The sequence below is a fragment of the Quercus lobata genome, chromosome 7, assembly GCF_001633185.2.
Source record: "Quercus lobata isolate SW786 chromosome 7, ValleyOak3.0 Primary Assembly, whole genome shotgun sequence".
NCBI classification, from domain to species: domain Eukaryota; kingdom Viridiplantae; phylum Streptophyta; class Magnoliopsida; order Fagales; family Fagaceae; genus Quercus; species Quercus lobata.
In genome coordinates, this window is record NC_044910.1 from 36460736 (window position 1) to 36532824 (window position 72089).

The window sequence follows — 72089 nt, forward strand, 5'->3', positions numbered from 1 at the left end:
GCATGAAAAAAAATTTTGGTCAAAAACTTAGAAACTGAAAATTTTTTAGTTTCGATTAGTCATGCATTGATTGAATACCAATTGAGTCAGGCTGAGAGCAATGATTAAAAATCAAGGGATTTTCTATCGGTCGAAAAACACATTCGATCGATCGAAATTCTGGAAATTTGAATTTTTTGAAAAATTGCAGAAGATTATGCGGAAACAACTCAACCCAAGTAATTTCATAAATGAAATGCATGTGAATGAGTTTAAATGTTTTTCAAAAACATGAGTTTTCAACTCAAAACTCAAAACAAAGATTTTTAATCATCAAAAACACAATTTTTGCCAACCATTAACCATATTTTGCATCAAACTCCATAGAAAACAGTCTTGGATGGCCACACTAGTTCACACACAATTTCATGTACTAAGTTTAGCAAAGAATAACTTGTGAAGTGTGTGCAACTAGTAACAGCATGAAATACATGTGGAGTAATATGTAGATAGTAATCAATCACAATTTCTACATTATTCATCAAATAAATTTGAAAGTGACTATCACCTAAAGAGTTACATCATATAACTCTCATATCTCCTAGAAAACGAGCTTGCAATCATGTATTTTTTTTATTTTTTATTTTTATTTTGCCTTATTGAATGCAGAAATTTTTTATTCCCCCTTTTTTCTATTTTATTTTAAGGCTACACCTTATTTTCTTTTTGTGCATGTGTTACACTTTCTCGAGTACAAAATCTTATGATATGCACTAAGATGTTCATGATTGGCTAGTAAACAGTGGTGAGATGATTATTTATGCATTTCTCTTAGGATTTTTTAGTTCTTAAAATCAAAAGCATGTGACTTCAAAATCAAGATCATGTGATCAAAAACTATAAACAACTTACTCCAACATGCACTACATAGCTAAAACTAGCAAAGTGCAGAAAAATAAGATCATCTAAACTAAACAAGGTACAAAAGTATGTTATGCAAAGATAATAGGCCAACCTCAATTACATATTCATGATGTGTAATACAAAAGAAATAAAAATCTTTTTGGTTTAAAAAAAAACTTTATGACCAAAACTAAAATCACATATTATGCTAAATAATTAAGAATGCAAATGCAATGCATGACAATGCTTAACTAAGTTATAAAGGGTACACAAACAAGAAATATCAATTTCTTAATTAACCCTTAAATACATGTACAAATTAGTACACACTCACACAATATCAGAAATAGCTTAGCACTTATATAGCACATACTATTTAAGTTTCTCCACAATGTCAAGCATGTTCTAAATCAAGAGAGATGTGAGAACATATGTGATTCACTTGTTAGGAACATATGTCACTACTTTATGTAATTGGCTAATCCTTTGACAAAATGCACTTTACTTGTATTTGGGTAGATCTAAGATGTGTTTAATACTTCAAGAAATTGTATTTCAAGTCTAGTATTAAAGCCATGAAGATTGGACCAAGAAACAAGTGAAGAAAATCTGTTCATTAAACTTGGACAGATAGCTCGACACCTGTGGATAGATAACTCGACAGCTTCTCGACGGATAGCTATCTATCGAGATTTAATGAATGAAGCTTGACAGATTCTCGATCGATCGAGGTATCTATCGAGGTTACGGGAATTCAGATTTCCAGATCTGAATTTCGGCCCAAGCTTATGTATTTGTGTAGGGTTTTTTTTCTCACAACTCTAGACATATATAAAGCTTATTTTAGAGGCCGTCACATAAGATAATACAAGGAGAACATATGCAAAAAGGTGACCGATGCCTTATTCTCTCTGAAAGAAGCTACTGCGTCTTTGCGCCTTAGGGTTTTGTAATCAAGTGCTTCTTGATCTTCATTGTTGATGAAGTGAAGAATTTTGCAGCCAACAATCTTCTTCTAGTTGGTGATTAAGTCGCGTACTGGGATCCGCGCAATTGGTTAGTCACGTACTGGGATTCGTGCATCAAAGGATGTCGTTCATATATTGAAGAGTTCAGATGTTCTGAAGCGGTAGAAGGTTTTTGCTGTGAGTTCATCTACGGAGATTGTAGAGTCTAGGGACAAAAGTTTTGTACTAGATCTGAAACTTCTCTTTTCTATAGTGAATTGCTTTTCGGGAAGGTTTCCCCTAGGTTCTTTATTGTGAAATTAGTTTGTTTCATTGATTTTCCTAGGTCATCATATCTTGTCTTATTTATTTTTCCACTGCATGATTTTGACATGATATTGATGTTTGTTTGTTTTAACAAGTTTTATTCATAATAAGTCTAATTAACAACTTGGGTTTAAAACTTGTTAATTCTATCAACCAGGGTCTAAATTTCCCAACAAGAGAGATATTATAACTCATGTAATCCTCAAAACAAATAAAACAAGACACAAAATAAAATATTTTTTTCTTTTTGAAATATTTCAATGTTTTTGGATTTTTGAATAATCAAAACAACCTAAGAAAATAAGACAACCAAAACCTGAAAGAAAATATGTCCACAAATAATTGAAAGAATTAAATCAGGAATAAGTAAGAAACACTCACCTTAGAGAATCTTTTCTCACCCATATAGCACGAGTCTTCGGCTTTAAAGGTGAAAATCCATGAGAAGCAGATTGTATTTGAGGGATTACACCAATCTTCTGAGAAAGACTAAAATCCTACAAATTCCTTTCACAAGCCTCAAAAAGATCAACTGAAACAATAGTGTTCTTTTTATTCAAAACATCACAATAAAAAAATAGTAAGACACTTAAAATTATCCATGATAATAGGGATCAAGGATCAATTCTAGGTATAATAATCTAAATCAAGAGCTAACCTGCTCTGATACCACTTGTTAGGTTTTAGATCCCTGTAAACTAGATTGTTTAACCTAATTAATTAACCAAGTGAATACTTATATTTATTATTCAGATCTGGGTTAAAACAATAAAGTCATATCATGTAAAGCAACGGAAAATAAAGAACACTATGATATGATCACCCAGGAAAACCAAACTGGTAAAAAACCTGGGAGGATTTAACCTAGTTATCCTAAAGGTAAAAAGTAAATCCACTATAGAGAATCGAAGTTTACAATAAGATTTAGACTACCAACATCATATAGCTATCACATGTAGAACTTACTAATACGACCATATGCAAGCTTCGAATCTGTGGTCTCCTTCTCTATTAGGCCTTTGCAACACAAACACCCACACTTGTGATAAAAAACACAAACTCTCTTGTTTTGTGACTCCAAGACCACCCTTGAAGGTTTAGATCATCAGCACCTTTGATGACTAGAGAAGGCAGCAACTTCTAAAACACTGGATCTTGAGATTCTTCAAGAAATAACACCGGTAGAAGATATGAGAGAACTTTTTGGGTACAAAATCCTAGATACAAAAGAGACATACTCTTCTCTCTTTGAAAAGCCTTATTAAAAACATGCTTAGGATTTCCTTTATATACTAGAAGAAGTAGATCTGAAACCCTAATCGTTTTTGGGCTTGAACTGCTGTTGGGTCAAACTTAAAATTTTGCAGACCCGTATTTCGATTGGTCAAGCCTGTCTTTTGATCGGTCGAACCAGGTAGATTTTGAATTCTTCTTTCTGCAACTTGTATGTTCTTGAATCTTGACTTGTGTCACCTTTGACTAATAATACCTATTGACTCTAGGATCTATATCTAGACTAGTTTGTGTTCACGATTTGCCAATTGTTCTAAATTTTTAGAACCTAACAAATAATTTCAGAAATGGGTAATGGAGAATGTTTACCTAGAAATTGTGATGAAGAACAACGATGATAATCAGAGAGAGCAACTGAGCAATAATAGAGAAGAAAGAAGCAAATATCGTGAAACTAATGAGGATAGAACCAAGGATTGATGATATATATATATATATGTGTGTGTGTGTGTGTGTGTGTGTGTGTGTGTGGGGGGGGGGGGGGGGAAGGGATAGACTAGTATTTTGATAAATAATATCTTGAAGTTGAGGCTAATTTGGGTTTTCAGCCAAAACAATTAGCGGCAACCCAATCTTCCATATCATGCAATGCTGAAAAAGCTCTAGAAAATTGCATTTTTGGAATCGCGAAAATCTGTGGAATTGAAAATGCAATCCCGCAGATATCGCCTAACCAAACGTATGCCCGAAATTGTGATTCACTAAACTACCGTTTTGAGCAATCTAAACGCCTAAACAAATGGGCTCTATGAAGGAAATTATTATTTTATAATAAGAATATATATGATTTTAAACAGTTAATATTAAGTTTGGTGACTTTGTAAGAAATGAAAGAAAATCAGTCTCAAAAGGTTTTGTAATATTATTCTGATAAGAAAAAGGAGAACAATTATTATCCTATGAAAAGTGTATAAATTATTATTATTAAGAATAGTATAAAATACTATGCAAGGAAAGATGTTCTTCTATCTAAATATCCATAAAATGAAATACTTTAATTTACATGAATCCTTCTTAAATTCTCGTGTAACTTATCCTTATTGAGCTGTGTAGCTCACCCCTTCCACTCTTTCAATCAATGGGTTTTATTCTAGAGCAGAGGGGGCCTTAGTCAAGTATTTGGGAGAAGTTGGTTTTAGTTTTAAAAGTATAAGCCCTATTTTGGCAGTTTGATGTTTAGCTCTGTAGTATGGTGCATGTATTTCAGGATATTATGATGGGAGTTGTATATTTTAGTGCAATTAGAGATGTATTATGTGAAAGTGTGGAATTTGAATAACTGGTGGATTCTGTTATTCCTTGAGTACAGTGTAGATGCTCTGAATATCAAGTGAGAAAAATTATATCAAGAAATTAAAGAGATAAGAATGAAAAGAAAGAGGAAAGCTTTTGTTAAAAAATTTAGTTGGTTCTTGTTAATATCAGGTTCAAGCTTGATATTAACATGCTGGTCATAGTCACAAATCTGGGTATCGGTTTTGGGTCGTGACACCCCCCTCCCCCAACAGCCCCACCTTGGCTTCGCCATTGACACTAAGGGTGTGCAGTGGTGTTCTTCCAATAAATTGAAACCTCTTGCATAAGTAACAAAAATATAGGTAGATAATAATATATATTTCCCTTTTTATTTTTTTTCCTGCTTCTGGCCACTGAGACTTCTTTCTCTCTAGGTTGTTTATCATGTTTAATTATTTCATTGGAGAATATCTTTTGTGCTGTTTTAACAAATGTAGATTGGATTGGTTGCCCTCACGATTGACATTCTTGCTATCTCATAGAACCGTGGTATTAGCAACGCATACGAATGAAACCCATACAAATTACATGATCCAAGAAGCCCATGATCCAAGAGATTCTCAGTGACTTACGTACAATATGATTAATATATATCCACCAACCAATGAAACATTCCTTATCTAAGGAATTCTATACACGTTCGTTCTGCGATTAAGATGTTAAAACAGACAACACCCCCCCCCCCCCCCCCCCCCCACTCTCTTCCCAAAAGAAAAGAAAAGAGGGAACTAAATAGTACTACCATATAGTTTGAGCATTTTTTTTACTTTCCTATAGCTTGAACTAATTGTAAAATATCCATTGTTGGTGGGGGTTTTTTGGAGTTATACGTAATAGAGTAGGGGGCTCGATGTTGATAGGGGAAATGGAGAAAATAGATGGAAGAGAAATAAATATTTCTGTTGTTTTATCTTCTAGGTCATTAACCATAGTATAAACAATGACACCTCATAGAGGTATATTAAACATGGCAAAATAGATTTTTTTTTTAGTTAAAAGATAGAAAATGACGAAATAGATTATTAAAAGGTCAAGAGTCTTGTACCTTAACTAGTACCTCTTGGTATTTTTCAAATCAACATTCAGGATTCAAAACTCCTAACTCTATTGATGTTATGATTAAAATATCAAAAATAGATTATTAAAACAAATTGAAATATTCCCAAACATGGAAGTATTTTCATTTTTTCCACACAAAAAAGAGAAGCTTATATTCCCTTAAATTTTAATTTTCTTTTTTTTAGTGAAATTTTCACTTTGACTTTCAATGAGTCATTTATAATTAAATCAAACATAGGGGAGTATGTTAGAGAAATAAAGAAGGCAGGGGCTTAAGACCAAAATTTTTGTTTTTTATAAAAAAAATCTATCCAATAAGTATCCGTTTGGATACGGATGAAAATGGTGTTTTTTTTGTTTCACGTTTCCTTTTTTTTTTTTTTTTTTTACCAGAAGCGCATTCACGTGGGATACAGACTTGCTAGTGGGTCTTGTGCACTGTGCACGGGACCCACTACTCTATGAACGTCCACACATTTCACTCGAATGGCATTGTTAGTAGGTCCGTGTACTGTTTATGAGACCCACAAACATCTTTTTTCACCAAAACTTTAATTAAAAATAGGTCCCACGGCACTATTCACACATTTAAAAATTATTTTGCTACAGTGTTTTCAGTTTTCAACAAAATAAGCGGTATCTAAACGCACCATAAGTATTCAAAATCTATGTTATAGAATCCACTCTATTTCAATTTTCTAGTGAAATATAGGACTAGATAGTTTATTTTACAATTGAGATTTTATATATATATATATATATATATATAATTGTGTACATGATCTCTTGTTATTATTATTTAAAATTTTAAAAAACTAGATACTAAATACATTTTTAAATTTATCATATTTAATTTTACACCAAAAATAGTTCTATTTTAAATGTAAAAAAAAAAAAAAAAAAAAAAATCCTTGTCACTTTGAGTAAGTTCTAGCAGAGGACATAAAAATTATGGTATTGGTGGGTGAGTAGGGAAGAACTAGGTGGGAGTCATTTCTGGCTAGCAATGTTAGTCTAAATAGTACTTTGTTTGTTTACTTTATTCTATTAATGTCTCCTATTGGAAGAAACTTAAAATGAGGCTATCGAGGCCTTTGCTTCCTATACAACCCTCATTCCCACCATTATGCTCGTGCCACGTAAAGGCAAACACCGACACCTTGTATTAGCCTACGGGGACTGTGAAATATACCCACCTGCCGTACGCTCTTAACGGCACCACGAAATCCCAACTTGTCTATTAATGCAAAATCTATCAGATCTCTCATGTGCATGGCCATGGCCATGGGGTGCATAAGCATTTCCAAGACCTCCAATACATGCACACTCATGTGCCCCTTTCCAACAAGTTTTACCCCTACACTCGTTCTCTTGTTGGACAAATTTTAACCCTCCTACTCATGAACTAATATTGTTATTAAGTACTCCCGATATACGGTTTACGTCATACTTGTTGATAAGTGCAAGACAGTTAATATTAGAATTAATATTTTCATATTAATTTATAAGATTATTTCATGTCTTTAAATTAAATGACTCGTATTTATTGATGTAGAGTGCCACGTTATTATATCTTAGAAGCATATAATAATTATGTCATTATATGAGTAAAAAAGAGTTATATAGTTGATTGTGATAAGTATTTGTGTATAAAATAAAACACACATATCGAGATAGATGATTTTTATACTTACACTTATGTATGGGTTGCATAGACGTTCCTAGTACCCCCATATAACTACTCTATTGGCAGTATTACATTCCTCTCCAACTGATCCTTCTCTCCCCTAGCTCCACAAAGGGAGAGAGAGACACACACACAGAGAGTGAAAGAAAAGGCTTTTTCTATGAAGTGTATTAGATCTGAGGCAATTGGGTCATGGAGAGAGGATGGAAAACAAACGTAGAGTTATCACCAAACTGTCCTCGGTGTGGTTCTTCCAACACAAAGTTTTGCTACTACAACAACTACAGCTTAACACAACCAAGGTACTTTTGCAAAGGCTGTAGAAGGTATTGGACTAAAGGTGGATCCCTCAGAAATGTACCTGTTGGTGGTGGCTGCCGAAAAAATAGAAGGGCTAGCAAGTCCTTAAGGCTATCCAATGATGGTGTTCAGTCAAGAAGTTTGGCTTATGGGAATCTCAAAAATGACCCAATGGGGCATTCATTCAAAGGGAATTCCATGGTTGAGTCCACTACTAGCTCATCAATGATGCCTGATGGTTCACATATCGACCTTGCACTTGTTTATGCCAACTTCTTGAATCAAAAGCCTGATTGCAAGAAAGACTTGGAGTTGCCAGAATTGCCTGCAGGTGATCATCATTTTAATTCAACTTCAGAGTTTTCAAGTGTGTCAAATACAAACTTGAATTCAAGTACTCAACTAGAAAATGGTTTTTTTGGATGTCACGCTAGTGTTTCTGAGCTGCCTTTGGAAAATTGTGTTAACACCCAGATGTATTTATCAAGTGAACAATCTATAAGGCATGACACAAGCAATTATGGGTTGCCACCATTGCCAGGTGAAGCAATAGCCTCCCAAGAAGTATTGTGGCCAAGTTCTCATCAAATGATGGTGAATCATGCATTTCAAGAAACGCAGCTGCTGGGACCAGAAGCACTAGATCCAAATTCCTTGATTTCTAATTGGAGCCCATTCGATTTATCAAGGGATGATACTTTCTAGAGGACATGAGAGGAATGTGATTTTCTTCATCTATTTTCTTGTTTTTATTCACTATGATTATAATTATGTATAGATTAGGATGGGGAAATTACCATGAAATAATAATCGTAAAATGTTTTTATTCCCACCCCCACCCCCAAAAAAAGAAAAGAAAAGAAAATACAAATCCAATTTTGCGATAGCAAATACACCATAATTCCATATTCAACTATGTTATTGAACCTTTTTTTTTTGTTTGTTGGAGAATCAACAATGTTATTGAACTCATGAAATACACTGGAATTTACATGAAATCTTGATATAACATATTAGACACCATCTTAATAAAATAAATTTAAACCTTTAGCTGATATGGGTCCAATTTTGTGCTAGAGAGCCTGATCACTTATTTGGAACTCCTCTAATTACGATTGTTTTCTCTCTCCTTCTCACACTGAAGTACATCAAGTGGGTGTTCATCTACTTGCTTCTCTAATTTTTGGAGGTGTTAATTAAGGCGTTTTCCATATTAGAGGAGGTATTAGTGATCTGGCATTTAATAGTTTCCAAAAAAGATATCTAAAACCTTTAAAAGTATAAACAATCGGGAGGGTGTATATCATGTTCTTATCATTAGCTTCTTTTTAAGTTAGGTATATTTAAAAGTCAGTATTTGGTAAAATGGGGTTTCTAAGATGGAAAATTAGTTTTTCTATGATCATAATTTTTGTGTTATAATTATTGTCACAATTCTAATGTGGTCAACTGTGAGTAGTGGTATATCACTTTTACATTGATCCATAATTTTTTCTCTATCACTCATACAATCAAATCATCTTTGATAATTTACCCTACTGTGGACCTCAAAAACTTAAATGAAATCTAAAAAGATTTTCCCTTAAAAAGTTATAGCCTTTCAAAGCCATAGCTTTTTAAAATTATTTTCCAACTTATTGAGAAAAACATGCTGCTTAAGCCACATTTTTTCCTTGGGCCTCAAAAGGTCCAAGTTTAAAAGCCGAAACCCACAAACCAACAAAATTTAGGAAAATTAGTCCAAGTCATACTGCAGACAAGGGAGTCCAACATGGCAGAACAGAAAGATAATATCAAAAGGAGTCTAATAGAAAATCCAACTGTCTCAAGTCTGCCACAAATGGGTCACAAGCCTCACAACACACAATTATATCCAACTCGCAAAGAGATTATCTAAAATTGAGAGGCTCAACAAAGTAGCCTAAGCCTGCAAAGGAACCCTACCTGTTATAAACAATGGGAGGTGAGATTTAATAGGAAGTGGAGGGAAATCTGTTGAAGTGGTTGTTTGCCACACCTTTTGGGTGTTGTGTTTGTAGGGAAACACACACACCATAAGGATGAAGGCAAGTCCACCACAATTAATGTGCATGTCAAGTCCATTTACACAGCCTTGAACTGATGATAGCCCACTGAGTTGGCCCCTATCATCATTCATTGCCCTCAACCAGCAATTTTGTTTTTATTAAAGTTGATACACTTGTGAATTCTACCACAACATACCTTCTATTATGCCAAGTTGGTAGCAACATAATAGAACCCAAAGACCCATTTTTAGGAGTGCTAAAACTTCCCTATCTCACAAAGGTGGTTGTCTAAATTCATGACTAGGGTATTGCACAATGAAATACAAGAACCCCCACGCATGCAGTCTCTAAAATCGTTAGTATATACTTTTTGTAAGTGTTACTATAGCTAGATGCTTATGATAAGTCGACTTTGTTACCTCAATAGTCCACAAGTAGTATTTACAACTGTTCTAACAAAATTTAGGTGAGAAATTAGTAGAATCCTAAAAAAACACAGTAATTGAAAATTAAAGGATAAAAGACTCCAATCCTGTGTATATAGACTTGTATCACAGCAAATTTTTAAACACATAGCATGATAACTCTATTGTTTTGTCAATTTGCAGAAGATGTTCTCTAAAAATTGATGGTAGAGAGTGGTTTTTTGAGTTCTTTATTTTGTTCGGTATCCTAATTTTCTTAGTCTTAATTTGCTTCGATAGTCCATTTAGTTCTGTGGTACTCGTCTTTCTTATTTGAATAAAGCACTTGGTCGTAAGGATGTCTTTTTCTTGTCTTAATTTTGCTGGTGGCTAATAAATACATTGACCCCCATAAAAATATGATTGTTCACTTGTGGACCTGCTTTTAAAGTTTACTCAATAGCAATTTTTTATATTTTTTTGACTTTAAAAGTTACAAGTTAGAATCATTCTCAACCCTATAAATATAAGGTGAAGACAAAGTAGTAATTTGCTGTAGGAAATTTATAGATTTTATGAACCACATGTTCTTGGTAGCCGGCGGTCAAGACCACATTATATTATTAATTCAACCTTGAAAAGTTTAAGGGTGCAAACATAAGATTCAAATTATTCTACTGTTTCTTCTTTTTATTGGTTCCTCATTACTAGAAAAGTTTAAAGATTAAATTAAATTATTGCCTCTGAGTTGACGTTGGCAAACTTGGCTTAGAAACTTAGAAGGGTTATCAACATTGAACTTAGTGCAGTGCATGATCCCAGAAAAAGCACATGATCCAAGAAAATCACTCCCTAAAATCACCTTCGAATTAACAACTAAAAATCCTCTTAAGTACAGGGTCCAAAAGTTTGATCAAATCCAATCTTTGAAGGAGCTAGCATGAATATTCACAATATATATACATATACACACACCAACCCAGTCATGCAATGTTATTTTATTAGTAGTTTAATACTTGACATATAGATTGCTCATCAAGTACGCTGCTTAGCATCGTGGTTGTTAAAATGAAAATTAAATTTCCTACCTTGATTACATCAGTAGCCCCTTGATTTGTACGCAGTACAACTATAGCTTGGATTGCACAGGCAGGAAAAGACGTGGTCACCATCATATAAATGACTAGTATAACATAGACCACTAGTTTACTATTATGTGGGCAATATATTAATTATTGGCTTGGGTTCAGGATAACATATACTAGAAGGTGGTGTTTTGAGAGTTTCTTTTGTTTCAAAAGTGCCAACAAACATGATTTGTGAACATTGTTAAAAGGACTTTGTCCAACCCAAATGGCTAGGACATGATGTGGGGGATGGTAGTAATTATTAATTAGGGATGGTGATAATGTAGTTTCTTCCTTTGAAATTAATTAAGGAAGGTGCTGGAAAACTCATTCAATTTAAGGCCAATGGGGGCAACAAAATGCAATCCAGTTCATCGATGAAAAAAGTGAGTTTTGGTTACTCAATTGGTAAAGCCTCTTTAATTTGACGATAAAGGGAAATCATCAATAAATGGGTGTCATAGCATGCTTTTATACTGGACAAGAACTACAATTTCATCCCTACTTGTTCACACAAGCCCAAGTTTAAGCTTTAGCTTGGTTGTCGGTTGTGTATTTGCTCTTTGTTTCAATAAGAATTTTTAAAGTTTATAATCAATTAGAAAATTTCAAACCTGGATAATTATAGACTGAACTTAAATTAAAGTCTTCTATGAAAATAGGCCATGAGTCATGCGTGTGTGATGTGGAGATTGAACACAAGTCTTTCACTAATAATATTTCAACCACAAGCTTTACAGATTACATTATCTTTAGGTATATGAAACTGCATAAATATACGTATGGTCAGAGGAGCCAATACCTATCGTAAGTGACAGTAATAGGCGCAGCCACGCAGGAGTGATTTATCTTCCTCAGAAAAGAAATAAATGTGGCTGATGGGAATATTCAAAAGCTCTCATTCTCAATTTTTTCTCTAGTGTGGTGCTGGAGTACTTGGACAAGTCCTCAATTACATTTATATGAACGAGAATATATGGATCCAAAATCATGGGTTTGATGTTGGCCATTGCAGTGCAGCACTAGGACGACAATAATTGACTCATGCACTGGATATATGCATATCTCTTTTAGTGTGAGAGACTCATATGTTGTGAGAAAAATGATGTATATATCTGATATATGAGATACTTTATCGTGGGCTAGAGAACCAAGAACGAATGCCTAGATCTAGATTAGACATGGCAAAATAGGTTAGAATTTTTCTGACTTGGCCTGAAAAATACCCGACCTAAACTCAATTTTTTTGACCCAAAGCAAAAATGGGTTGACCCGTGACTTGACTCGCATTTTTTGCGGGTCAACCCGACCCGAGCCGCGACCCGTGACCCGAACCATTTTTAAAACTTTTTTTTTTTGGGTAAAAAAAAAAAAAAAAATTAAGATAATATTGGTTTAATTGTTTGTTGTGACCTTTAAGGAAACAATTGAGACATATACATAACTACGTACAAATGAATTGAAAGATGAATGGTTGAACATTCTGTAATGAGTAAAAATTTTTAGATATCAAATAGCAAAGTATATACCAAGATAATTTGGTTACAGTAGAGTTAAAAACATAGATTTAAAATTGTAGACATGCGTGAGAAATATTGATAGGTGTGAAAATAGTGAAGCCAAAGTATCAAATTAACATAAATTATGAATGCTTAGACCTATTTTTTAATAATTTATGTTCAAAATAAACGGCTTTTCAAAATAAATTATGATATTTCTTAGAGTGTTTGTTGCTTAACAACGATATAATATTCATAAAAGAGATCATGTATAAATAAGTAAACAATCAAACTTTAATGTATATTTTCAAACTGAAATAGAGTGTCAACCACAATTGATAATAGATTATAAAATTAATTTTTAAGATTGTAAATTTCTTATATGTTTTTATTCTTTGTCAAATGAGTTATTCAGTAAGTCATTTGTAATTTTGTTTTATATTTTGGGATGTTGATATTGTGTAGAAATAAAACTTGTGTATTTGTTTTACTTATCTATGTGTTATTTTGTTTTGTTAGTTAGCAATGCTGAGATTTTTAAAATTTTAAAATTATTGAATAAGTATTAATAAGTTTAATCGAGTTCATTCTTGATATAAGTGGTTAATTTAAAGTAATGTATTTTACATCAAGTAATTTGTTGCATGACTTTCCAAATGGCAAATATATGTTTTTATTCTTTGTCAAATGAGTTATCCAATAAATCATTTGTAATTTTGTTTTATATTTTGAGATGTTGATATTGTATAGAAATAAAACTTGTGTATTTGTTTTACTTATCTATGTGTTATTTTGTTTTAGTTAGCAATGCTGAGATTTGTATAATTTTAAAATTATTGAATAAGTATTAATAAGTTTAACTGAGTTCATTATTAATATAAGCGGTGAATTCAAAGTAATGCATTTTACATCAAGTAATTTGTTGTATGACTTTCCAAATGGCAAATACATGTTGTTTTCTTTATAAAAAAAATTTCATGTGAAAAATACGAGTCAACCCGATCTAACCCGCAACCCACTTGATCCAAACCCGTTTAACCCGCTTAAAATTATCTGTTTTGACTCGCAACCCGTTTGACCCGCAACTCGATTGATCCAACCCGAACCCGATCTGACCCGTCCCTTTTGCCATGTCTGATCTAGATGCTAAAGAATTTTCTGAAATACAGTTGTCCTCAATAGGGCTCATGCATTGCAAATTTGCAAGCAAATTCTCCTAAAGCTTTCATGAATAACAAATTTGGAGGCAGCAATGAAAATTACGCAAAATGGGAAAATGACATACCTTCTAATTATCTTTTGGAATTGCGATGAACTATTGAATTCATACACCAAAAAATGCTTCCAGAATAAAAGAAGCAATGAAAATGGAGAAGAATCAGACTCAGTAGTAGTGCTTACATATCTATGTTCTGATACTTTGCTTTCTCCAAGAGAAAGGCTCTTTTTCGTTAACATGAGACGATTTAAGAATGTTCTTCCCATGATATTCCAAGTTTTAAACAATTTCTACGAGGAAGAACCAAATTAATCAATCCATAGAAAGAAAGAGTAAAAGAAAAATAAAAGGTAAAAAGCAATTAATCCTAAGTGACAAATCTTGTGAGTTGCAAGGATATTAAGTACTATAAGGCAATCGTTCAATTTCCAAAAATAGAAAGAAATTCAATCTCACATCAAATACTTGGTTAACTTCAAATTCTTGCCCATGTATAGTTGTTTCATTTCATCATACTATCAATTATGTACAAAAGAAGGGAATAACTAAAAGTCTAAAAACATAAAAGTTACAATTTTCTGTCTCCCTCTCAAGAAGGGTATGAACTAAAGCAAATTGTTTGGTAAGCATGAACAACTTTTCCATGCCCTAGCATGCAATTTAAGTATCTCCTTAGCTTTTTCCCTAACCTTTTCTCCACAATCCACTTGAAGTGTCAAACACAGCTTTGCCACAACGCCAAGCTGCAACATTTCTTGAAGCACAATCGGTGTAGCTGAGAACTTTGAAATGGACAAAAGAATTCTCACAGCCCTATCACTTGCCATCTGAGAAACCCTCAGAATCTTCTTAGACACAATGGCTAGCCCCGCCCCGTGCTTCAAAAACTCGGCCCGTCCCTCGGCACATCCACAAAGCATGTCCAACAACATTAGCACCATCTCACAAGTCCTTCTCTCTGAACAATCAAGAAGACGTTCAATCAAAACCGAAACAGCTCCGGCTTCAACTGCTTTCACTTTATTCCTTCCCCAAGGACAAAGCTGGACTAGTAATTGTAGAACAGCTTTTGAGGCTTGCTGAGAAATCTGGTCTTTCAAGCCTTGGACTAATTCGATAAAGAACTCGGTTCTTAGAGAAATAATTCTCATTGGTTCAGCCACTTCAATCATTGATTTCAATAACAAAACCGCATAAGCACGAGACTCGTAGTTCCCATTTTGCATGACCCGTAGCAAAGTTTCAATAAATTCACCATTTTTACCAATAAGACTCTTAAGCCCAGCTTCAGAGACTTGGAGATTATAGAGCATACCTAGTGCTTCACTGATTGCTCTTGTAAGGACTTCAACCCCATCATCAGAAACTTGTTCCAATGTATTGATAGTCATAACAATTGAAGCTAAGAACTCAACCGCACCAGCAGCTTCCATGACGCGCTTATTGGTTTCACTTTCTGAAGCTATAGAGCGCAGCTTTTGTAAACACTTTATCTTCAACTGTGGAGATTTGGCGTCTTTGATGAGCTTTGCTATCTGGGTCTTGTTCATTGGAGGCTTCGGTGTTGGAATCCTTTCGATTCCATAGGAAGCATTCATGGTACACCATGATTGGATCAAGCGCCTAAGAGTGTGGTTTGGCGTTAAGTCACAATCAGCTGAAAGCTCTTGTTTTGTGACTGGACATGTATTCTTTTTCCCTGCAAACAACCATTTCTCTATGCTTTCACGGTCGTAGGTTATGCCCGTTGGGACTATAACTGGGTCTTTCATGATTTCTAGAGAGATGGGGCAGAGAAAATATGGTGGAACATCAATCTCTTCCATTTTAGAAACTAAGTAATAAACAAGTTTGAGATGAAACAAAAGTGGTTTAGGAAAGCACTTGAAATGAGAGGAGAAACAATTGAGGATTTTTGGTTTTTGTGTTTGTTTGGAGAGTTGTGTGAATTGGTTTGAAGAATTTGGAAGTAGAAGGAGAGATAGGCGTGCTTATATATGCGTGTGGAGGAGTGACTATTGAGTTTTTCAAAATGAGAAAGTCAAAACACGGAAAATAGGAGCGTTGAGAGAGAGAGATGACTTTCTTTTTTTGGGTTTGCAAAAAATAGAGAGAGAGAGAGAGAGAGAGAGAGAGAGAGAGAGAGATATGACTCTTCAACCTAATTGAAAGGCTCAAGAATAAGGAACTTTACCAAGTCAGGAATGGGTGGTGCATGTTAATTGTTGGCTAGATATAGTGTGCAAAGGTGAATATTGCACATGTATATATGCAATATTGAATGAAACCCTTTTGACTTTCTCTATCTGTCTTTAGAATTATGATTTCTTTTTTCCTTTATTATTTTTTATTTTCTTCTCTCTAAATTAGCAAATCCTAAAAGCTCGTGCTTTTAAAAAAATGGTAGCGGCTACTTGCCGACAAAAGGTAGTGGAAGGCAACGAAATTTTCTTTATCATCATTATTATTATACTCATAATTAAGTACAATTATTTATTTTGAGTACTGTTGATTGAGGCGACGAATTCACTACTTGGCTTTTACTTGGCCTAAGTTGTCAAACTAATACCCCTTTCGGCCAATTTGCACTTTCTAGGGTTTTGACGAAGTTGCTTCAAATGAATTTGTCCACTTAGATTTATTATTTGTATGTGATTTGGATTTTGGATGATGATGATGATGATGTATTTGTATATGATTTGAATAATGATCGATGAAGGGAATGGGAGTGATTGATTCAATGTTGTATATGACTTAAATTTATGCATTATAAATTTATAACCATTTGAACTAGTGTATATTGAAGCAAATTAAAACATTATTTTCCTTAATATAAAAAAAGGGGAAGTTAGTTTCCTTATTAGTGGTCAATATGTATAGAAAGTAGTTGAGGAACTGTAATTGGTTTCAATCTCCAAGTTTTAATTTAGTAATCTCAAGAAATCAAATGCTCCAACAAACATGTTTTTGTTTTTTTGTTTGGGGGGGGGGGGAATTTAGTAATTTCATATTTCTCTGATATATATGTGACAAAATACTACTTATTACAAAAGTTTAAAGTTTTAGGATACGTAGTAATTTAACATTACATCAAAGCAAATAGTTACAAAATTTGAATACTACTTCAACATTATCCCACTTTTGCAAATTAAAAAAAACAAAATCATGTGTTAGACCTTATTTATTAAGTGAGAGATTAAATAAAAAAAAGTATCATATGCATCAGGTGTATGCATTCAGCTTCTTATAGCCCGTGACAAGCATCCGATAAACAAATTATCTTCTCGCTTAAATCCATACATGAGGAAGAGTGTTATAACAACAATTAAATGATTAAATTTATCAATATTTGTCTACTTAAGTTTTAGGAATAAGTGGTAGTTTATAAAATTTAAATTAAAAATAATATTTTTTTTAAAAAGAAGAAGAAGAAGAAGAAGAAGAAGGGAAGGACAAATTGAATCTATGATTGTTAACGTAATTGCTGAAGCCCAAGACTAAGAAATCACATGAACCGAGGTAAAATTTTGGATTATTAAATATTTTTTTATCCAAAAGTACGACATTGTTGAAATTGGTTTGAAAAAGAAAATTAACTTATGGCAATATCAGAGAAATTTGAGAATCACCTTTCTTCATTGTTTATTGTTTCAACTTTCAACAACCAATAGTAATATATTTCATTGTCAGAGTTACATGGCTGCCTATATATGATCAGGTATCTTAACAAGTAAAAGGTGAAATATTACTATAGATTAATTTTTGGATGCATTCTGTAAGTCTTTTATATTCACTTGCAAATTGTATTATAAACTCCAATCCCTATAAAAAAAAAAGAAAATATATAATTTATTTGTGCTATTTTTGTATATATTTTTTCTCAGCATGATAACTGAACTAGTGAATAGTGATGGATATTGTGCCACTTACAAGTGTACAGTTATACAAACTAGCAAAAAAACATAATGAGCCTCCGTGACACATAATATTATCATATTATCTATAAAATAAATTAAGAAAATTCAACTCTAGAACTCAATTATCAAATTTAATACTTAATTCTTAAATACAGAATTTGTTTCATCAGTTTCACATTGTTGTTAAATAACCTAAAACGGAACATTAGTCTCATCTAATTCAATTTTACAACCATCTCAATTTCCCACCAAATCCCGCCTCTAATTAAAAAGATAAAAGTAAAAAACTAAAATTACTTGTTTGAATCCAATAAAAAATTACAAAAATTACAAAGGGATCGAGTAGCAAACAACTTGACTGACACGAGGAAAGAATTTGTGATTGATTGAAAATTCAAGTTTAAAAAAAAGAAAAAAAAAGAAAAGTACAAAACCAGCAAAAAACACGTGTTCCAGTCTAGAAAAAAAGCCATAGCCTAATTAAAGCAATCAATTTTGGCTTAAATTTTGTAGAACGAGAAAAAGGAAGAAAAGAAGAAGAAAGTTGAAGCGTCCAAAAGAGTGCAGGTATGGCGTGACGACATTTCTAAATGGGTGGGCCATGAAATAGTAATTATCCACGTGGTAAAACATAGACCCAAATGGTCAGTCAACTCAGAGTTAGTAAGTAGTAGGAATAGTAGTGGAATGCAACACAGGGCAAGTGCAACTCTATCCACTAGCAAAGGTGACACAAAAGTCAAAGCCGCCAAGCCAACTCAGTGACTATTGATTGGCTAAGCATTTAATTGAAGATTGTAATGATAACTAAAAGGCTGACCTGTGTTTGTTTACATGTACATCCACCTACACGTATTGTCTAGCGTTTTTGGGCTGGCACACGACTTGAGAAAACTGTGATTGATAAGCCGTGTGCGCGCAGCGTAGCCGTTACGCCGTGTATCACTAAAGTTCATAGTCTTCAGACAGTTTAAGATCACATTTTCTACGTCTTAAATACATGCCCATATTCCACGGAACGGTATCTGACAAGGAGAAGGTATTCGTTAGTATTTGATATCAAATAATATTATATAAGTGAGTTGGTCATATTAAAGTTCAATAAATGAAAGCTGCATATGTAATATAACTATATTAACATTTTATGATTATTTCTCATGGGTTTTAATTAGGAGAAGATATTTGGTATCATTACAATATGTTTGGTTCTATATATATATGTGTGTATGTGTGAGTTTCATAAACAATTTTTTTCTCATCCCATGTTAATTAAAAAAAAAAAAAGTAATACTATAGGTTCACAACAAATCTTAAGTGGCAAAATATTATTAGAAAGTAAAAAAGTAAAGTCAATGGTAAGTCCAAATTAGAATCGATAATAACTTACTACCTAGGATTTATTATAAATTTTTTGTGAAAATATTATAAACATAACATTACTATTTTTTGTTAATAAAGTTGTGCTACAAATAGGTAATTATAAGGCTTTTATGGTGGACCATGTTACTTGTTTACTATTTCACTAAAAAATTTCTACTTGTTTAAAATTGTTGAATTAGTTTAATAAGGAAGTTAGTTTCTGTTTAATTTTTTTATATATCATAAAATGACTCAATAATTTTAATATGTGAAAATCTTTTAGTAGAATGATGAATAAGTGATGTGATATACTACAAAAATCATATTTTCTCAGGTTTCACACAAATATATTTATAATATGAGTAGAATTCTATAAAAAAGAAAAAGAAAAAAAAGATAAGTGTTTGAATTAATATTAAAGTCAACCATTGATGGTTACATTTCCTTACATTTCTGGTTAGATGTGGTGGTCGGTTAAATATTTAACCGACCACCACAAATATTTAACCGACTAGATGTGGTGGTCGGTTAAATATTTAACCGAACACCACATCTAACCAGAAATGTAAGGAATTTGTATAATTTATAGATTATTGATATTTAATTAAATAAAAAGCAATAAAAATAAATACCATGGACCTGACTTATCTAAAATCTGAATAAAAGTGGATCACACTGAAGAGTGAAGACGACTTTGAAATTTAGTTTCTCACCCAAAAAAAAAAAAAGACTTTGAAATTTCAACATAATCACCACCGTACTATCTTTCTTCTCAAAAACAAAAAACAAAATGATAATAACAATCACCACCGACGTGCATCCACCGAAAATTTGTCTTTAATTATTCTTTGTGACTTTTATTTTATTTTATTTTTTTAAGGAATATTCTTTGTGACTTGGCGTCTGTCTGGAACAACTCAAAATTTGCCTCCCAGTTTATATATGTCAAACTTTAAGACCTAATTTTTTTAAGTCACTTTTTTTTTTTTTTTTTTCTCTTTTATATGGGAATTTTTTTTCTTTCTAGAGACTTTAGAATAGGGGTGACAATTTTTGTTCGTGTGTCAGGTTTGTATCGTGTCAACTCAGGAGTATTTGACTATATAGGTCAACACTAACATGACATGTTTATTAAACGAGTTAAGATTCATTAACCACATCATGATCCATTTATTAAACAAGTCATTCGTGTCAACCTGTTTATCAGATTTTATCAAAATAAAAAAAAAATTATGAAAAAACAAACAAATAAATATTTTTAATATAAAATTCAGAACTAATGAGTAATTGCATTACAAATAATCATTCAAAACTAAAATATATCTTAATATCACAAATAATCAATCACAATATATCAAAGAAATAAATCACAACAACTAATAAGCTTATATACCAAGAGTTTGAAGGGTATATTGGTAAAATGTCATTTAATTAAACGGGTTAGACGAGTCAAACGAGTTTTATGTATTGAACACTAACCCAACTCGTTTATTAAACAGGTCTCGAATAAGACACGAACTCATTAAATCTTAACTCATAACCTGCTAATTTTGTGTCGTGTTGTTTCGGGTTCGCGGGTCATGTCCAATTTTGCCATCCCCACTTTAGAGAGCATAATTTAGTGTTTCGGGTGGTTTTTTTTTTTTTTTCCTTCTCTTTTTTATGGGAATAATTTTATTTCTAGAGACTTTATAGGGCAGAATTTAGTGTTACAGATTCTGATTGGATTTTTGCTAACTAGTTGTTATCTTAGAGGGCATAATTTAGTGTTTCAATTTCTGATTGAATTTCTACTATTACTTTTGACTTAGGCATTAAACTATTGCCTAACCTTAGGTTATTGCATGGGGTTGAATCTCTCTCCCGCTAGAAATTTTAAAAGAAAGGTTTTTATTATTTTCCATCAAAAACACCTTTTGATTTTATAAATGAAGAATTATAGATCAAACATTAAGGGTTTCAAGATCAAGATCAAGAACCCTAAAATGCTAGAAACCCTTGAAAATAAAATCCTAATCCCATTAGGAATAAATTTCATTAAAGGATTTCAATGGGGAAACATAATACGTTAATACTATCTAATAAGGGTGTTCTTGCAAAAGATTTAATGTGTGACACACAAGGAGGCCGACGGTTCCTACAGACCTGTCAGCCTCATGTGCGTATACAGAAGGACAAAAGCAGCAACACCATAAGCCGATGACCCCACCACAATACCCGACGGGTGCCTCCATAAGTTGACGGGGGTGAAGAGGCCTATGGGTCCAACATGACTTAGCTTGGTCTCCACAAATATCTATACATGGAAATATCTTCTCCACTAAGAAACGAATGTCAGCTTTACACTATTATAAAAACCCTAAAGCTCTCACAAATCAAGGTACACATAATTTTTCCAGTTTTGACACTCTAAAGTTATAGAAATTCTGTCTAACTTAACCTTTGGAGGGTATTTGGCTAGTACCACTTTTTTTTTTTTTTTTTTTTTTTTTTTTTTTTTTTTTCTGTTTCGCAAGTTCTGTCTAGAGCACGTAAGGACCATGCAACTCACTGATGATTTTTGACATCATCACTAATTCTGGGTTTATTGGTGGTGGATGGTTACAAAGTTCTGGGTTTGTGGCTTTTGTTGATGGTTCGTGGTCAGTGGTCTATGGACAGTGGTTCAGGGTTCGTGGATTTTATTGATGGTTAGTCGTTGATGATCATTTGTCGTTGGGTTTCATTCAAATTTTTTTTTTTTCACTGAGCAAAGTCATGTTCTTCATTTTTTTTTAATTTTTTTTTATCTTCTTCTAATCCAAATCAAAGAAAGCCAGAAGAGGAAGAGAGAGACTCAAGGAAAGGGATGAGTGAATAGAATATCACCATTGTTGCTTTCGATTACCTTTTCTCACCTCCATCATCATCAATTTATTCAAAATTGTGACATACTGCGCTTTTTCATTCAATAGAGCTCGGTATAGCTTTCCATTTGATTTATGAATTTCATCAATATTGTATCGTTCGGTTATTTGTGTAGGTTGATCTGGGTTTTATTTTTTTGGGTATGTTCTTCATGTTCAAGATTTATGTGAATTGAGAGAGAGACCAATACTTGGGGTGTGCAAAAAACCGACGAACCGAAAAAATTGCTTCAAACTGACCGAATTGATGCAAAAATTTCGGTTCGGTTTATTTTTGATTTTATTATATAAAAAACCGAAAATTTTGGTTCGGTTTTCGGTGGCAAATTCTAATACACCGAACTGACTGAATCGAACCGAATTACATTAAATAATAATTTGTACAAATTATTTCAACAAAGTTTCTGGTATCCTAGCGACAAGGACATGCACTTGTCTCCAGTTAGCCCAGGTTCGACCCTTAGTAATAGCCATTTTATTTTTCCTCTCCTTATTACCAAAACTACGTTGTTTTGGGGTTTGCTTTATAAACCTATTAATCCTATTTTCAACATTGGGTTTCAAGGTTTCTGGGTGTTTGGGTTTTGTTCTCTCTCACTTCCATTGGCAACATCAAGAGAGAACATCAAGAAGCAAGAAATGAAAAACCCAACAAACACCAAGAACAAGATTCAGAGAGAATCAAGAACAAGAATCAAGAAACCCACCCAAAGATCCAAAGAGAAAACATCAACAAACCCTGTTGTTGCCGCCGCTTGGATCCTTCGCCACCTGGGTTCAATCACCACCGGCTCCTTCGCTGTCGCCACCTCTTTGGTTTGATTTTTCTGTCTTTGTGGTTTGGGTTTTGTTCTTTGTGGGTTTCTGTTTGGGTTTCAAGGTTTCTGGGTGTTTGGGTTTTGTTCTTCGTGATTTCTAGGTTTCAAGGTAGAAGGTTGTGAGTTTGGCTTTGCTGGTATGCTTCTTCGCCGTTCTCCCTTTTTTTTTGGTTTTGTGTTTGCTACTTTTCTTGGTGCTTGGTGTTTGGGTGGTGAGAAAACATGGGAAAGCAAAGGGATTTTCTAGGTTTGTTAATTTTTTTTTTGGGTTTGTTAATATTTTTTGGGTTTCTAGGTTTGTTAATTTTTTTCCTTTGTTTGCTTTCTTAGAAAATAGGAAACCAAAAAAACCCACCGAAACCGAGATCCAATTGAAACCGATTGATTTCCAATTACTTCGGTCGGTTTCGATTGAGAACTTCACAAATCGAAAATTTCGGTTTCGGTTGGCCAACACTTAGAAAACCGACTGAAACCGAACCGACATACCCCTAACCAATACCACCTTTTGATCTTGCTTCTCTTGCATTTTTGTGCTATTTTTTGTTTTGGGAGGAGAGAGACATAAAATTTGAGGAAAAATATCTATTTACTCCTGAATTTAACAGAGGTGGGTTACAGAAAACAAATGGAACATACCTTAGGTAGGTAAAGTGACACCTTTTAAACCACGGGTAGGCAAAGTAATTTCTGGCCAAACCACAGGTGGGTTTAGTGTAATTACCCCAAAAATTAATATATCTCATATATTAATCAAGGCTCATGGGTTTAAAGTTTATAGAACAAAAAAATTATGCAAAAAAAACTACTGCATAATTTTGAAAAAACTACTACATAATTTTGAAATACCAAGAAAAAAATTTCTTTAATTCTAAAACTCAATCACATATTGTACAAGCATGATATTGAAGTTTGCTCTAATACCAATTGTTAGAAAAATTAGTTTTGCATCTCATATAAAACTCACAACGGAAGTAACATAAGAATCTACTTCATTCATATGAGATAACATGGAATTTCTAAGTTTTAGAAACAAATAATAGAAAGGCGTACCTTAATGCAGTGAAATTCAAAACAAAAGAAGATCAAATTTGGGAAGACCTTCAATCTTCACCCCAATTTCACATATGCCCAAGACGTGTGGTATCTTAATTAGTTTTGTACGCACTTGTTCAAGAGAGAATATATTTACGCTCTGTTTGTTTCGCTGGAAAACCTTCTATAAAGATAGTTTTCCATATTTTTTCAGTATTTGGTAGCACACAAAAAACCTGGTCAATGGAAAACTATCTTTGGTCAACAGAAAACTCTAATAAAAATAAGGCTTATTTTCTATAGGTTGTTTTCCAAAATTTTTTTTTGGAAAACAATCTCTCTCTCATGCGTTGCATCTCCTATAAATATTATCTTCATCTATAGCCGTGGGAAACATAATTTTTTGGCGCCTTCTCTCTCTCATGGTAAGTTTTCTCACTTTTTCTCTCTTCCCTTTGCTTTTTCTCTCCTCAAACCCTCACTGTCACTAACTCTGGTCTCTCATTTTCCCATAGATCTCTCTCTCTCTGTCTCTCTTCTCTCTTTTCTCCATGTTTCTCTTCCCCTCTATAATGCAATTCTCTGATTAGATTTTTTTTTTCCTTCACTGATCTGTCAATAGCTCCAACTTGCAAAGGAGAACAAATTTGCAATGGTAATTATTTCATTCCTCTCTACCAAAATCCCAATTCTTTGCTTTGAATTTCAAGCTCGATTTTCTTTTTTCTCTAAGAAATTTTCGGTTTGATGGATTCCAGGCAAAAGTTAATTCTTTTTCGTACATAAAGTGCAAAAAAATAAAAAATAAAATAAAAAGAAGAAGAAGAAGAAAGAAAGAATGAAGTAAAAGATGAAAATTTTAAACATAGACAATATTTACTGTGGACTAATAATATTGTTATATAATGAATGATAATTATTTAGGAGAATTGCATTTGTTGGCAAATACTTTTTTTGTTGGTAGATACTATGCAGTGATGATATATTATACAGTACATTATGTAAATACATAATTTATAATAATATTGGAGACTTGTGGTTGACCATAGTAGACAATTAGTTTACCAACAAAAAGAGTAGACAATTAAAAGTTATTGTTATTTATACTTATTGAAAATGTATTCCCCTATCAAATTTATATATATATATATATATATAGACAAATGGTTGATATATGTGTGTGTGTGTACGTACGTTACTGTTTATATATATGAGCAAGGTGAGTGGTAGAGATCATGAAAATTTGACAATTAATTAATTTTGATTGTATCTATTGTCAAAATTTTTGTATGAAAACCAAATTTATTCTTGGTTTTTTTATTTATAATGATTACATTAATTAGTTTACATAATATACATGTTTTAAATTATAAAAGAAATAATTTTTGAAAAATTGCATACCAAACACTAAAAAATATTCTCAAACTCATTTTCAAGGTTGTTACCAAACACTGGAAAATGAGACAATTTTCTAGAAAATGCTCTTTGAAAAATGAGTAATTTTCCAGAAAACGTTAATGCTAAAACAAACAGAGCGTTAGAGAAAACTACATTTTTCTCTTTTAATCAGACGTACATTTTTAACTGTCAAAAAGCAGTTACATTATTTAATAACTCTTATTAAATAAATAAATATTTGATTATCTAATTGGGCTAGTCTTTTGGGCCAGCCCAATTGGGCTCTAGTGTGTGTGGCTTGGTATGGGACCAAAGGGACAAATAAAGTTCTAACTTCAATGGGCTTTGGGCTTATCTGTCAACTCTTAACAAGTCCAAAATTACCATTAATTATATTTAATACTATTATATAAATATAATTGTACTTTAGGTTTTATTAATAAAATTAAATCCCAAAACTTTATTATCTAAACAATTAACCCCTTCATGAAAATATTCGTAATAATACAAAGTCATAATATATAACTGTCACTTAGAAAATTACTACCTCTTGATCCTTGATTACTCGGTTTAATCATTTAAGTTATTCATATATATTTATGAAATCAAATTTCATAAAATGTAAACTTAGTAACTCTTTACTAAAGTGGTTAGACCTAACACTTTGAATAACCAAACTCATTAAACTTATCTCAAGGAAATATTTTACATCTCTATAAAGAGACTATGAATTTCATCTTGAGAATATGTGTTCCTTTAGCAATACGTGTGATTGTCCAACATACTGAGGTTTTGATTATTTAATTAGATCACACAAACAACTTTACTATTTTCTATTTCCTCTTCAACTTTCGATCTTTCTCACTCTTGGCATGCTCTATGCCGGATTGAATCTAATTAGCAAAACTAGCTTTGTTTCTTCTCTATTGGTGAGGAACACCTAGTTGAGTAGTTCTTAAACCTTTGTGCTTTGAAAGTGCGTGCATCCATTGCGGAGGAAGACACTATAATCTAAACTTGCAATTGAAGCTTGATTGCTAAGATACCATTTTCACCAAGTTAATCACTTCAGGTTGCTCGAAATCAACCTTTAAAAATAAAGTATTTACATAATTCTAGAGTATTGTGAGAGCTTTTATTTGTTGTTAAATTTATTTTCCAATTTTATTTTTAGATTAAATATGCTTGCTTACAACAAAAATATTTGCACCAATTGAATTAACTTTTCAACATGATATGTGCTTAGTTGCATTATGATGGCCCAAAAATATGAGATGAGATGTGATATGAATTCAATTTATTATTTAATTTATTCATGAATAACGGATGACAAGAGATGGGTGACTTAAAAGTTTATAAATATCAACAGTATATATTAATTTGTGTGCAAACATAGATTGCTTTGATGTAATTGGTCAAAATTACCTTAATCACCCAAATAAATAGTAAGAAACTAAAATTTATAAAGAAAAAAAAAGTATAAATAAAGGAAAGGATTACTATTTCTTTTCTTTTCTTTGTGGTGGAAGACAACCATTATTACAAGTTTAATGGGATATGCAATAAAGTGTTACTCTTTTATATATCAGGTTAACTTTTTAGCAAAAACTAAATAAAAAATAAAAATCAGGTGAACTATTGAGTTTTCTTTTCTTGGTAAACCATTGTGGGTGAGTAATGAGTCTCATCACAACATGTTTTGACTTTTGATGTTTTGTAGTTCCACATCAATCTTTGTCACGTCACGTGGTATTAATTGGGAAAGCACTATGTTATTATTTATTATAATTATCATATTATTGAGCCAAAAAAATTAATAAATAAAAAATTACAAATCATAGTAAGCGCTTGCGGATGGCATTCGGCCTAATGCTTTAGCAAATACGAGTGTTTGCATGACATCCACGTGGTACTATAAAAACAAAAAACAAATGGAAATAATGAAATCGTCTAATTGGCTCCTCCACAAGAAAGCTTTTACTAACAGTAATATCCAATAATTTCTTATGGTCCGTTTGGATAAAGTGGAAAAGGAAAATGAGTAGAGTAGAGTTAGTTAAAATAAACTAATTTTAAGCTAAATCTACTTTACTCTACTTCTCAAATCTTCCTCTCAATCCAAACAGACCATTAACCTTAGCCTCTTAGGTACGTATCAGCTGTACAAACATGTGTTTCTCTAATTTGCACGTTTAAGTTTTTAATCATGGAAGTTTTCTAGTAAACATATTGTGGTAGTGACAATGTGCATGATTATATTAACATGAATAAAAATAAAAATAAATAAAAACTGTCTACACTAAAAACCAATTAGTATTTTAGTTTGATGGTAAAAAATTATCATCGGGAGCAGACGTCGGACGCTATAAGTTGAAAATTTCTCAAAAATAAAATATCTTTTTTTATACATTTTTAATATTTTACTTTGTATTGTAACAATCGCAATTTGTTATACATTATTTATTATTTATTTTTTCAATATAAAGTACACAAGTCAAACACAATATATTAGAAGGTTTGTTTGAATGTTGCTTATTTTGTGAAAACTTATTACTGAAAATACTGTAGTAAAATAATTTTTAAACTATGAATACTACTGTGGGACCCACAGTTGACATGCTTATGCACATTTTTTAAAGTTTGACTTGTTATGAACAGTGCAGTGACACCCAGCCAAAAAACGCAAAATGCCTAATAATCTTTAGACAAATGTAGGCAGAGTTGACAAAATATAAAACGGAACATAGTATGATAGTTCTCAAATAAATAAATAAATAAATAAAAAATATATATATACATATATATATATATATATATATATATATAATATGGAACATTAGCAATAATTAAGATGGAAGATTTTTATTCTATGCGAACCTATTATGGGCAATTGATATAGTAAAGGAGTGCCTCGTTGCAGTGCAAAAAAAGCGAGTTTAACTATGATTTGAAAGAAGAGTGTTAAGGTTTAGGAGAGTTTATTTGGGATTTAGGTAGACAAATATGTGAGAGAATAAGAAGAACTCATGATTAATGAAAAGAAGAACGTATGTAAAAATTGAACTCATTTTAAACATTGAAATTGTGAATTCTCATAATCATAAAAACCCAAAAACAAATCCCCCTATTTTAATTGAATATAGTTGAGTTACATGGATTATGAATATAATGTTCAAATGCACCCTAACCAAACTTTTAGACAAAATGGTATATTGTTGATTACGTACCAATGTACTCAATTTTATGTTTACATGTTTTACATATTTACTATTTTTTATAAATTTTACAACATACTAACAATTCAAGATATAAGAAATTGGGAGGTTTCCACTAGATTATTTTCTCAAATATAATTATCCAATTCTTAAATAAATCTATGACTCATCATTAAAACTCCTACAGATTAAAGTAAAAATGGTTTTTCAATTTTCATGAAATCAAACTATTGCCAAGAGACTTATAGGCAAAGCTATGCTAAATTGGTTGATACTTTCTAATATTTCTAACAAAAATATCCAGAGTTCAAATTCTTCTCCTTTCCCAACTACTGAATTAAAAAAAAAAAAAAAACTATTAACCCCATTTTCTATATAATTAGTTTGTTGTCTAATTGCAATTATGAAGATAATAGAATAACTCCATTGCTCATGTTCGTGCATGGATTAATTTGATAAACAGAAGCGAACTCCTCATTTATTAGCTTGAGCTTCTGAAATGGGACTAGACAAACACAACTACAACTCTAACACAAAGAAAGAGGGAGTTGTTGATGCTACATTGATTATTGGATTAAGGCCTATAAAGGGGTCACACTCATTTCTTGCAAGTTGCAAACTAAATGATTTTTTTTTTTGTCAAACTACGAGTCACGTTTTTGGGGGGCCGGGTCTGACCCAACTAACAATGAATAATCAAGAAGTAGACAGAAGTACGATGAATCTTATTAAGAAAAGTCCGTACACACCAGGATTGAACAAGCAAATTTTAGTTTTTACCAAGCACGACAAAATTTGAGCAAACTATTCCAGCTACCCCTTGGCGTTCTAGTTTGTTTTGTCTATCACATCTTACTTATCAATCAGTGACGGAAGAAAAATGTGCATATTTTGTATGGTACATATTCCCATTCAATAAAATGTAAGCGTTAACTATTTTTTTTTTATTTATTAAAAAGAGTTCTAATTTATGGCATTTACTTCTGATGATAGTTTTTTATTATTAGATTAAGATACTAATCAGCTCAGATCTCTTACTCAACCATCACAGACTTTACCAGTTAAGATAACTGAAACCCATTGCTAACTATGTTTCAAGACAACGTACAATTTAACTATTGTCAGGTGCACTAATGTAAATTTACTTGTTTCATACATGGACCATGTATATCATGTGTGATTCATGATCCTCATAATTATATGCGTGTTTTTTATTATTATTTTGACCAATATTAATTATTTTTCCTAAGTGTGTTTTTAATATATTTTCTCTTTATATATATATATATATATTTATAGTTTAACTGTATTTGGATGATTTTTATCAATTTTTTTTTTTTATTTTTTTAAAGGTGGAGTAAAAAAAATTTCTTAAAAAAGTGAGATTAAAAAAAAATTATATATATTGAGCAAACCAAATAAAAATTAAATCACCCAAAAAACATGTTCTATTTCGTTAAAAACCTTGCCCATCAACACTATTTCACACTTATTGCTACATGCAGTTTTGGTGTTAGCGTGTGAGTGTATTTCCTTGTCACATCTCCCTTCCCCTATATATATGTGTGTTTCTCAAATTTAAAAAAAAAAAAAAAAAAAATCAACGCTATTTCATGAGATGGGTCAAATTTCAAGCCTTACGTTATATGTTAGGTTAAATGACTACTCCTTTGACTAGGTTGGTGGTATTTGAAATTGAAACCACTAATTGAAGGTTTTTTTTTTTTTTTTTTTGGGATATTGCTAATTGATGAATCTAGTGGGGTATCTATACATACATAGACACACACTCATACACATAGTACGAGTAGAAAATTATTTAATTTTTTAGTTGAAGTCGAATTTTACTATTTTTTGAAACTTATAATAAAATTTTATTTAAAGTAAACTATTCTAACAAATAATAAGTCACCTTATATTTTGGTAGTAGAGTTTAATTGAAGTAAACTATAATAGTAAATGAATACTTTGAAAAAGATGATTTCTAATCTCAAGGAAGCCTCTACTAACACACAATGGCAATCCCTTGGGTAACCCCCATTGGACTTAGGAATAGTGTGCTAAATGCATCTACCTTTCAATTGGTTCAAATGAACCCGAGCTTCTCATAATGAGTCAATCCTTTGCAACCCCAAACCAGCCTCTCTTCTAGCATTAGCCCAAGCAATTTTGATTCCACCTTTACTAGACAACTGCGTTTGCCACCCACACACACACACACACAAAAAGAAAAGAAAAGAAAGAAAGATTAAAACTTTGTTCAAGAAGCTACACCACTTTCTTTGGCAAGATGAAATTGACAATCAAATGGAAAGCTTATGGGCTTTTGGTGTGCACAAAACCACTCATTGACAGCCTAAGTTGGGCCCAATTGTTTACAAGTAAGGCTTATGTTTATCATCAGCTTGACCCAAGTACGATACTAGCACAGCGATGCGAATGCCCCTTTTTTTTTTTTTTTCGTTACCTTTCAAAATTGACAATTAAATGCCTAATCTCCCACACATTAGTTCTAATTTGCAAAATCATGTTTAAGTTTTGTCTTCCAAAACAAATTCTGTTACCAGTTCACTAGCAGCACTACCAATTCTGATGCTGTGGTTGGATCAATGTTGCTGCATGTCCAATTAATATTGAGAATGACAAGTTACAACGATATGCTTCTTTCATGTTTGGCAGAATAAACCCCATATTTTATGCATAGTCTTGCATTATTGTTTAATCCTACAGCCCACGGTGGATGATTCTTTGGTTTTGTATTATTTAGCAAGCACGACTGGTTTCTTTTTTATTTATTTAGCCTCTGGTTAAGTCCTCAAAATTCAATTATCCTTTCGCTTAATCATATGACAAGCTATGGAAGCGGCTATAAGCTTGCTATGCGACTACACATTTAACAGTCTTTAAGACACGGACAAGCTTGTTCAATTTCACAAGCACAAGCAATATTATGGGCATCTCTACTCTAAAAAATCGTTCATGATCATCAACATAAACAATGGAGAGAGAAAATCTAAACATACAAATTGAATAAGAAGTCTTCATATCTTTTGGCAAGAGACATAAATTTATTCTTTAATGAAACGTTAGTGAAGTAAGTTAGTAACATCATTCACAAAGCGGGGTTTATTGCATGAGTGAGGTTGCACCATATTATGGTATAATCATCCATCACATTTTTGTACTAACAATATCCAGCCAAATTTTAAAATATGGTTTTCTAACAATATCCATCACATTATGGTTTTCTAACTTAGAGCCTCTTTAGCAATGACTTCAAACGTCCACATAGGTGATTATCTTTTTTTTACATTAGCTTCAGTCTCTCTCAACCTGCATGTTCAAATTTCAAAAATAATCATCGACATAAACTACGAAATTACTATAAGAGAAACTTGAAATTTGAATCAAATCAAAATAGGGTTCATTCCATTTTCTTTCTGAAGATCAAGTTAGAGATTTTGGTAAGCCATTTTACTATTTCTATGGTTTCTTTCTTGTGTCTTTTGTTTATTTTTATCCCCTAAAAAATTTCTGGTTGTCAATCAGAATAATATTGGGTATGAATTCTAAAATGTTAATAGAAATATTCAACTTGGCTGCCATACGCTAACAACCAACAACATATAAGTGAGCTGAAAGTTTCCCATTGTGTAACATGAATTAAAATCCCGTGTTGAAAATATGGTTCATAACCACACCTAACCAAACTTCACAAACCACAAATGTATTTCAATGTTTTGAGTGATGAGTGATGAGTGATGAGAATTGAGTAAAGAGAATCAAACTAAACATGGTGAGTTATGAAAATTGAGAATTGGATGATGAAAACACACAAACCAAACATAACCTAACTAACTCAAATCTCATTATGACAAAAACAAACTCTTAATATCAACTTAGAACTTTGCACTCTTATGGGCCAGAAGCCCAAAACGGAAAACTTCCAATGGTGCTCGTATGCTAACAAAATAAATAAATTCTATAAAGAAGTCGTTCTACATTTTTCTAAGATTCTTCTCATGTTTCCAAATGGAAGAATCATTTTGATCAATGCCTCCAAATCTTTTTATAGTACTATTTATATATAAGACTTCAATTCCTATTACTTAATGGATAAAAATGGATAAAGAATATTGTACGACACTGGGCCTCCAAGGCCATTTGGGCCTTAGACTCAAGCTCTACAGTATGTCCCACGGTTCTTGACACCTATGTCAGAAATTGGGCTTAAGGCCTACTAGGGCCATAGGCATAAATCCTGTGGCATCATGTTTGGCTCAAAATCTATTGGGCAGATCATTGAAATATATACTTATCAATTCGTGGCTGGTAAGTTGCCTGGCGCATCCCATCTCCTACATGCGTGAGTGCTTGGGAAGGCCATATTCCAGATGCTCGGCAACTCCTTGACAAATTCCGCCGCCGAACATCATCCCTCCCTTGAAGTGGGAACTAGTTCCAATGCCATTCTCACCACACCACACTCTCAACTAAACATCCACTTAGTGATAACAATATTGGACCTCCATTCCCACTAGCCATGAGAGTAATCATGATTTTCCCACTAATTTTGGACCATAAATATATGAGGCTAAGGAAAGGGAGAGGGTTGTTGAGGGTCTGAAGTGAGAGTCTGGAATAAAAAATAATAGCTCCAAAGAGCGAGAGGAAAGCAATATAGAAGTTGTAAAAATATTGCTGGGTCTTTAGGTTAGAATCACCCAAAGTAGGAAATCCAAAACCCACATTATAAGTATATTGTGAGCCCAAGAGCGAGATAGATCCTTTAAGCTCATTTGCGGTGCGCACAAATAACAAATGACTTTTATTATCAGAAAAAATTATAGATTTTTTCTTTGACATAAAAAAAAAAATTGATAAATTGCAAATTATACCTCTAAAGTTTAGGGGTAATTGGATTTTACATCTTGAAGTTTCAGAATTTAGATTTTACCCCCTAAAGTTTCAGGTGTTTACTTGATGGATTAAGAATATCAAATGACTTTTATTACCAAGAAAAAATTATAAATTTTTTCTTTGACATCAAAAAAAGGATAAATTGCAAATTAAACACCTAAAGTTTGGGGGTAATTGGATTTTACACCTTAAAATTTCAAAATTTGGATTTTACCCTCTGAAGTTTAGGGTGTTTGGATTTTACACCTTGAAGTTTCAGAACTTGGATTTTACCCCCATAAAGTTTAGAGTTGTTTGGATTTTACACCCCCAAATTCTGAAATTTTAGGGTATAAAATCCAAACACCTCAAAACTTTAGGGAGTAAAATCCAAACACTTCTAAAATATAGGGGGTAAAATTTAAATTCTGAAACGTTAGGGTATAAAATTCAAACATCACCAAATTTTAGGGAGGTAAAATCCAAATTCTAAAACTTCAAGGTGTAAAATTCAATCACCTCCAAACTTTAGGAATGTAATTTGCAATTTACCCTAAAAAAAATCATATTCCTAATCAAGTTTAGATTTCTTTTACTATATAATATGATATTAACATTAGTCACAGGCAAAAGTGGTGTCAAAGTAATTACATGCAGCTCGTTTTGCCTATATGTGTTCAAAAATATATATATGAAGAAGGTGATCATTGCATTTTACCTAGGTTTGACTCTGATACCTTGAAATCGATCAATGCAAGGAGAATCCTTCCACTCCGGAAAATGTAACTGTTGGAAAATTTAGACCCCGGTTAATAGAATTAACAAGTTTTAAACCTAAGTTGTTAATGAGATTTATTATGAACAAAACTTGTTAAAACAAATAAACATCAATATTATGTCAAAATCATGCAGCGAAAAAAAAAAAAAAAAGACAAGATATGATGACCCAGGAAAACCAATGAAACAAACTAGTTTCATAGTAAAAAAACCTGGGGGAAAACCTTCCCAAAAAGCAATTCACTATAGTAAAGAGAAGTTTCAGATCTAGTACAAAACCTTTGTCCCTAGACTCTACAATCCCCGTAGATGAACTTACAACAGAAACTTTTTACCGCTTCAGAACCTCTGAACTCTTCAATATATGAACGCCACCCTTTGATGCACGAATCCCAATACGTGACTAACCAATTGCACGGATCCCAATACGCGACTTAATCACCAACTAGAAGAAGATGTTGGTTGCAAAGTTCTTCACTTCATCAACAATGAAGATCAAGAAGCACTTAGTTACAAAACGCTAAGGTGCAAAGACGCAGTAGCTTCTTTCAGAGAGAATAAGGCATCAGTCATCTTTTGCATATGTTCTCCTTGTATTCTTTTATGTGACGACCTCTAAAATAAGCATTATATAGGTCTAGGGTTGTGAGAAAAGAAATACTACACATACATGTCAGCATGGGCTAAAAATTAGATCTGAAAATCTAAAATTCGTAAAGCTCGACAGATAAGATGTTGAGCAGGTGTCGAGCCAAGTGTCGAGGAATATCTCGATCGATCCACCAGGTGTCGAGAAGCTATTGAGGAGACAGAAGATTTTTCGACCGATCGACCAACTATCAAGAACTTGTCGAGATTGTGATAAGAAACACCTTAAGAGACTCGATAAATAGCCTAGCTGTTGAGAAGGCGTCGAGCAGCTGTCGAGTAGCTATCGAGTTTTAACTCAGCACTTCTTCACTTATTTCTTGGACGGACTTGATGACTTCAACATTTGATCTTGAAACACAGTTTCTTGAAGTATTAAACCTTATCCTAGATCTACCCAAATACAAGTAAAGTGCGTTTTGTCAAAGGATTAGCCAATTACATAAAATCATGATATATGTTCTTAACATGTGAACCACATATGTCCTAATAGTAACCTGAGGATTTCACTTGCTTCCTCTTTCAAAAATGAAGCACAATCAATTTTGGTCAATGAGTTAAGCTTTTCCACAGCCCCTACCTTCAACATTTCTTGAAGCACCATCTATGTCCCGAAAAACTTACATATCATTGAAAGAATCAAAACTGCTCGATCATCGGCTTTTGGTGAAACGCCTATGATCTTCATAGAGACCAAAACAATGCTTCCTTTATGACTTAAAAACTAAGCTCTCCCATCAAGACAAGAACACAAATTACATAGTATCCCTAAAATAAGCTCTGTGGTTTTCTTTTCAGGAAAACTCAATTCAAGCTTAATGAGCTCAAAATCTGTGTTGGCTTCAATCATCCTGATTAGATTTCTACTCCATGCACAAGCCTCTAACAACACCTCCAAAGCGGCATTGATTCCTTGTTGAGTAATCCCACTTCTTAAAACTTCTACTATCCTTTTAAAGAATTCAGGAGTCACTAATTCTAGTACATTTGAGCTTGTACAAGCTTCAATGATTGTCTTCAACACTAACATCATGTGAGACTTCACAGTGACTTGATTTTTCATTTCACAACCTAAAACCCATGTCAATGTTTTGATGATAAGATCATGATTTTCTAAAAAAAATTGGCTTTGTTTCAATTGAAGGGATTTGAATAAATTGAGTATACCAAGAGCTTCTTCAAGACCATCAATTTGGCCTTGTTTGAAACATGTTACAATAAACACTAACATCTCTTTTGGCAAACCAGCTTCTATCATATATTTCCTATTCTTTTCATTTTTAGCTACAAGTGACACCAATTGCTTAATAGTTTTGAGTGAAAGCTCAGGTTGCCAAAGGTGTTTGATGAGTTTGAGTACTTGAAACTTGTCTAGAGGTGGTTTAGGAGTAGGAATTATATCAATACCATGTGAGGCATTTTGGGTGCACCAACCTTGGATTAGGCGGCGTAAGGTATGATTAGGGATTAAGTCTGGGTCTTTTTGCAATGGTTGCTTGGTGACTGGATAGGTTGTTTTTTTGCTTGTAAGTAGCCATTGTTCAATGCATTCCCGGTCGTATGTGGTGCCTGTTTTAGTGGTCACAGGGTCTTTCATTATTTGAAGGGAAATGGGGGAGATGAAATATTGAGGAACTTCAATGTCATCCATGAAATAATACAAAAAGAAGTTATGTATTTATTATATGGGCTATCTTAATATATTGACTTAGTAATATATATTATAGGAACTAAGAGAATGAGAAGGATATCAAATAAAAGTACCTAGGCAAAGGTTGTATTGTTTTTACTGTTTTTTTTTTTTAATGAAATATTGGTTGAAGAGAACATGGCTAAATTAACAATTGAGAGAGAGAGAGAGAGAGAGAGAGAGTTATGATGTTGGTCTTTTATAGTTAGAAAATGTTAGGAGTATAATATATATAGCACATTAGCATGATAAACTGACATTGATTTCAAGGGTGAAGAATATTAGGTTCTAAGAAATTAGGAACTAATGTATTAGAATTTTAATGTGTAATGTTGGCAAACCATGATCAAAACATTTAGTCTAGATTTAGGTTGCTCAATGTGTGTTTTTGTGTAAAGTTGGAATCAAGTGTACTACAGGGTTTATTGTGTAAATCCACAAAGGTCGATTGATCGAAAATTAGACTCGATCGATTGAAACTCGTGCAAATTGTTTTTCTGCAGAATTTTTCAACTCAAGCCCAAGCCCCATATGACGTGTAGGGTTTATGTTTTGCTTTAAGTATAAAAGGAAAAACCCTAGCCATGTTTTACTGTTGTTGTTTATGTTGAATGTATGAATCTCTTGTGAGATCTAGAAGTATTTGCTTTTATACATACTTAAGGTTATCAAGATCGAGATTGATGTCAAGAGCTTGGTGATCGTTTCAGTTGTTGTATAAAAGAGCTTAAAGAAAACACAAGTGGGAGTACTTGTGGTTGCTATGAATCCAAGAAAGAAGTAGTCTGTGGACTCGTAGCTGTCATGTGGTCATGGTAGTAAGTTTTCTACTCGAGGTAGTAATAGGATGTTAGTGGTCTAAGTCGCTATTGTAAAACTTAAATTCTTTCAAAGTGGATATGTTTTACCTTGAGGATAGCTAGATTAAATCCTCCCCAAGTTTTTTACCGGTTTGGTTTTCCTGAGTTATCATATCGCTATGTTTTTTATTTTCCATACTGTTTCAATGATATGATTTATTTGTGTTAACCTAAATCTATATAATTTACTTAAGTTAATCACTTGGCTAAATAACTAAATTAGTCTGTTTGTGTATGAAGGCACAAAGGTATGGAATATTCTCCAAACTGTGCATGAAAGCAGTTAAGATTAACAAACTGCAGCTGTTAACTACTAGATTTGATAGTATTAGAATGTTGGATGATGAATGTTTTGATGAATTCTATGCTAAATTGAATGATATTGTTAACTTTGCGTATAATTTGGGTGAAATCTATGATCAACTTAAAATTGTTAGAAAGATACTTAGATCCTTGACTGAGAACTTTAGACCTAAAGTGACTGCCATAACTGAGAACAAGGATGTGGACTCCATCCCTATTGATGAACTTGTAAGATTTCTCCAGTCCTATGAGTTAGACCTATCCAAAACAAACAAATCCAAATCAATGGCTCTTAAGTCAGTTGATGATGTTGAAGGAAATTGATTTGATGACAAAATCTCTGCTACAGAGATTGCTTACCTTGCCAAGAACTTTAGAAACTATCTTATGAACAATAATAGAAGGGTAAGAGGTAAAAACAATGTTGAACCTAGAAATTTCAGAAGGAATGAACCCACTAAGGTGAACAATAATGAAAAACCTAAAGAGAAAGTAGGTTAAACCTCTAATAATTCTATGGGTCAATAATGTTTTGGTTGTCAAGGGTATGGTCATGTGAAATCAGAATGTCCTACATTCTTGAGATCAAAGGGTAAAACTATGGCTGTAATCTTTAGTGATGATGAAGTTTCTGATCATGAATCTGATAGTGATGAGAATGGAAACTTCATTACTTTCATAGCTATTACTGTAGTTGATGAAAGTGTTGTGGTTGATAAGAACCTTTCTGATGGGGAACTCTCTGAGAGTGCAGATTTGCAAGAAGTCTATAATAAACTTTGCAAGGTTGCTGTAAAGGATGCTATGAATGTTGATTTAGGCTTACAGAAAATTGCTTCTCTTAAACTTGATAAGAAGAATTTGCTCTTGAAATTGTTTGATGATAATGAATTGCTTGATAAGGTGAAAACTGAGAACATGTTTGCTTGATAAAGTTAAAAATTTGGAACTTGAATTATTTGTTGCTAGAGAACAAACAAATAGGACTGCTAGTTTTAAACTTGAACACATGTTGAGTATTCAGAAGTCTCCCTTAGACAAAACTAGTCTAGGTTTTGAAGATAGAATCTCTGTGCCTAAGAATCATTCCACAAATTTTGTTTTTTCTTTTAAGTCTCCCGTGAGTGAGATTGTCAAACCAATAGAAGTTACACCTTCTAAGAAGATTATGGTTGATCTCAAAGAGTTTAAACCTAAGACTCCTAACCCTCCTAAGGACAAGTTAAATGATAGACTGCATGGGTTTGTCATTTTTGTGGAAAGTTTGGGCACATTCGTCCAAATTATTTTAAGTTGCAAGCTGCTAAGTGAGCAAATAAGCCAGAAGCACCTATGCCTCAAGCACAAAATCTCATGGTACTTATTAGTGAATTGATAAAGGCTTTAAACCTTTATTCCAATCTTGAAGTTGCTCAACATTCTAATATGAATAATAACTCCAATACAAGAGTTGCATCTAAAAAGTTTTGGATGCAAAATGTTCGATCTAATTGAGTCTTTCTGACATGATCCTTGTGCTTTATCTCTCTATTCTTTGTGACCATTCTTCTTTATTGTTTTTGTTTTTCTTATTTCTAGGATTTGCATTGCATAACATTCATGCGTTTCATGCTAGGGTTTTTTATTTTTTATTTTTTATTTTTTTAAATAAAAAATATAAAAAAAGGAGGAAAATGGAAGAAAAAAATGTGTTTTGCATTATTTTTCTTAGATTTGAAAACAAGGGTGGCTATATTATCTTTACATAATATGTTTATGTACCTTATTTAGCTGAGTTTATTTTATTGCACTTTACTAGTTTGAGCTTTATAGTGCATGTTGTGTGGGAGTTGATTATTGTTTTTGATCACATGATTTTGATCTTAAAGTCGCATGCCTTTGATTGTTGGACTTGAACTTAATGAGAAAGGTATAAATAACCATCTCACCACTGTTTATTAGTCAATCATGCACACCTTAGTGCATATCATAAGATTTTGTGCTCGAAAAAATGTAGCACATGCACAGAAAGAACATAAGGTGTAGCCTTGGATTAAATGACAAAATTGGTGTGTACATTATTGGGATATAATTACTTCACAATCAAATAAAATTGGTGTGTACATTATGAGACAAATCAAGAAACTTACATGATTGCAAGCTTTTATTCTAGGAAATGTGAGAGTTATATGATGTACTTCTTTATGATTGTCTCTTTCAAACTTATATGATAAATTTTGTAGAAATTGTGATTGATCACTATTTACTTATTACCTCACATGTATCTCAAGTTTTTGCTAGTTGCACACACTATATAAGTTACTCTTTGTTAAACTTGGAACATTATATTGTGTGTGATCTTGTTGTGGCCATCCAAGATAAAAAGTTCATTGATTTTAATGCAAAATGTGTTTAAAATTTGAGATTTGAGGACAATTTGATTGAAAATCTTGTTTTTGAAAGATTTGGGTTAAATTCAAGGGTTTTTGAAAAACTTTTCATCTCATAGTCATGCATTTTATTCATAAAACATTGTGTTTTGAGGAGTTTCTACATTAAAATGCTATGTTTTTCAATAATTTGATTTTTCTAAATTTTCGATTGATTGAACCTGTTGCTCAACCAATCGAATTTGCGATTAAAATTTTGGTTTGAATTTGCCTGACTCGATCACTGCTCGATTGATGCTGGATCGATTGAACCATTTTTCGACCGATCGAAAATCAGTCAAAGAGTTTTTTAAAACATGAGATTTTCACGTGTTCTTCACTATTTCAAAAGTTTTCAAAAAGCTTTTCTCACTTTCTTTGATCGATCCAAATTCGTTATCAATTTTTTGTCATTTTCCTTCCAATTTTTCTCAAGTTTTTTGTCATCTATCACCGGTAAGACCATTGTACCCTTTATTTTTTGGTTTAATTTCATTTTTCTTGCATTTTTTCATGCATTTTAGGGAAATTTTCGGACCTAATAGTTTTTGGGGTTTTTGATGTTTGAGATGTTTTCTTTCACAATTGATCAATGGGTTTTTGTTATTGGATGATGTAAACATGTTCCTCATAGTTTAATTTGATCAATTTTGTGATTTGAGAAGAATTGAAAATCCTAGGGTTTGAAACTCACTGAATTTGGGGATTTTGTTCAATTGAGATTAATTTGATGAAATTGGCTTGTGTAATTGATTAATTATGTCATTATATACTGTTATCTAATTTATGTAATGATAAATTGATCAATTTGTTGAGATTTTTGAAATTGGGTTTTTCAAAGTTTGGATTTTTGTTCTAAAACTTTATGTTCAAGCCAATTCTGTGTTTTTTTTTTTAAAAGTATAATTGGACTATTCTCACTGCATTAGAGCATACATCATGTGGTTATTTTGTTCATGCATCATATAGATTTTTTTTTTTTTTGTGCTCTAATCATGTCTGATGCAGTCTGCCCTTAGGGTTTTTTTTTTCCCTATCCTTTCCAATCCTTAGCATCATGGTTAGGAAGACTAGAGCCCATAGACATCCATCTCCTCTTCTACTCTAACTTTTGATAGTGAGAGGTTTCTTAGTGAGAAAAACCAGGAGACTTATGAGAAGTTGAACATTCTTAGATCTATGTGGGCTGAGAGAAAAGTTGTTTTAGATGAGCTTGATTAGGAAATTAGGAGAAATTTTGAGTATAGGGGTTGGTTGCCTTTGATGGATATAGACCATTCTCCTCTGGCTACCTTGATTAAAGAGTTCTACTCGAACCTTTCTGTCCACTCCAATGATTCCAACACTCAATTTATGAAGAGTTGGATACGGGGTGAAGAGTATGTCATTACTTCTTCAGTAGTGGCCTCTGCTCTTAGGGTGCCTAAGGTATAGCAGCCTGTGTACCCTTATGATGAGTTACCACCACTTGATGACATAATGTCATATCTGACTGGTACTTCCATTCAGTGGGGTACTGATCCTCGAATCACTTCTCATAAGTTGACCACGATTCATTACTTGGTTTTTCGGGTTTCTTGCCATTCTATTTGGCCCATCTCTCACTTGCACATCATTCCTATCGAGAGATGTGCATTTTTGTATGCCCTTGTGACAGATTCTTCTATGAGTTTTTCTCATCTTTTCATTCAATCCTTGGTTGAGGTTCATAGGAGTAGTTCTTATGCTCATGCTCTTTTCTTCTCTGTTTTTATTCATCGGATTTTATTGCATTTAGGTTTAGATGAGTTTCTTGCTTTTGAGCCTGTACACGTTATAGCTCCTATAGGTGCCACCTTCCTTAGGCAGAGAGCTGCTCAAATGCGAGCTAGCTCTAAACGCCCTAGAGTTGAGACTTCTTCGAGTGTTGCACCTCCTCCTCCTCCTTCTTCAAGTGATTCGACTGCTCATGAGTATGTTGGTTCGACTACTGCTGCTGCTCCTCCACCTTCTACTTCGAATGATTCTAGCATTCGTCATATGTTAGACACTATCATAACCATTTAGGTGACTCATGGTCAGCTTTTGGTGGATGTGCTCACAAAGCTTTAGGCTTTGCGTGCAGATTTGGCGAGCTTTAGATGGTTACCATCGCCACCTCCTTTTGATGATGAGTCTTGATTACCCTTTGGCAATTCGTCACAAAAAGGGAGAATACATATGGATGGAGAGAGGGAGAGCTTTTTTTTTTTTTTTTTTTTTTAAAGCTTTGGAGCTTTAGATTGTATCTAGGTGCTTCACTTTGTACTTATTTTTTTTGGCTCATGATGTATTTATTTTGATGTATTTATTTTTATGAGTTCTATATGATAGGGGGAGACATTATGTTCTTATTTCTGTTTCTTGTTTCACATTGTGCTACATTAGCTATTGATTTATATTTATAAGGTTATTCATGATATATGTCTTTCATTTTATGTTATGTGAAATCAAGAATTTATTTTGTTTTACTTGTATTTTTCACACATGCGTTTATGTGTTTGTTAAGTGTTACAGGAATATTTAGGTTGATTCAGTTGTGCTGTTGTCTACACTTACAACTGATAGATAGTAGTTTGGTTGAATTGTTTTTGGTTGGGCTATTTTGTGATCTTGAGCATTTTTGTTTTGGTATGTGTTTTGTCACGGATTGCCAAATGGGGAGTTTGTTAGGTTCTAGGGAATTAGGAACTAATGTATTAGAACTTTAATGTGTAATGTTGGCAAACCATGATAAAAACATTTAGTCTAGATTTAGGCTACTCAAAGTGTGTTTTTGTGTAAAGTTGGAATTGATTGTACTGCAAGATTTATTGTGTAAATCTACAGAACTTGATCGATCGAAAATTAGACTCGATCGATCGAAACTCGTGCAGATTGTTTTTCTACAGAATTTTCCAACTCAAGCCCAAGCCCATATGACGTGTAGGGTTTATGTTTTGCTTTAAGTATAAAATGAAAAACCCTAGCCACATTTTATTGTTGTTGTTTATGCTGTAAGTATGAATCTCTTATGAGATCTAGAGGTGTTTGCCTTTATACATACTTAGAGTTATCAAGATCGAGATTGATGTCAAGAGCTTGGTGATCATTTTAGTTGTTGCATAAAAGAGCTTAAAGAAAACAAAAGTGGGAATACTTGTGGTTGTTGTGAATCGAAAAAAGAAGTAGTTCATAGACTCGAAGCTGTCACAAGGTCATGGTAGTAAGTTTTCTACTCGAGGTAGCAATAGGATGTTAGTGGTCTAAGTCGCCATTGTAAAACTTCAATTCTTTTATAGTGGATTTATTTTACTTTGAGGATAGTTAGGTTAAATCTTCCCCAAGTTTTTTATCGGTTTGGCTTTCCTGGGTTATCATATCGTTGTATTCTTTATTTTCCGCACTGTTTTAATGATATGATTTATTTGTGTTAACCTAAATTTGTATGATTTTCCTAAGTTAATCACTTGGCTAAATAACTAGGTTAATCTGTTTGTGTTTAAGGGGTCTAAAAACGTACAAAGAAAAATAAAATTCAGAGTCCATAATTTTGGATAGCTTCCAACCTTCCATTCAACAAAAAGAAAATCATCATATATATCATCATCCCATATGACTCTAGGATCTTTTTTTTCTTTTTCTTTTTTCTTTTTTTTTTCTTTTTTTATGAGAGGAAAGATTCATATACTCCATGTATGAAATAATTATTGCTGTTAGGGATATGTAATGTCACATGATTAACTCTATATATACAAAATATCTTTGTATATATTAGATTTATTACTATTTCATTTTTGAATGTCTCTTTTTCAAATTCAACTTTTTATGTAAATATCATTTAATACATTGTTTATCACTTTATTAAATTTAAAATGTACTAATTTTTTCAATAGTTATGAAAACTATATTAACTATTAAGTGACATTTCAAAATGGACAATATATATTTTTAGAGAGTTTCAACCTATGGCGTCCGTTCTTGATGATAGCTCTTTATCATTAGACCAAGACACCAATCAGTTTTTGGTGTAGGTGGGAATTGAATCTCAGATCTCTTATACAATTATTAAAGACTTTGCCAGTTGAGTTAACTAGAACCTACAAAATGGACAATATATTAAACCATCATATAATGAATAGTTAACAAATAAAATGGAATGAGGAAATACCAAGACAAAATTAGGGGATAAAGTTAGCCTAGACCATGCCCAACATAAAATCTACCCTTTATTTTTTTGGCTTGGCTACCCTGAATATAGCTATAGATAGCGGCATACCAACCTCTTTTTATCTTTGTTTAAAGTTCATTGTGGGTATAGAAAGTATATATCTTGGTTAGTTTGGAGAAAATTTTCTCTAACTTATTGTGGGTGAGTTCAAAAAATCATTCACATATACTCTAAATTATATGATCTACTTTTTTTTTTTTTTAGGAGAATTATATGACCTACTTAACAATTACATGATAAAGATAATCTACTTAAGAGCCATCTAATAAATTGGGGAAAATTCTTTCAAACCCTGTTTGGAGGAAAAAATTTTGGTTAGAAAATTATCACTAAAAAAGAGAGGATCATGAAATTCGTTCTTCTTCTTCTTCTTTTGTCAATAAGATTAAATGCCTTTTACCACTTCAGAAAAAATAAGATGTACACGCAATGTTTATGTTAATGTATTTGAACAAACTTGATAACATCACATTCTTTTTTCCATATATAACCTGTTTGACCTTTGAATACATGGATTTAGACGGTCAAAATTTCCAAGGATAATTAGATGCAACTTTGCAAGCAATTAATTTCTTGAGTCTTGATTCTTTAAATTGATAATTTCAGTCAAGAAGAATAGACTACGCGTTATTATGATGTTATTAGCTTCATCAAATATTAATAACGTGTTTTTATAAATTCAGGAATTGACTTGGATATAGTGCTCTTATGCATTGGACTAGTTGTGATGCATACACGTATCAAATACTTGTCATATGTCTACATCTCAATTGGTCTAAAGCACAAAAACATTGGACCCAATCCATAATTCGATGCAATATTGAAAGTAATTAATTTCTTGAGTCTTGATTCTTTGATAATTTTAGTAAAAAAGAATAGAATACACATTATTATGATGTTACTAGCTTCATTGATTATTATCAACGTGCTTTACGAAGTCAGAAACCGGCTTGAGTCAATGTACAAGAACACTAAACCCAATCCTTACTCATGAAGTTATATAACAACCTATAGGCTATAGTTCAACTAATTGATATCTTTTGTTTCTCAAAAAAAAAAAAAAAAAAAATACTAATTGATATCTTTTAGTGTGGGGCCCGAGATCTGAGGTCCCAGCCCACTTTGTATTAAGGGCCCAAAGCCCAAGCCGAGGAGCCCTACTGTCAAGGACGCGGAATGGAAACTCCTCGAAGGCCCAAGAATGTGGCCGAGGACGACTTTACGTCCAATATCCCACAGAAACGCTGGAAGAAAAGGACAGATTCAGCACAGGAACAGCACAAGGGAGAAGGCTGCCAGCACCTTAATGTGGAGCCCAGCGCCTGACAAACCCATACTCATATCCTGCTATCCAGCTATCCCCAACCACTCTGACGTGAGGATTGACAAGACAAGTAACCACCCAGAACAAGGAGAAACGGACACGTAGGTGAAGAACGGGAAGTAAATACTAGTATAAAAGGGAAGCTTGCTGCATTAACAGAGAGAGGCCCAGAAGGGAGAGAGGGGGATCTCCAAAAAGAAAGACTCCCTAAGGAGAAACACCCTAATAACATGTGCAGACCATAAAAGGACCCGCCGTCGGGTAATCGGGGAAGACCTTAATGCTCCTCGGACCAAGTCCGAGGAGCCCAATCACAGTGGACGCCACGCTTCACGGCTTAAATGGTCAAACCCAACCCTTTTCTTTTACTGGAATCCCTCTAAAATCAAGCCCGGAACATCGCCCCGTGACCAGCGGCTAGCTTTTCAAGCCCACTCTCTACAAATCATATTGTGAGGGATCTTTCATATGCTAGCCCAACATCATTATTGGGCCGCAAAGGAATCGTGTCCTTACATTTAGTATTTTCAATAAAGATATTTAGGGTTCTAATCCCTTATCACTAAGTATCGAAGTATTAAAAAAATGCACTTAATGAGAAAATAATAAACAAAAAAAGTTTTAGAATGAAATTGGAAAATGTAAGTATTGTTTTTTTCTTCTTAAAAAAAAAATTGTTTTGTTCGTTGTAAAGAAAAATGGATTTATCAAGTTCAAAAATTGTTTTGTTCGTTATTAAAGCTGATTACAAACATAAAAATCATGACATTAAAAAGTTCAACCAGAAAATTAATTTCTTAAATTGTTGGAGAAAATAAAAACCCAGCCCATCTTGTTTATTTGTCCCAGGACGCAAGAATGATTTTTTTTTTCTTTCTAGATCTACATCATAAAATATTAAGACGTAATATTAATTAATGTCGTTTTAGTAAGTATAGATGATGATTTATCGGCCTAATCCATGCAAAAGCAAAATCACCTGAGCTTTTCCCGAGAGACATGGCATTGGAATTTGGGATTGCATTATCGATTAGAGACGAAGGAAGAGTCACTGAGAGTCTGAGACACAGTCTAGTCAAAACTTACCCAAAATAGCTAGACAAATATTAGTGATAAGGTATACACTTGCTCTATTTTAATGGTTTCAAGAATAGAATAATAATATAGACTTGGAAGTTGGAATATCTTAGTCATATATGCCACTGCTACACCTACATTGGTAGGTTTCTTTTTTTTTTTTTTTTTTTCTTTTTTGGGTATAGAAACATTGGTAGGTTTCGTTTCTTTGGTTCTTTTCCTCTCGCATGTTCTCACTAACCAAACGTAATTTTCATGAAATTACAAGCCAATGAATTTGGTGGAAACCACGTCAAGAGCGATGGCTTGATGGATATGAATTTGACATTTTGTAAGAGAAGTAACTCTTGCACATAAAAAAACATAAAATAGTAGTACAGTGTGTAACACATTATGTGAAAGAAACAATCCTCATTTTGTAATTACTTTGCATATTATATATATATATATATATATATATATTGTGAGGGTGATAGGTCCAGGAGCCCATATTTATGTATATATTGGACCAGGGGCCTAATCCGAGGACATGAATAGCCCGAGGATAGGTAAATACCTTCCTAAGAACCCGTGTGAATAAGTAAAGAGGTGAGGTCTGATCATAACTATCCGAGAAGGCTATTCGAGGAGGAGTATTTCCTCGGCAGGGCAAAGCCGAGGTCAGAAGGTGTGGTCTGACACCAAGGGCAACGGTCCGGACAACTCCACTAATGTGAATAAGAGGCTGTTTGGCCACCATTTTTTGGTCATTCAATTTCTGTCACTCATCACTCATCACTCATCACTCATCACTCTAAATACCAAGACTGTTTGGCACTATCACTCACTTCCTATCACTCAATATTTTTCACATTATTTGTGGGTCCCATACTTGTCACTGGTGCAGTTTTTTCTTTTTTTTCTTCAGTACCCAAACTCACCGAACTTAGTGAAAAGAAAAAAGAAAAAAGAAAAAAGAAAAAAGAAAAAAGAAACGAAGAAACCCAGAACAGACTGAATAGCCAACCCAGGAGAAAGAAAAAAGAAGAAAAAAGAAGAAGAAAAAAAAAAAAAGAACCGAATAGCCAACCCAGAGAAGAAAGGAAAAAAAAAAAAAGAGTCAAAGGTCAAAAGTTGTGGCTGAGTATTGTTTGTGGATCCCTTATGTGTATTTTATTACAATATTGCCATTGAGTTATGAGTTATGGAAATTGAAAACAGCCAGAATGTGTTTTTAGTTTCTATAACTCATAACTCAAAAATCAGAGAATTGAGTGATGAAAATAGAGTTATGGAAACAGAGTTATCGTTTGCCAAACGGATATTGAGTTATGGGTCCCACCATTTTTGAATTATGAGTTATGGAAACTGAGAATTGAGTTACGGAAATAGCCAATTCAAACATCCTCTAAGTATTCAGAAAAAACAAGATAGAGGGAGGCCATGAAATATCTCAAGGGAAAGCTGCTACCACCACATTAAAGGCCTTGTTAACCTGACTGCATTAATGTGGAGAAGACTCCTGAATAGGGCTGCATTGGCTGCCTCAACTCACAAAGGGCTTGAGAGGGTGTTTGATAGGACAAGCACTCAAGTAGAAACTTGGATGATTAACAAGTGGAAGACCAAGATCGTCTAAAGAGAATTATATAATGGAAGAGACCCTTCAGGGAAGGGAGATCGAGAAATCAAGAGAAAAACACTGTAGCAATCAGGAAACAAACTTGTAATCAAACTTGTGAGAAATGTATAAGAATTGATTTTCTCAGACTGTGCCGATGACAATTTTCTTTAGTTTAAATCAATCTATCTTCCTGTTCTTGTCATTTGAACCCACATTACTTGTTGACCATTACTACAAAAGAAAAGCATTTGGTTGAAGCCCATTTAGAGATATTCCTCTTGTCTTTGGGTTCGATGTCATTAGTTAATGCTCTATATGTCCTCGGAGATAGGTAACAAAGACGCCAATAGTTCCATTAGGAATTTCTTGAAATCTAGCCATAATTTGTTGAAACAGTACCCTTATGATTGTCTATATAGTAATACAATTTGAGATTTGTAAGTTTCTTGGAAAATGTTGAATTCAATTGGACAAGTCAATAATGTTAGCAGTGGTGGAGCGGTTGTGATGCTTAAGTTTTGAATGAGCATAAGTAATGCGTAAATCACGAAAAATTTTCTTTGACTTCTCTATAAAAAGGAATAAGATAATCTTCATTTCAAAGTGAAGTGTAATTAAATTTTGTTGAAGTATCCAAGTTTCTATCATCCTAGCCCACAATAAAAAGCAAAATGCAACTTTTTTTTCCCCCTGTTTTGGTTGCTTCTTTCTTTCCTCCAACTTCAAGCGGGGTTCAAACTTTAAGAGAATACATAAAACGTAATTCTTTCTACCATTAAGGCCTTAACAATCTAAAGGAATACAAAATTTTATATCTTCTATTCTCCTTACCTCCCTGAGCAACCTAGTAAATACTGGATGTGGGACTCATCACACACCCACACACATCACACAATTAATCAAATTAGGGCATCACAATCTCCCCCACTTAAATCCCTAAAGTCCTCGTTAGGGCCCACTTTGTGAGGTAGTGTCTCTGAGCCCACACGGGGTTACCGGGCCGGCTCTGATACCATATGTAACGACCCAAGGAAAAGTGCTAGCCACATCTGCGCTATACCTCTATACCTCAAAAGGACTAGTCACAATTGAGGCTCCTTGTAATTGTTAATAAAGCCCAGTTCAACCCAGTAAATACCCGATGTGGGACTCATCACACGCCCACACACATCACACAATCAATCAAATTAGGGCATCACAGGGTAACTTTAGGTATTATAATATCCTACAGCCAAAAAAAACAACTAACATAATCATATTCTTTGCTTACTTTCATTACAAGAAATCCTTTTCAAGAAGAACATGTCTTTATTTATTCATTATTCATTATAAAAATAAGAAATATCACCCTGACCAAAAATATAAATTAGAAACTTCAAAACTGTCCATGTCCAAACCCATAACTATGTCTTAAAAAAGAAAATACCGTTACTAACTTAAAAATTGAATGGTCCATGGACAGTAAATGAAACACCAAAACTGTTTTAACAAACTGTTAGTATTGGTGTATTGTTAGTAACTCTTGTAGTAGTAAAGTGGACAGTTCATGAAACACCAAAACTGTCCATTATTGTTATATTGGATTATTTGTTTAAAACAGATGCTATGTAAAAATACAACTTCACCTATTTTATTTATTTTTGTTTAAATCTGAATGAAAATAAGTTGGTATTTCACGAACTGGTGGGAAGTCTCAACTCTCAAATCCGAGTAAAGCAGAAAAGTGATATTTAAATTAAAATTTTGGCAAGTTTATGGGCTTTTGGCCCACAAAACTAATCATTAACAGCCTATGTTGGGCCCAAATTGTTTACAGGAAAGGCTGGTTTAGTTTTTCCCCCGCCGCGGGGGGGGGGGGGGGGGGGGTTGGGTGGTTGGGGATGGAAATTATACCCAATACACAAAAATTCATTTTTGTGGGGTTTAGGAGAGGTGATGGAAGGCACTTGTCATCACATTAAGGTCCGACCTCTAAAATAAATAAATAAAATTTATGAATTTTTTTTTTGACCATTCAAAAAGAAGAAATATATTAAAATTCAAAACTAAAAATTAATATAACAAATTAAAAAGAGCACATATGAAATATTTATTTCTTAATACATTTCTACTCAATCATTTGTGATATATCAAAATGTAATTCAATGTTCTTTTAAATTGCAACAATCATTTGTGATTGATTCTAAAACTAAATTTTACAACAATTTCTCTTTCAATATGCAAAATCAAATAATCTGTTAGAAAATAATTTTTTAATTATTTTGTTGCCAAACCTAGATTTGACAATATTCATGACCAAAAATGTTTGTTTCATAATTGCAATAAAAACTAAAAAAAGTAAATAGAAATACAACTATTCTATAAAGGAAATAGTATTAACCATGATAGTTGAAAATCATATTTATCATCATTATATGTCCAATATTCTTCTTACTAAAGAAACTAATTTACATTATTAAATAAAAAAATTAAGACAAAAAACTAGGGGTGGTAAAATCTAACACGACCTGCGAACCCTATACAATTAACCCATTTATAAACAGGTCATGGGTTAAGGCTAAACAGGTTCGGGTTATATTCGAGTTAACACGGCTAACCCGTTTAATAAACGGGTAGTGTTCATGTTTAACATGTAAACCTGTCTAACCCGTTTAGCTTGTAAAGTTTTTATTTATTTTGATATTATTGCTTCATTAATGGTTTGTTTTTATATGTTTATTACTATATTTATAGTTATAATTGTATTTTAATTTTAGATATATGAGAATTGATAAAAATTATATAGGTTAGGTATAACCTATTAATCAAATAGATTATTAAATGGGTCATTTGTATTGACTTTTACATGACTTGTTAATTAAACGTGTTAAACGTGTTGGGTCGGGTTGGCCCGACCTGTTTAATAAACAGGACTTGTTCAGGTTGAGGATGTCATGACCCAAATCCATGGAACATGAATTTAGATACATGACTAACTTGCTGATCTCACATAACTCAATAAAGATAATTAATTTCCAAAATAACTCAAACCCCAAATAAAAAATGCTTTTAATAAACCTTTTACAATATCTAAAATCCACAATTTAGAAATAATCTCCAAATACTGTAAATCTAAAGTGAAACAAAAATAACTAAAAATCCTTAATTGCTTCAAACATTATTGACGTCGTCTAGAAACTCCCATGCTCTACCTTGCACCTTATGAAGTAATCCAAAAGTTTTGTTTCCCAACTAAACTTTAATCTAAAAATTGTAATTGATGGGGTGAGTCACATATCTAGTAAGCAATTATACACAATACACAGCAGAATAGAGTCAAGCAAAACACGAGTATTTTAATTTCACAAACTCACTCAAGGATATCAAATATAGTTTTCCAAAACATATAATGAGTCACTTAATACATATGTAATAAAATCTTAAAATCATTCGAAAACACATACAGATAATTGATCAGAGCATAGTGTCACATATACACATCACATATTCTCACATACAATCCTTTGAACGGATACCAACATCTAACCCCTGCTAGTGAGGGATCAACACTTATTCTCACATACAGCCTTGTGAGCGGGCTTACACATATACCTGATCAATTCTAAAAACACTTATTTTGAGTCACATATCACAAAAGCAAAGTTTATACAAAATAGAGTAATTTCTTAATATTAACAATTATTCCAAATATAAAGGCATATCGAATATCACAATATCGAATTGAACATAAATCAAAGGATGCTTGACTCTCTTAAGGAATGAGTATGAACTGAGGAGTTTATACAAGTATTTTACATTCTTGGGTAAATTTGAAAATTCAATTTGCTAAAAGAAACATTTTAAATACAATTTGGAAAATAGGAATATGAATTTAAAATCACTTGGTTTTACACAAATTTAAAGAACAAAAACCTTTTTAGAAAACTTATATTGAAACTCAATTCTTTTAGGAAAATAGTTTAGTTTAGAAATCATCTTTTAAATGAGATTCAGACATTCAAAACGTTATTTAAAAAATCAAAGTTTCTTTTTAAAACATTATTTAAAAGTCGAAACTTCTCTTTCAATGATGTAAAAATGCTTTTGAATAAACCTTAGAAAAAGTAAGCTTAAAAATATAACTTTTGAAAACCTTTGACATCTAAGAACCTAAAGGACAAAACTTAAACATATTTTGCATAATTAATTACCTCTCTTCCGTAAGCTCTAAATAAAAGAATGCTTTAATTAGTAAACATGGAATCTAATCCTTATAAACCTTTTCTTTCCTACTATCCTACAAAAATCAGGAATGAAAACTACTTTCGTATATACCATTGAATTAAGCAATTTAATATTCCTTATCAAAGTCCCACCGCATCAATGTTTCCCCAAAACTAATTTGTACCACTAGAGTTCAAACAAATTTCTATAGCCACAATTGATATTCTAGGCCACCCTAAAATACTCTATAAGATCCAAATATATATTTATAGTATCCATAGAAAATCTCTACCCGTAGGACTTAGCAACCTATAGCATGTATTGACTAAATTTTTTGAAACTCGAAACAATATAATAGATTATGATAAGAGCCAAGAATTCAGCACTACTCCAAGGTTGTGTTAACTCCAGGAACTTTTGAGACTAAAGTCTTTTATATATTTCTATATTAAAAAAAATCTCTATTCATTGCACTATTATAAGCGTTCAGGGATTTCGTGAAAAATCACTTAATAACATAAAAAAAAAAAAAGAATTTTTGAATCTATATATTGGCCCTATCCAATCGGCATTACTAAAATTCTAAGACACAAAACTTCTAAGGGCTTATCACCTATTCATGTGTTCATATGGAATAATCATGCAAACCTTTTTTTAATTTTTGTCTCTAACAGTAAGAAATCATATCTTGAACAAATTGTTTGTCGCTTTAATTGTATATGTTCTAAACTCCAAGGGAAAAATACACCTCCTAGCCTCCTTAGTGATGAAACCCTAATTTATCTCTTCTTCTCCCTATATTTAACGCATCAGAGATGTGGGCTTGGTGGAGTAATGGTCTAGAGTTTAAAACCCACTAGAATTTATCTCTTTATTCTCCAAGAAGCCCATAAAACATATTCCTCTATTATTTATTTATTATTTTAACTACTGCACTAAATTGTATGCACTAAACTTTAATTTTCTCACCTATTTTGTAGCACCACAAAATTGTCTACTCCCATCTTATTGTGCACACACATATAGTACCCTAACTCTATAATAATAATGACAATGTATAGTAATAATCATAAAAACAAAATTGGGGTATATATTACAGAGGATTCCTGACACGTTTACTAAACAGGTCGGGTTCGAGTCAATCCATATAGCCGAATACTCATGGCTCAATATGACACTAATCCGACCCGCGAACACGAATTGCCACCCATACCAAAAAAAAAAAAAAACACTCAAACAATCATCTAGATGTCAATGTAGCATGACAACTCTCAAAATCCAAAGTCTCAAACTTTTAATCGTGGGTCCTACACATCAAACAAGCAGATTGTAATACTGAACATATATAAGCCAAGTGATTAATATTTTAAATGATCTTTGGGTCAGTTTTCAATTTGAAATGGATAGTTTTCAATTTGGGGTGGCCAAATATAAATTTTTTGTACCAAAACTTTTAAACATATATTATATAATAAATCTATTTTTAAAAAAATTCTAGGGGCATGACCGCCTGACCTATATATACCTCCGTCCATTATAGGCAGTAATCTTCTTAGGTTTTGTATAATTTAGCTCGACTAGCCTTTGTTTTCTGTTTTTATTTCATTTTTTAAAATTACATTTGGGGAGGAGGGATATGAATTCTAGAAGTCACCATTAGAATCACTAAGAGTGGTCAATTGAACTACCAAACCCTTAGCAACTAGCCTTTAGTTAAGTCCTTAGAATTTAATTCGTTTATGAAATTGCTAAGCCTACTATGCGACTACACATATAACCGTCTTAAAGCCATGGACAAGTATATTTATTTGATTAAATATGTGTATGGTGAGGCAATAACTAGTGTGAGAATAAGTGAAGGTATCACATGTAAGGTTGTCCATGGGTTGGGTCGGACCGAGTTTGGGCTCAACCCACACCCGTACTCGACCCTACCTAATTGGGTGGATCAAATTTTAACCCATCTCCAACCAGAATGGGTGATCGAATCAGGCAAATCAGGCTTTCAACGGGTGGCAGTTGAATTAGTTGGCTTTGAAGATCTGGAAAATAGTGAAGATTCGATAAAATGATGGTTGACGTTAATGAAAATCAGGTGAGATCTCACCAAATTCAGTGGAGATCTCGCCAAATCTAATTAAGATCTCGTCGAAAATGGCTCAAATCTCCTAGGATCTAGCAAAATTCACTGGAAATGGTTATCTATCATAGTCAAGTTGAGTGGATTGGGTTTTTGAAGGGGAGACCCACCACTCTACCCGCATGCCAATGTCAATCTAGGAAGGAAGGGAACCACCTCCGACTATCGAAGTAGTCGAATCAGGCGGCCGATGGTCGAGTTCGGCTAATTTGGTAGGGTGGGTCAAGTTGGCGGTTTTCATGGACAACCCTAATCACAAGAAAATTTCCTATCATTATAGGTTTGCATTTGAAAAACCTTTTATTGAAAATACTATAGATAAATGTAAAAGTTAGTTGAAGAGTACAATGGGATCCATGAATAGTACCATATAGTATAGTGGAAATCATGAATAGTAGCAAAAATAAGTTGAAATTACAAATAAGCTGAAAGTTTCAGCTTGTCCCAAATGGACACTAAGTCCATATCTTGCACTGGTTATGGATAAGCTCACTAAATCAATTCAAGAGGAAGTCTTTTAATGTATGCATTTTGCATATGATATAGTTTTAGTGGATGAAATTAGAGGTGGAGTTAATGACAAGTTAGAAAATTGGTGACACAATATAGAATCTAAAAACTTTCGATTGAGTAGGACTAAAAAGAGTACATGGAATGTAAGTTTAGCAAAAGTAGAAATTCCGATGGTTAAGAGATAAGAACAGGGCTTTCAATATATTGGATCAATAGTCCATAAAGATTAAGAGATTGAAGATGATTTGAATGATAGGATATGAGTATGTAGTGAAGAAGTGCATTAGAAACATTGTGTGCTCATAGAATAACCTATAAGGCAAATGGAAAATTTTGTAAGATTGCTATAAGATCAAATATATTTTATAGTACTAAATGTTGGACCGTTAAAACGTAGCATATTTATAAAATGTGTATAACTGAAAGGAGAATATTAAAATGACTAAATGGATATTCACATAAAGATAGAATTCAAATGAGGAATTTTACTTAAAAATAAGATTTGAACGAGGAAATTCGCTTAAAAATAAGATAGATGAATATTGTAACCACAAATAGCTCAAACAAATCTCTCTCTTTCTCTACCTTCTTGCACTCTTTATGTAATATGATAAAAAATCAATCACCTGCAAAGTGGTGTCAAATTAGTTACAACTTGTTTTCCTTTTTTTTTTATATATGTAAAAGCATTGCATTTTAACTAGGATTGATACCTTGAGATCCAGCAATGCAAGGAGAGTCCCTCCACTTCTGAAAATGTGACCTGAGGATCTTCCTTACATGGTCTTTCAAAGATGTAGCACAGTCAACTCGGAGTAATGAGCAAAGCTTTGACACAGCCCCTACCTTCAACATTTCTTGAAGCACCATATATGTCCCGGAAAACTTACATATCATTGAAAGAATCGAAACTGCTTGATCATCTACTGCTGGTGAAACCCTCAAGATCCTCTTAGAGACCACTGCAATGCTTCCTCTATGACTTAAAAACTGAGCTCTCCCATCAGGACAAGAACATAAATGAAATAGTATACCTAAAATCAGCTCTGTGGTCCGCCTTTCAGGAAAACCCAATTCAAGCTCAATGAGCTCATAAACTGTGTTTGTTTCAACCATCATGATTCGATTTCTACCCCATGGACAAGCCTCTAACAACACGTGCAAAGTGGCGTGAATTCCTTGTTGAGTAATCCCACTTCTTAAGACTCTTACGATCCTATTAAAGAATTCAGGTTTCAGTCTTTCTAGTACACTCGAGCTTGTAGCTTCAATGATTTTCTTCAACACTAACATCGTATGAGATTTCACAGTAAGATGATTTTCCATTTCACAACATAAAACCCATGTCAATGATTCAATAATATGATCATTTTCGGCAAGAATTTGCTTTGTTTCAGCTGAAGGGATTAGAATAAAGTTAAGCACACCAATAGCTTCTTCTAGACCATCAATTTGGCCTTGTTTGAAACATGTTACAATAAACAACATCATCTCTTTTGGCAAACCTGCTTCTATCATATACTTCCTATTCCTTTCATTTTCAGCTGCTAGTAACGCCAATTGCCTAATAGTTTTAAGCTGAAACTCAGGCTGCCGAAGGTGTTTGATGAGTTTGAGGACTTGAAACTTGTCGAGAGGTGGTTTAGGAGTGGGAATTCGATCAATACCTTTTGAGGAGTTTAGGATGCACCAAGCTTGGATTAGGCGGCGTAATGTGTGATTAGGGGTTAAGTCTGAGTCTTTTGGCAATGGTTGGTTGGTGACTGGACAGGTTGCGTTCTTGCTTGTGAGTAGCCAGTGTTCAATGCTTTCCCGGTCGTATGTGATGCCTGTTATGGCAGTCACAGGGTCTTTCATGATTTGTAGGGATATGGGGCAGATGAAATATTGAGGAACTTCAATGTCATCCATGAAATAATACAAAAACAGGTTGTATTTTTGTTATATGGGTTAGCTTAATGCATAGACTTAGTTGTATATTTTGTAGGGAGTAAGAGAATTGAGAGGGATATTAAAGAAACTTTTCATTCACAGGTGTTACTGAAAAGATTTTGGAGACAATTAACGAAGATGATACTGGGTATAAAGACAATGTTGGTGGTGTAATTTTTGCAGATCAAACTGTAATGGTGCTGATGGCAACCCTTTTCAGCGAAACTGGATGGGATCTATGATGCAGAAGCGATTCAGTTACGTACTGCCATTAAAGCGTAGCAAGAGAATATAGAAAAGGTATCAGCTGTGGGTTCAATGCTAGAAAATGCATAGGATATATAGCAGGACACCTTTGTGAATGGATAGAGGATAGCCCTGATCACTGTATTACACAATATTATTCAAAATGAGATATGATGTATTATTTTTACAATGATCTTAATTTCTTTATCTCAATAAAAAAGAGACTTTCCTTGGAAAGTTTTTGTATTAGTTGTAATGGTAGGAAAATGCGGCGGCTACTCTGTAGCAAAGCTGAGAGAGAGAGAGAGAGAGAGAGTGCGAGATAGAGTGCGAGATTTATGACTGAAGAGATTGGTGATCCTTTTTATGCTACCAAGTCACGCAAGTCTACTTAGACAATTCTAAGTTTCTGACGCCAATAACCCATTCTAAAGATGCATTCAGTGGTCAAAGATGGAAGTTGTGGACTACGGCCAAATTAAAACTACACGGCTACATGCATGGAATATATATATATATATATATATATATATATATAATAATAATAATAATAATAGGAAAATGCTAGGGATATTAAAAAAAAAAAATCTCAAAATTATTGCCACACTTCCCCTCATGATGAATCGTGAATAGTGAGGGTCAAATGATGGATATAGACCTTCATTAATTATAATTTACTATGTAATAAGTTCTAGTAAAAATTGTGAGAATTTTTGTGTCCATAACATTGCTTATAATAAGAATAGTGAAGGGTCAAATAGTGGGTCTAGACATTCATTACTTATAACTTACCATGTAATAAGTTGTAGTGAAAATTGTGAGAATTTTTGTGTCCGTAGCATTGCTTATAATAATAATATAAGCTATAAATTCCATTTAAATATGTTTGACTGTTTGGTTCATTAAATAAAATATAGAAACTAGAACTAATTAAATTCGTTGTCTTGACAAATTTTCAGCCCAAGAAAAAGAGAATAACTTGTCAAAGCGTGGCATTAATTAATGGTGATTTTATTCATTTCAAATACGGTTGGGAAAAATGCAAATGTGTTAATTATGAAAATGTTAGTATTATACCATATAGCATGATAATACTAACATTAATTTATAGGGAGAAAGGAAATAAAAATTCAAAGTCCATCAATCTTGCAGAGTAGCTTCTAGCCTTCTCTACAATCATTATCATTATTCCATACAGTCGTAGAGTCAATTTATTGTAAGAGAGAAAATAATATATTTAATGTATGAGATCGGAAACATATTATGCCACATGATTACATTTACATCTTTTTATGTATTGGATTTGGCACAATTTTATTTCTAAATGTCTCTTTGTCCTCCATCTTCTTCTTCTTTTTTTTTTATTTTTTATTTTTATTTTTATTTTTTAGGGATAATTACAACATGCTGCTATCTCCACAACTCAAATCCTTTCCCTCCTAGACCCCAAGCACTTTGTGCATGGAGAGGTGCCAATTCAACTATAATACCTTTGGCTCCCTCCATCTCATTTTATTCGTCTATTTTAGAGAATCCCATCTTTTTATGTGAAGATCACCTTATTTAATTTAATATCATACAAAGCAAAAGGATAAAAAAAAATATTAACTTTTTCTCAATAGTTATTAAAATTAAAATTATGTTAATTGACCTTTTTAAAATATACACTATTTTCACCTGAAATAGTGTAGAAGAAAGTTTTATTTTCACCCAAAATAATTGTTTAATTCACCATTTTAAGAAAATTTTAACACAACTTTAATAGGAAATTAAAAAGAAAAGTCAAAATATTAATTTCTTGTTTTTATTTTCTCATAAAAACTTTCCTAAAATAATTCACTAATAAATGTTTAAAGCTATCCGTTAACATTTCTCTACTTTTAATTATATGACCTAAGTAAAGGTTTGTTTGGTTGGAGTGAAATAGGGAGGATAGAAAATAGGGGAGAAAATTGGAGAGAAAAATAATTTTATGAGTGTTTGGTTGGAGAGAAAGGGAGAATGGAAAATTGATAAGACTATGGTATTTTCTCCCTTAGCCCACCATAATTATATCTCCCTAATTTGGGGAGAAAATAGTGGGGAGAAGAATACTTCCAATCAATGATTGAATTACCCCTCCTTCTCTCACATGGATTTGTTATTGCTATTTCACTTTCTTTTTTTTCTTTCCTGAGTGTGTGGACCTGGTTGCTTTTCACTTCTTCTTCTTCTTCTTCTTTTTTTTGGGGTGTGATACAAGTTTTGTTCTTTTTTATGGGTTTTAACTATACATTGAATTTTTTTTTCCTAGGCAAAATTTTTATTTTTTAATAAATTTTGGTGATTGGGTTTTTTTTTTTGGTTGTTCAACACTTTTTTGTTTTGATTGGACATAATTTTTTAACAATGGCATATAAGTAAATTTATATAAACTCATATTTTTCCATCCCTCCACTTTTCCACCACCAACTAAACACAAATGATGGAAATTAAAATCTTTTCATCCCCTTCCTATTTTTTATCCTCTCACTGTTCCACCCTTCCAACCAAATGAACCCTAAAAGTTACATGAGTTCTTTAATAAACTACTTAAAAGCCATCTAATGTATTGAAGGAAATTCCTTCAAACCTGGTTTTGGAGGAAAAAATTTTTAAGTAGGAAATTATCACTCAAAAAAGAGAGCAACATGAAATTCATTCATTCTTCTTCTTTTTAAGTTGGTAAGATTTAAATGCCTCTTACCATATTAGTAAAAGTCAAGATGGATACATAATGTTTATGTTAATACAGAAATATATTTCAACAAACTTGACAACACCACATTCTTAAAATATATGGTTTTGAAGAGTCAAAATCATCTGTCTCACACTCTCTGTTTCACCCCATGCTCCACAAATCAAAATGAGCCACATGTCTCTTAATTCCTAATTTTAAGCTATTTTATTTGACTTACCTATAATAAATAAGAAAGAAAAAAACCCAGCACATATTCATCCCCAGCCCTCCCACCACCAACCTTCGCCCAATGCTGCTGACATAAGTTCGTCGGCGTCGTCAACTTCAATCATAGCCACCATACCGCCACCAAATCCAAGAAAAATTGCAATAAATTTGAATACCCACCACCACCGTCATTGTTGACTTTGTCTTGGTCCCTTATTCTTATACTGATGATTATATTCTTCCCCGTTGGTTCAACTCCAAAATTTCAAAATTTTGAATCATGATTAAGAAGGTTTCCAACTAATATATTTCTTAAGAAGAATGAACATAGCCAGAAATTTCAAGCATTCGAATCAAAATTAAGAAGAATAAGGGCTTGGGACCACCACCACCACCAACACCACTAGCATGTTCTATTTACCTAATCAAAATCTTTTAAGTATTGAGTTCAGGTTGTGCTCCTTGGGGGCATACAAGAAGACAAGAAGTAAGAGAAGGTAGGAGCGGTGGTCCAGGAGCGAATAAGGGACAAGGCAAAGTCAACAATGATGGTGGTGGACTAATGGTTGTGAGCATTCAAATTGAATTCAGATCTGTTTGGAACTAGTGCCTGTGACTAGAGTTGATAGCACCGGTGAACTCATGTCAATGACGTTGGGCGTTGGGCAAAGGTTGGTGGTGGGAGGGTTTGGGTACTTTGGGAAGAATATGTGTTGGGCTTTTTTCTTTCTAATTTATTTCAAGTAAGTTGAATAAAATAGCTTCAAATTAGGAATTAAGAGACATGTGGCTTACTTTGATTTGTGGAGTATGGGAGTGGAACAGAGAGTGTGAGACAGCTGATTTTGATTTGGTTTTGAATGGTCAAAATTGCTAAGGATAATTAATTTGATGCAATCGTGTGAGTAATTAAATTCTTGAGTCTTATGTTTCTCGGAAAAGAAAAGGTTCTTAAGTCTTTTAGTCCAAAAAAAAAAAAAGTTATTAAGTCTACACGCGTTATTACAAATTTACAATGTTACAATCAAGAAGAATAGACTGCACGTTATTTCAATGTTGCAAACTACCTTAGTTATATATTAACAATGTGCTTAATGAAAAGTAGCTTGCTGCCACTAATTCCATAAAAATAAAGAATAAATAGGAAAATTAAATTGGAAATATTGAATATTGTTTTGTTAGCTGCAAAATAAAAATGGGAATATCGGTTTCAAAAATTATGTTGGTTGAAGAACAATAATCATGAAACGAATTTTATAAATCTCAAATCTTTTTGTATTTTAAAAATTTTTGCTTATATAATTGGTACATTATTAAGAACCAGATAAAAAATCCCGAGATCTTGCTTAATTACACGAGAACAATATTTTCTTTTTATATCTACATCATAAAATTAGGACGTAATATTAGGGTCCTTTTCGCAAATATGGGTGATGATGGCGCAGCCCATGCAAAAGAAGTGAGTTTTTCCAAGAGACGTGAAGTAATGGGTGATTGAAATTTGGGAGTGCATTTGTCGGAGTCAAGAGAAAACAGTCGCTCGGTCAGCATATACTACCCTAAATAAGAATATTACACGCCTGCACTATTTGATTTTCCCAATTATAGAATTTCCCCTATAGATAGATTGACTTGGAAGTTGTAATCTTAGTCACACCACTACTTGCTGTACTACACCTACAGTCAACTTTATCACAAAAATTGCTAGGTTTCATTTCTCCGATTCTTTTCTCATTAACCAAACATAGCAAGATAACCATTGTACATCTTTGACGGGATAGTCACTCTACAACTATAAGTACTTATTAGATATAGGGTAAATGCCGATATTCAAATTTCCAGTAAGGAGCTTTACATACACATATAAATATATATATATATATATATATTATAGATTAAAGTAGAGTTTTTATCTTGTAAAAAAAAAAAAACATAGTAGGACAATGTTTGGAGAGAAGCCTTTTAAACTTGTTGTGTTGTTTTTATTTATTAAATGTGAATTTTGAAAATTTAATTGTTGGATTATATGTTCTTTATGTTTTTAACACACATACCAAATTTTATTCAAATCGGATCTTATTTACTATTCAATCAACAAACTTATTTTTTATGTAAAATTTTAAACCCACAAAACATGTAATCAATTTTCAAAATTTACATCAAATAAAAAGATATATGAGAAGTTTGAAGCGTTTTTGAAGAGGAACTTTGAAATTACAAGATAATGCATATTGGGTGGATACCACAACAACTCACAGTCACAGGGCATGAAGACTGAAGAGAAGAGGTGCTTGATGGGCCATGCGGCTGTGTTTGAATTTGATATTCTGTAATTGCTGTTAAGGAAAGTATTTCCATTCATGACAGTGCTGATCTTGTGGGCAAGACAGCTAGCTCATTTCCTAATATAATCCCAACAGCTATTGCAGAAACTAAGTCAACAAGCACTTCTGTTATGGAAAGCTAAAACAGAGGAAATCAATCAAAGTAGCGTGACCCACGTGCAGACAAACTCCACTAATTTTTCACTCCCTTTCCTGTGCTAATATATTCCTTAATATATGTATATTCCTTGTATATGCATTGTAGTATATATATTCTGGTTGTATCTCATATTTTCAATATAGAGAAATAATTACCTCTTGTATCTTTGAGTTTTTACAATTGCTTCGCACCTTCTGTTTGCTTTGGTAGAAGCTTTTTGAAAAGCATGTTTTGCATTTTATGGTGCTTAGTATGACTTAAAATTCAAATCAATTAAAATTATTTTTCAAGCAAGTAAAGCAGGATAGACTTTAGAGTGGAAATTAATGTTTTCTGCTTTTAAAGAGCGAAAAAAAACATTTTTGAAACGTTGTAATTACCATTAACCACAAGTGAAGTCCACATTTTTGCAAGTTTACATTCTTTTCTTTAAGCCCAATTTTTAATCCCTCCAACACTAAAAAGAATGAGGGAATTGAACATGTTTTAATAAAAAATAATTTATTGAAATTCTCTTAATCCCCCTATCTTTTTCTTAAATATCTATACCCCTATTTTTGTTAAATAAATTATATAAAGTAATTTTTGATGAACAAGAGAATTTATAGAAACAAAAAGAGAATACAATCAAGTCCAAATACACCCCAACCTTGCAGCAATTAAAGCTGCAAACAATCCCAGTATGCAAAATGTAGGGTAACCAGAACACTTCTCAACCTAAATTCCAAGCAGGAACTAAGCCACCCAACTAATCACTCAACACCAATGACAAGATTTGCAATCATATCAAGCACATAAGCCCAAGAACCAAGTTAGTCATGAATTTATAATCAATCACAAAGCTTCCTTGTCACTAGTAGAGAATTGTGTTGAAGATAATCACCCACTCTCTCCATCTAATTAACATCATTCAATTTTATTTTTTTTGACCAAATACTCCTTTATCACCAACGAATCAAATTGCCTTTTGTTGTTTCTCTACCTCCACACATAATAGTAATGGTGTTTTAAAAATATTACTTTTAATTCTATGCATTTTCTTTCAACCATCCGAACAAAAAAGAGATAAATATTTATTTCATTTCAATTCTTTTCTATTATGTTTTCAATTTGGGAGGCCCAAACTACTCAAAAAATATAAAACACTTCCTATTTGGAATATGTTTTAGTGAATAGAAGTTGTTGTTTAGTTAATATATGAAATCACAAGAAATATTAATGATTTTTAATAAGAAAAAATAATTGAAAATATTTTCTAATTATTTTTAGGATAGCAACCAAACACAAACTAACTAGTTTTCAAAAATAATACTTTCCATCAAAATAAACAAAACATAAGTACACAGTAATGATAACTAAAATCTGCTTGGAGTAGTGAAATATGTAATGCTTATAGGTATGTTAGAGTTTTATTTTTTGAGTGATGTTAGAACTTAGTACTAAAAAAATTATTATATAATTTTTACAAGTTTATGTCATCACACATAAAATAATTGAGATGTTTATCATTATAAATCTATCAATATCATTTACATTACAATATATTATATTTGGTTTCTTATCTATTTCACTAGCTTCAACTCCGAACTTCGAAGTCAAGTTGTTTGCATGAAGAGTCAATGTGGTCAATGCATTTACATTGCTTTTGTGCTAAGCTAGCCTGGACTAGGAGGATTGGGATCTTTATCTCATATACAGACAAAACTATGTGATTTGTAAAGTATTTGTTTATATATTGATAATTGAGGATAAAGAGGTTTGAATCGTGAACATTTCCATTAAAAAAAGACAAAACGTATCAATTAATTGAGTCAGAAAACTTTTGGCGTATAGGAGAAGTAATCTTTGTCCATAGAGCGTGCTCATTTATGGTCCAACCAAACTCCTGCACCAACATATATTTGTGCTTATCTGATTAAATTTATTAAGAGTTTTCATCGTTATTCTTCTACGTGCCTTTTATAATACTCCAAATGCCGTGCTTGGTTGATTTCTCTGGTGATTTTTCATGGCCCAAAATGTCGGCTAGTCATGGAATCCTTTACTTTGAATATATGTTCAGTAATATTTCTAAGTCCACCTTCTTTGTTTGTTTCTGAATAGTGTCTGGTTTCTATGAATTTGGATCACCCACTTGTATATTTTTGCCGCAAATGCATACTCCTACATAAATATTCCATTTGATCACACTCGGTCGAAGGCGATCGGTTGCATTGTAGTATATTCTATTATTCTATTCACCTCGTTTCCAGAAGCATCTAGTTAATTACTATAATTCTATTGACTTCGTTTACAGAAGCATCTAGTTAATTACTTAAGCCTAGTAAACAGAATTAGTAGAAGAAAAATGCCATTTTTGCCACAATTCAACATGTGGCAAGCTGTGAATGGTGAAAAAAAAATAGTGGATCCATTTGAGTTCACGTCTTCTCTTCTCACAACTCACCACATGACAAGTTATGACAAAAATTGTTTAAATTGTTTTAGTCCTAGTATTGTTGTTAGTTGAAGCCATAAAAATGGAAATGTTTGCATTGAGTAATGCTTGTCAACCCACAAATTAATGTAGGATAACTATTCAAGAGAAATGTCTCTCAGTATTTGTTGTTAGTTGAAGCCATAAAAATGGAAATGTTTGCATTGAGTAATGCTTGTCAACCCACAAATTAATGTAGGATAACTATTCAAGAGAAATGTCTCTCATGGTGGTTGGCAATTATTGAAAAGACTTAAGGGAAAAGAATTTGTTAACCTAAAAAAAAAAGAGCAAAAATTTCAGAGTCATGCATGCTAAATACCATAATATCATTAATAATATATATTTTTTTATGCTAGAGATACAACAAATTTTGAATATATATACAACAAATAATGTGGAAGTCAGTACACCTTTAGATTTAAAAAAAAATTTAAATCTAATTTAAATCTTGAAATGAATAAAATGGACTAAATTTGAACTAGAGTTGATTATTTTTCTAGTGGTATAGCCTACCCTCTTTTATTAGGAGAAAACACTATTCAAATCCACCCCTCCATTATTGTAACCAACGAATAAAAAAAAAAATTTTTAAAAAAAGAGAGGAAAAATTCAATTTATACCATAGAGTTTAAGAGTAGTCCAACGTTAAAAAAATTATTAAAAAAAAAAAACATTTGTAAGTATATTATTTCGTAAAGTATGCAAATTGTTCGTTCTTTATTTATTTATTTTTAATTATAGAAAAAATTATTTTGTTACTTCCTACTTAAAATTTGTTATTGCGACCTATGCAATAAATTTATTGATTTCATGTATTTATTTTACAAATAAGATATGAAAAATCAATATGTTTGAACATTATACATTCTATTGTCCTCATTTCCAAAAGTAGAGTCACAAGCATAGTAAACAGAATTAGTTGAAGAAAAATACTAGGATGACAACAATTTACACAAATTTTGCCACAACTTGTCATGTGGCGAGTTGTGAATTGTGAAAAAAAAAATTTATGGGTTCATGTGAGTCCACATCTTCACATCTCACAACTCACCATATTGCGAGTTATGGCAAATTAAAAATTGTATAAATTGTGCTGGTCATAGTATCGTTGTTAGTTGAAGCCATCAAAATGGAAACTTTCGCATTGAATAATTCTTGTCAACCCACAAATTAATGCAGGATATCTATTCAAGAGAAATGAAATTCTAGTGGTCGTTGGTAATTATTGAAACTAGTATATAACTCACGCTTACCCATGGAAATGATGAATTGTAGTGGTGCTATTGATTTTAGCTTGGGTTATAAAAACATATAGGATATTAGTTTGACCATTTGGAGGTATTAAAATAGTTTTTTCTTGCAATTTTCATAATATTGGTTTCGTCAAGTTTCTTGTTACACTACTATTATGTATATAATTTTAAAAATCATTATTAGATATTACATATAAAATATCAATTTACAATCATTGTCCGTGAAATTCTACTAAATACAACACAAAATAAAAGAATAAATTGGTCCAATAGTATCTCCTAAATTGAATAGGGATAGGTACATGGGATCGTTCAGCTCAATTACAATTTGTTATGTTCAAGATCCTAACATACAAAATATCTTAATAGAAACAATATAAAAATTATGCTTATTAGTTCAGAGAAAAAATAATAGAAGAAATCTAAACAATTTAATTTGTATGGAAAGCTAACAAAAGCAAAATTCAATTTTGAATCTAATTAAAATTTCTCTAAGTATTGGTTATATATATATGATTAGGTTTTTTATGGTTTATTTATATTGAACTTCTCGTTTTCTATATTGAATTAACTCACTTGGCATAAAAATTAAAAAAAAAAAAAAAACTTACATTAGATGAGGCACGTGATGCAAAATTAAACTCTAATTAAATTCCAATTTTTACACTGAATTAACTAACTTGGCACAAAAATTTAAAAACTTAGATTAGATGAGACACGTGGCACAAAATTAGATTTTAATTGAATTCCAATTTAAAATCTAATTGGATTTTCTCTCGGCGTTACTTATATTTATATATATATATATATATATATATTTATATAAAAGACTTAAGGGAAAAGATTTGTTAATAATTAAAAAAAAAAAAAAACAAAACAAAAGTTTGAGATTTGTGCTAAATACCATAATATCATTAATATATATATATTTTTTAAATCACTATTAACCTGTTTAGCGCACACACACTTATGCATGCATCATATTTTTAGATTAAGTGATTCAGTAATGCTAGAAATATAAAAAATTTAATATATATATATGCACACACACACATACACAACAAATAATGTGGGAGTCAGTACACCTTTAGATTTATAAAATTTAATATGAACCATGAAATGAATAAAATGGACTAAATTTGAAATAGAGATGATCATTTTTCTAGTGCCATAGCTTACTCTCATTTATTAAGAGAAAATAATATTCAAATTCTCCATCTCTATTATTATATCTATCAAATAAAAAAATAAAAAAGAGAGGCAAATTTCAATCTATACCTTAGATTTTAAGAGAAGTCCAACAACTTTAGGGATCAAATTGAAATTCCACCTCCCACCCAAAAAAAAAAAAAAACCTTTTAAAGATATTATTTGATATAGTATGCAAATTGTTCATTCTTGATTTTTTATTATAGAAAAAAAAAATTATTTTGTTACTTCCTACTTAAAATTTTTTATTGTGATCAATGCAATAAATTTATTGATTTCATTTTTCATTTTTCGAATAAGATATGAAAAACCAATATATAGTTTTAACTTTTAAATAGACTTAAAATAAAGCATTTTTTCTCCCAAAAAATATAGACTTAAATATTTTTAAATAGGTTATAACTTGTATTACACTTCTAAAGTTTTACATTGGAGTACAATAAATTTTTGAACAAAACCTTTTATATTTTTAAGTTGAGTCAATTTACGTGTAAAGATAATTGACAATGGACACGAAATTATGAATATAATTACACTTTACACAAAATTAAAGCCTATTTAAAGTCTAAATACTTTTTCTTTTTTAGAAAGAAAACTTGAAATATTATTAAGAAACAGAAGCCACCTTAGAGAATTAAATCAGGGACAATTCAGTAATACTCACCTTAGAGAATTTTTTTTCACCCATATAGCACGAGTCTTCGGCTTTGTAGGTGAAAATCCATGAGAAGCAGAGTGTATTTGAGGAATTGCACCAATCTTCTGAGAGAGACTGAAATCTTGCAAATTTCTTTCACAAGCCAACAAGCTCAAATTTTTCAAAAGAATATGAAACAATTTATATTGACTTATGGCAGAAGAAATATCATTACATATCCTAGATTGAAATACAGAATGCTTAAATTTCAATTTATGACAATTAGGACGAATGTGACTATGGACATCACAAAAGTGGCAAATATGAGCAAATTTAGGAACATCAGTATTCCTAGTGGGGTTTGATAGGCCACAAACTGAATGACCCATGTGATAGAATTTAATTAATTAATTAGCCAAGTTATTAATTAATTAATTTATCATACAAACGCGTGATAGCACAAACAAATTATCAATAAACTAAATATGCAGCGGAAAATAAATAACATGGTGATTTGTTTGCGAATGGGGAAAACCTAACGTCAAAAACCCCACCGGGTGATTTTCAGGTCACCACTCCCGAAACTCTACTATTATCACAACAAGCGGTTACAAGTAAAGGAATCCAAGTACCTTACCAACCTACAGTTGAACCCTTACCCCAATACCCAATTGGACTTGTTTTGTAGTGACAGTTCCCCTTTCAAATTACGACACCCAGTACGTGACTAACCAATTGCGTGGATCCCAATACGCGACTTCAATCACCAACTAAGAAGGATGTTGGTTGCAAAGTTTTTCAGTTCATCCACACGATGAAGTTCAAGAAGATACTTGATCACAAAACCCTACGATGCACATACACAACAACTTTTTCAAGAGAAAGAGATGAATTAGGGTAAGAATTTCGTCTCCGGTCACAATTTGCTTGAACAGAGTTTGTTTAAAACTTGTGCAACTTGTGAACACTTTTACGGCCCTTAAACTGATCCTTTTATATGTCTAGGGTTAGGAGAAAAGAAAACCCAAAGACACATTCACGGATCCCAAGAAAATCAGATTGAAATTCAGAAAATCTTAAACCTCGACAGATAGCAAGTGTCGAGTAGCTGTCGATCAGGTGTCGAGAACACCGAATGTAGAATAGCTTCCTTAAGCTCGATAGATGCAACTGTCGAGCTTTAATGATTTTGCACTCTGAACTTGTTTTCTTGAACAGACTTGTAGATTTCAATACTTGATCTTGAAATAAGGTTTCTTGAAGTATTTAAAAATATCCTAAGTCTATCCAAATACAAGTAAAGTGTGTTTTGTCAAAGGATAAGCCAATTACATAAAATCATGACATATGTTCATAACATGTGAAATTTATAGAACAAAAATATTATGCAAAAAAAAACTACTACATAATTTTGAAACATCAAGAAAACGATTTTCTTTAATTCTAAAACTCAATCACATGTTGTACAAGTATGATTTTGAAGTTTGCTCTAATACCAAATGTTGGAAAAATTGGTTTTGCATCTCATACAAACCCACAACATAAGCAATATAAAAATCTACTTCATTCATGTGAGATAACATGGAATTTCTAAGTTTTGGAAACAAAGAATAGAAATGCATATCTTGATACAGTGAAATTCAAAACAAAAGAAGATCGAACTTGGGAAGACCTTCAATCTTCACCCCAATTCTACATATGCCCAAGATGTGTGGTCTCTTAATTAGTTATATACGTACTTGTTCAAGAGAAAATATATTTAGAAAAAACTGTATTTTTCTCTTTTAATCGGACGCACATTTTTAACTATCAAAAGGCAGTTACATTATTTAATAACTCTTATTAAATAAGTAAATAAATAACTGATTATCTAATTGGACTAGCCTTTTAGACCAACCCAATTTGGCTTTAATGTGTGGCTTGGGATGGGACCAAAGGAACAAATAAAGTTGTAGCTCCAATGGGTTTCGAGCTTATCTGTTAACTCTTGACAAGTCCAAAATTACCATTAATTATATTTAATATCACTCTATAAATATAATTGCACTCTAGACTTTATTAATAAAATTAACTCCCAAGACTTTATTATCTAAACAATTGACCCCTTCATGAAAATATTCGTAGTAATACAAAGTCGTAATATATAACTGTCACTTTGAAAATTACTACATTTTGATCATTGAGTACCTAGTTTAATCTTTTAATTTATTCATATATATTTATGAAATCAAATTTCATAAAATATAAACTTTAGTAACTCTTTACTAAAGTGGTTAGGCCTAACACTCTGAATAACCAAACTCATTAAACTTATCTCAAGAGAATATTTTATATCTCTACAAAGAGACTATGAATTACATCTTAAGAATATGTATTCCTTTAGCACTACGTGTGATTGCCCAACATACTGAGGTTTTGACAGTTGAATTAGATTACATAGACAAATTTACTATTTTCTATTTGCTCTTCAACTTTCGATCTTTCTCACTCTTGGCATGCTCTATGCAGGATTGAATCTCAGCAAAACTAGCTTTATTTCTTCTCTATTGGTAAGGAACACCTAGTTGAGTAGTTCTTAAACCTTTGTGCTTTGAAAGTGCGTGCATCCATTGAAGAGGAAGACACTCTAATCTAAACTTGCAATTGATGGTTGATTGCTAAGAAACCATTTGCACCAAGTTAATCACTTCAAGTTGCTCGAAATCATCCTTTAAAAATAAAGTCTTTACATAATTCTAGAGTATTGTGAGAGCTTTCATTTGTTGTTAAATTTATGTTCCAATTTTATTTTTAGAATAAATATGCCTGCTTACAACAAAAATATTTGCACCAATTGAATTAACTTTTCAACATGATATGTGCTTAGTTGCATTATGATGGCCCAAAAATATGAGATGAGATGTGATATGAATTCAATTTATTATTTAATTTATTCATGAATAACGGATGACAAGAGATGGGTGACTTAAAAGTTTATAATATATATTAATTTGTGTGCAAATATAGATTGTTTTGATGTAATTGGTCAAAATTACCTTAAGCACCCAAATAAATAGTAAGTAACTATAGTTTATAAAGGAAAAAAAAGTATAGATAAAGGAGAGGATTACTTTTTTTTTTTTCTTTGTGGTGGAAGACAATCATTATTACAAGTTTAATGGGATTTGCAATAGAGTGTTACTCTTTTATATATCAGGTTAACTTTTTAGCAAAAACTAAATAAAAAATAAAAGTCAGGTTAACTATTGAGTTTTCTTTTCTTGGTAAACCATAGTAGGTGAGCAATGAGTCTCATCACAACATGTTTTGACTTTTGATGTTTTGTAGTTCCACATCAATCTTTGTCACGTCAAGTGGTATTAATTGGAAAAGCACTATATATATATATATATATATATATATTATTTATTATAATTATCATATTATTGAGCTAAAAAATTAATAAATAAAAAATTACAAATCATAGTAAGCACTTGTGGATGGCATTTGGCCTAATGCTTTAGCAAATCAACTACAATTTAAAAAGTATATGAGT

The 72089-nt window shown here is 32.4% G+C and overlaps 3 protein-coding genes and 1 pseudogene across 3 annotated transcripts; 1 reads left to right on the forward strand and 3 right to left on the reverse strand.

Moving 5' to 3' along the window:
- Positions 1-7540: 7540 nt before the first annotated feature.
- Positions 7541-8787, forward strand: LOC115954111 (dof zinc finger protein DOF3.5-like). The gene has a single exon (XM_031071987.1). The coding sequence runs from the start codon at positions 7684-7686 to the stop codon at positions 8494-8496; it is 813 nt and encodes a 270-aa protein (XP_030927847.1). The 5' UTR covers positions 7541-7683; the 3' UTR covers positions 8497-8787.
- Positions 8788-14532: 5745 nt separating this feature from the next.
- Positions 14533-16111, reverse strand: LOC115953289 (E3 ubiquitin-protein ligase PUB23-like). Its single transcript, XM_031070891.1, has one exon. The coding sequence runs from the start codon at positions 15891-15893 to the stop codon at positions 14673-14675; it is 1221 nt and encodes a 406-aa protein (XP_030926751.1). The 5' UTR covers positions 15894-16111; the 3' UTR covers positions 14533-14672.
- Positions 16112-34318: 18207 nt separating this feature from the next.
- LOC115951988 lies at positions 34319-36690 on the reverse strand (annotated as a pseudogene).
- A 19394-nt stretch (positions 36691-56084) lies between these two features.
- LOC115951989 (E3 ubiquitin-protein ligase PUB24-like) lies at positions 56085-57299 on the reverse strand. The gene has a single exon (XM_031069095.1). The coding sequence runs from the start codon at positions 57297-57299 to the stop codon at positions 56085-56087; it is 1215 nt and encodes a 404-aa protein (XP_030924955.1).
- Between the last annotated feature and the right edge of the window lie 14790 nt (positions 57300-72089).

Coding starts and splice junctions, on each gene's coding strand:
- LOC115954111 (XM_031071987.1), top strand. CDS start 7,684: ATGGAGAGAGGATGGAAAACAAACGTAGAGTTATCACCAAACTGTCCT.
- LOC115953289 (XM_031070891.1), bottom strand. CDS start 15,893: ATGGAAGAGATTGATGTTCCACCATATTTTCTCTGCCCCATCTCTCTA.
- LOC115951989 (XM_031069095.1), bottom strand. CDS start 57,299: ATGGATGACATTGAAGTTCCTCAATATTTCATCTGCCCCATATCCCTA.